At 44.3% G+C, this 72089-nt stretch overlaps 6 protein-coding genes across 6 annotated transcripts; all 6 read right to left on the reverse strand.

Moving 5' to 3' along the window:
* Window positions 1-5096: 5096 nt before the first annotated feature.
* Window positions 5097-6008, reverse strand: LOC138801891 (taste receptor type 2 member 13-like). The gene has a single exon (XM_069984983.1). The coding sequence runs from the start codon at window positions 6006-6008 to the stop codon at window positions 5097-5099; it is 912 nt and encodes a 303-aa protein (XP_069841084.1).
* Window positions 6009-9593: 3585 nt separating this feature from the next.
* LOC138801892 (taste receptor type 2 member 40-like) lies at window positions 9594-10517 on the reverse strand. The gene has a single exon (XM_069984985.1). It carries the CDS (start codon window positions 10515-10517, stop codon window positions 9594-9596), a length of 924 nt encoding a protein of 307 aa, XP_069841086.1.
* An 8049-nt stretch (window positions 10518-18566) lies between these two features.
* On the reverse strand, window positions 18567-19574 carry LOC138801893 (taste receptor type 2 member 9-like). The gene has a single exon (XM_069984986.1). The coding sequence runs from the start codon at window positions 19572-19574 to the stop codon at window positions 18567-18569; it is 1008 nt and encodes a 335-aa protein (XP_069841087.1).
* A 10251-nt stretch (window positions 19575-29825) lies between these two features.
* Window positions 29826-30791, reverse strand: LOC138801894 (taste receptor type 2 member 39-like). The gene has a single exon (XM_069984987.1). It carries the CDS (start codon window positions 30789-30791, stop codon window positions 29826-29828), a length of 966 nt encoding a protein of 321 aa, XP_069841088.1.
* Window positions 30792-34692: 3901 nt separating this feature from the next.
* Window positions 34693-35616, reverse strand: LOC138801895 (putative taste receptor type 2 member 33). The gene has a single exon (XM_069984989.1). The coding sequence runs from the start codon at window positions 35614-35616 to the stop codon at window positions 34693-34695; it is 924 nt and encodes a 307-aa protein (XP_069841090.1).
* A 26822-nt stretch (window positions 35617-62438) lies between these two features.
* On the reverse strand, window positions 62439-63362 carry LOC138801896 (taste receptor type 2 member 9-like). Its single transcript, XM_069984990.1, has one exon. It carries the CDS (start codon window positions 63360-63362, stop codon window positions 62439-62441), a length of 924 nt encoding a protein of 307 aa, XP_069841091.1.
* Between the last annotated feature and the right edge of the window lie 8727 nt (window positions 63363-72089).

Below are 72089 nucleotides of genomic sequence, written 5' to 3' on the forward strand. Positions count from 1 at the left end.
CAGTATCCCCCCCCCGCAGCTCCCTCCGCCCCCCCCCCCGAACTTACCCGCTCACTGTCTTGGTGCATGTAATAGCGCCGGCAGTGTGTGGGAAACAAGGATCAAGCAAGCACTGACCTGAAAGGTTGGCGCTCGCTTGCTCCTTCTGAATGCACTGTGTAATAGGAGTGGCGACTGCAGACCACAGCTATCTGCTTTGGCTGCCCGCCGCTGTCGGTGCGTGTAATAGCGAAAAACATGGCCACTTTCTTCCTGGGACGAGATGGACCAGTGGACCACAGTAGATCCTCAGCGCAGGTGCACTGTGTGGTAGTTCCTAATAAATGCACATAAGCCACTCAGGTAATCCTCACCGGTCAACACACGGGTACTCAGCCATGAATCCATGAAGCCATGGTTTATTGATGACAACGTGTTTCGGCTTGTGTGATTTGAAAACCAGCCTCTCAAACACAACGGGCTGAAACGGGCTGCCATAGATGAGCTCTTAGCTTGGTGTCCTTACTGGACAACATCCAACAGTTCTGATCAGTTGTTCATATATTTACATGGAAACATAGTGATGATTAAAAGTCTACAAGTTCCATAATGGTTTGTGATATGGCGGCCACTCTACACCCGGCCTGGCTCAAAGCCCTGAAAGGTCCTAGTCCTATGGGACACTTGTATACCTTTCCCTCTTCTATGTGAAGCTGAAGTCCTAACTCTAACTCCCCCCTGACCTGGGTCTTATTCCATGGGCCGACCAGGGCCTGATCAACAATGTAAATCAGCGGCGATCTGCTAGATCAGCACTTGTCTACTGGGCCTATTCCACGGCCCAATAATCGTTTAGCGAGGGTTGCAGGGACATTGTTACCGATGTCCTTGCAGCCCTTGTTTAAACATTATACTTTACCTATCCAGGCTGCAGGGCTTCTCCTGCGCTCCTTCACCCGGTCTACGGGGCAGCAACAGCTTCCTGCAGCCCTGCAGCCTGGATAGGTAAAGTATGTTTTTAAATTTTAATGTTTTTAAATTGTGGGTCACTGTGGGCCATTGTGGGCCTTTATTTAACGTAGCGATGTGCGGGTGATGACTGATGATTTTAGGTCAGCGATGACACGATTATCAGCTGATCGTTCTCTCTATTCCACAGAGCGATAATCGGCCGCATCGGGCTGATTCGCCCGATTATCGCTCTGTGGAATAGGCCCCTAAGTGTATGGCCCCCTAAGTGCACTATTGTTGCCAAGAGGGAAGTTTTGTGCTGGTGAGATCCCAGCTGGGTTTGGTTCTATAATCAAATATAGTGCAAAAACATCACGTAACATGCAAGTACAATACAAAAAATATCAAAGTAGAAACCATATGAGAGGGTTCATCAGAGCCCAAGAGGGTCCTACTGGGACTCACCAATATGGCCACTTCATGTTCCTTGGTGAAAGTAAGAAGCTCTAAACTCCAATAGGCTTCACTGCGAGAATGAGCCACATTGTGACCCCAAGAGTCATTCTAACCCTTTATAACATCCCTGCTGGTCAAGTATTTGAAGATACAGTAAGTTAATGATTACACTGGTTCTCGATGCTGAAACCTGCTGCCATCACAAGATATAGTCATGTGTTCGTTCAGGCAGACTGATCAGCTTACAGGCACATTTCTCAGGCTTTCTGAGGCTTTCTCACATTTAATTACATGTCTGAACTTCCTGTGTTCTGTCCTGATCTAGCTGTTACTAGAGACAGGTTTCACCTGACAACAAGCAGTGGCCAGTAGATTGTAGGGAAGTGAGACACCTAGTGCCCAAGACTTTACAGCTGTTTATCTTAGGTAAAGAGCCATTTTAGGTAAATGATTTAGGTAGTGATTTATAAATATTTTAGGAATGACATATAACATGGGGGGATGTTGTATGAAATGATGGCGACCATTTAATAACTCTCTTTTATTAAATGTTTTGAAGAAAAACACTAAAAAAAACAAAGAAAATAATATTCAGCTTTGCTGATCTGTACTTCTAAGCACAAAAATATCATAAACCCCTCACAAGGTGATGAATCTTGATGAATGACATATATATATATTTTGCCTGAACTGAGAACAGGTTAAAACATAGTACAATAAACATAGTACAACATAGTACAATAGTACAACATAGAACAGGTTAAAACAATTGCTGGGATGCTAGCCGCAGGGGATCTAGTCAAGACCCCCCCCCCCCCCCCCAAGGTCACCTATAATCGTTACATTGACAGGATAATACACCGCACTATACTAGTAGTACAGAGTACAAACTTTCTCTGCTCCCCTCCATCTATCACATCCACCCCCTTCCATCCTCTATCCCTCACCACTGCCCCCCTACCCATTTCATACCCCATTCATCCTACCCCTCCCTCCTTTCCCTCCCCACCCATAGTTTTTGTTCTTTTTTCGCCTTTAAAATTTTTGTGATAAATTGCATACTGCAGACACAAACCAGTGGTTGAATTCTTTCTTGGATGCCGATTTAGAAGACACAGGCAAGAACGTGCAACGAGCAGGACGTGCAACGTATTTCATATGACCACATCTCTTACAACCTGAACTACAATATTATCTTATTATTTATCCCACATGGTTAACGCTATAAAAATAAAAATGAAAAACGACATCAGACTTTCTGTGCAGTATTTAGTTAATTTGTTTTAAAAAAAAAAAAAGAAAAAGAAAGCAATCAAAAAGTCCTATTTATCTAAAGCTAATAGAAATTACAACTTGTCCCGCAAAAAACAAGCCCTCGTATAGGTATTACCACTAAGCGGTGAAAAGATTTCACTGAGAAGGCGCCAATGAAAGCAGAAAAATTGCCAGACATGGAGGGAATTTATAGAATATCTGAATCCCATTACAACTATAATTTCAGACCTTTAGGCCATGTTCACACAGTGTGAGACAGCGGCCATTCCGTGACCCGGCCAGGTCACGGAACGGCCGGTGTCAGAGAAGATAATCCCGGCTGGTACTGCATCCGAATTCCCCGCTGCTCACATCCGAATTCCACGATGCTCCATTGGGTGCACTGACAAGTTTTCTGCTCCCGAAATTCAATGAATAGCAGCCGCAGTAAACTGACATGTCAGTTTTTTGCCGCGCGGCTGGGAATCCCGCTCTCCGGCCAGGATTCTTTGCTTTCACCTATAACGTGTGTGCTGTATAAATCCCAGCTGCTGTTGCGTTGTGTGAACATAGCTTTATAATGTCGGGATAAAGTCGAATGAGAATGGATGCAGATCGGTTGGTTTGGTTTCTCTGTGGATTATCTGCATCTACATCTCACTGGATTCAGGAGTTCCATATATTTATATATCACACATATATAAGACAGGGCTTTAGAGAGGGATATATTGAAGGGTTATCCTGGTACTCCTGACCGATCCATTGTTTATACTTGAAATTACAGTCTCATCACAAGGAACTTTGTTTCACAGATCTTTTATTGAGTTTTTTTTTAGAAATTTTACAAACAGTGTGAAAACACATAAATCTGCACTTCCACCAGTCCGGGAAGAATTGTAAAAAATCACAATAAAGGCAAGTATGTAATATGGGCATATCAGTCTAACAAAACAATATGTCAGCAAAATCGCTGTCGTTCCAAGGGTTTCATTGCTTCAATAATTCTAATACAGGAGTGTGACTCTCGAAGAGAATATTGGAAGAATTGGAACCATGAGGCCCAACTGGTCCTAAATGCTCTTAGGTTGTTGAGTCCACTAGCCACCATATGCTCCATTATACAATAATGCAAAAGAAGAGCTTGTGGAGCCTCATCGAAGAGTCTCAAAACACAAGACTAGCCAGATATCCTCCCGGGAAGGTTTTTCCCTTGTCATTACATTGACTTAAAGGGCCACTTAATATGGTGGATTTGGTGGTTTCCTTACAGGAGCCGCCCCTTGGCTGGGCCCTTCCCGGAGGGATATCTGGCTAGTCCTGTGTTTTGAGACTCTTCGATGAAGATCCACGGGCTCCTCTTCTGCATATTCATGTTTCCCAGGGGGCAATGCACTTAGGATTTCACTGCATTGAGCGCTTTCACTAGCAGCCGTCACTGTTATCGTTTGGCTGGTCTCCCTGAGATCAGCGATCTGTCTCTCTTATTATACAATTATGATGGATAGAAGAGTGAATACTATGCTCTTCCATTTTTGAGCAATTTTCATCCAAGTGCTGGTTAAAACATTCTGTGTAACAGTAAGATCTGGTTTAGTAAGTTTTTCTACAACTATTGAGTATGGCAGGCTTTCCTTCTCTGGAGGGATATCTGGCTATTCCCGTGTTTTGAGACAGAGGCTCCACGGACCCTGTTTTGCATAATTAACTATTGAGTATGGTTGGCAGAAAGTTTGTATGTGTGGATTTTCTTCTACACCTAGATAGGTGAGTTTGGATTGTGAGCGCTTATGGGGATAAGGACCAACATTGGCAAACTATGTAAAGTGCTACGGAACCACTTGGCGCAATACAAATATTACTATTAAGAGTAATGCTACTTTTGGGCTTGGAGTAAGTTTTATGCCCCTTATGAAAGTTATTAGGTCAAATATTTGATCACGAGGAACTTTAAATGATCGACACAGAGAGCCCAGTACTAATGGGACTGCATAATGGGGTGGAGGTGGGGAATGGGGCATTTTCTAGTAAATCTGATCAGTGATTTTGTAATTTTCATGGTTGTAAGGAGAGAATGTTCCATTTTGATGCCACGTTTCTAATGCTTGGAGCTCCCAATATACACTGCGGTGGAATCTTCATCACAACAACCTTCCTGAAGTCCTAGGGGCACAGAGTAAGAGAGAAAGGCTCCGGCTTCTGCCTCCAGGAATCTCACCTAAAAGTCAAATATAATCCTCTGGTTGAGGTTAATAATTCTATGTCCTCCCCAGTATAAAGACCATTATTACAACACAAAGATGACTGGAAATAGCCTTTCGCTCATCGGTCACCAGTTCAGGATGAGTAATGAAGAAAACTCTAACTAATGGTAATACTAGTAATAATTTCAAGCTAAATTCTGCTACAGTCTATAAAACTACTTACATCCTTAATGATCAATGTGTCTTCTCCAGAGTTCAGGCCTCACTGTTCCTTCTCTTTCTACCAAAAACCTTCTCGAGAAGGGCGCTCCTCAGCCTGACGCTGCTCCGGATGATGATGGCGGCTTCTGATATCGGGTAGGATAGGATAACAAACCAGATGAATGTGGCTACGACTGCGTTGGGTTGGATGGTACTAAAAGCCATTTGTGTTACACAGTAGAAAAGAGAAATGAGAAGGAACAGAATCATGGTTCTCGTAGCGTTTATCTGGGTTTGGAACTTAGATCGGGTAAACTCTCCATTATTCTGCCTCATTCTCCTCACGTGATTGATAAGAGACCAGGAGGTGAATGTGGTGGAGACAAGAGCGATGGTGAGGGGTAAGAAGCAGCCCAGGATGGTGGATATTGATCGATACAATACATTATTAAGTAATGTGGGTCGGATAACCGTAGATCGATAGGTGCTGTTCCCAGGGGGCTCTACGGTACAAAAACACAACATGGGAAAACCTATGGCAAATGAGCCGAGTCCCTCTAGAATAACGGTGGGGAGCAAGTAAAACGAGAGACTCCTCTTCAGCCAAACAAAGGCGTGGTGACTGCAGGGGGTGATGTTGGTGCAGTAGTAGACACAGAGCACGGCCGTTAGCCAATAATTATAAAATATTAGGAATACAGTAAATGTTACAGTCCAGCACAGAATTTCACTCAACAGAAAAAAATACGACCAAAGAAAAGATATTGCCCATTGTGCGCCCATCATCATGAGCAGAGAGACATTGACCAGAGACTTGGTGAGGTGGACCTTATCCGATGGGCCCAGAGAGACGCCATTCTTCAGGTTTCCTATATAAACAAGCAGGATGCAGAAATTTAAGGATAGTCCCACCACAAATTCTATATTTACAGCAGCTGTCGAAAAGTCCGCTTCTGCAATATCCATAGTGCCGAGAGTCGTGTGTCTACCAAAAGAAGAGGATGGGTTATTATACTTGGACAGATGCAAATATCCTCCAAGCTTTAGTTAACCATTTACATGATGACAATATACAATGACAGAAGCTCTCCTATGTTATATTTACATTGGTCAATATGGTGTTTCTGAAGGTATTATCCAGTGCTCCAAAATTATTAACATTTGACAAACATGTTATACTTACCTCTCCGTGCTCCCCAGGTGTCCCAATGTGGTCGTTGGTGCCCCCCGCTGTCTGTAGCCGCCGTTACTTATGAGATGAGCTTGTTTCAGAAGTCACTGCCTTCTCAGCCAATCACTGACTAAGACAAGACAGCCTCGCGGTCAATGATTGGCTGAGTGAGCTTGTCTGGGAAGTAGCAGCAGCTACAGAGCAGGACACCGGCAACCGCATCAGGACACCTGGGAAGTGTGGAGAGGTAAGCATAAGTTTACTAATATGACAGCAACATGTTGAAAATTTTGGAGCATTGGATAACCCCATTAACCCCTAGACGACCCTGGGCGTACCCGTATGTCCAGCGGTCGCCTAGGGGAGTTCAGAGCAGGGCCGCGCGGCGGCTCCACTCTGAACCGTCGCGGTCCCGGGTGCAGCATGTAGCCAGGGACATCGGCTATTAGTGGGCACGGTCCGATCGCCGTGCCTGCTAATTGAGTATTCAGATGCAGCTGTCAAAGTTGACAGCTGCATCTGAATACTTGCAGTAAGCCTTCTCTGGTGTCTAGTGGGTTGGATCGCCCCCCCTGCGACATAGTTAGGGAGGGGTGATCCTTACATTCGGAACCGACCGGAGTCTGCGCCGTAATGGCGCTGATCCCGGCTCAGCACTGGATTGCTTTAGGCTGCAGCAGCCAAAAGCAATCCAGTGCCCAGAAATATTGTTATAAAAAGCGATCAAAAAGTCGTATATGCGCAATCAAGGTACCGATAGAAAGAACACATCATGGCGCAAAAAAATAACACCTCACACAGCCCCATAGACCAAAGGACAAAAGCGCTATAAGCCTGGGAATAGAGCGATTTTAAGAAACATATATTTGTTAAAAATGGTTTAATTTTTTTTAAAAGCCATCAGATAAAAGAAAAGTTATACAGGTTACATATCGTTGTAATAGTAACGACTTGAGGAACATATATAAGAAGTCAGTTTTCCCCCAGGGTGAATGGCACCCAAATAAGAAAAATGTGGGTTTTTTTTCAATTTCACCACACATTGAATTTTTTTTCTGCTTTTGCAGTGTACTTTATGGTGGAAAAATTTCTAGGTGAAAAAATGCAAGTGCTATGGCCTTTTAAGCACAAAGAGGAAAAAAACGGAAGTGAAAAAATGCAAATTGGCCAATCCTCTAAGGGTTAAAGGCATTAAGGTCAAATTAAGTAACATTAAGGTGTTGTCAGAAGTTAAAGATCCCAAGATATAGCCAGGTGAAGCGAAGGCAGACTGATGACCTTACAAGTACATTCCTTATGGTGGTTTTACACGGAACGATGTATCGTACGAATTTGCACGATAATGGTCAAATTGGAACGATAATCGTACGTGTAAACGTTCAGTGTAAACAGTCTTTCAACGATTTCCCCTATGTGTGAGATAGGCTTAAGCGATCGCAAAACGATTGCAAAACGAATATTCCGTACCATGTATCGTTCCGTCTAAACGGCGATCGTTATGAAAAAAAAATTTGTTCATTCAAAATCGTTAATCATGCGATTGGGCGAATTATCGCTCCGTGTAAAACCACCATAAGGCTTTCTGAGGTTCTCTCACATTTTAAGCCCTGCCTGAACTTCCTGTGTTCTCTCCTGATCTAGCTGTTACTAGCCAGATGTTCCCTGAAGATTAAGCTGTTTATCTTGGGTAAGGCGGGGTTCACACTGCATTTTTCAAATCCGTTTATTGTATACGTTTTATTGAAAAACCGATGCAAAAATGGATGCAATTGTGTGTCATCCATTTGGATCCATTTTTTCATTGACTTCCATTATAAAAAAAAAAAATGGATCGAAACGGATGCATTTTTTCAACAGACACAAAAGTAGTGTTGACTACGTTTTTCTGTGCGTTAAAAGTAACCAATTAAAAACGTGTGAAACGGGTGAACCCAGCCTAAAGGAGTCATTATGGTTAATGATTGGATTGATAGATTTGTGAGGGATAACCTAGGCAATCACATGGAGGGAAGTTAAATGAATATTATTGAACAAATAAATATCTAAAAAATTCTGAAACTTAGAGCAAATTTAATTGATTAGAGCTGATTTTGTTGTCTGTACTTCTTAGGACAGTAATTTCTGTCTGAACAGAGAGTCTGGTGAGGAAGACTTAGGTGGTCTGGTGAGGAAGACTTAGTGTTAGTATGAAGAGTTTAAAGACGAGTCCAGATAATCCAGTAGGAGAACACAATGATAATGTCACTCCTCACAGACGTTCCATGATGCCAACTCTCCAGGGACGTCAGCGGTTACGGTGGGGTGTTGTTTCCCAGCCAAGCAATAAATTGTTGTGAAAACATGAAATATATACAGTATATAGAGTATCTGAATCTCATTACTGCTATCATTACAGACACTGAGCGCTATGAAGGTGGATGTTGGTTTGGCTTCTATGTGGATTATCTCACTGGAATTAGGAATCACATGTATCTTACCTAGACTACATTATTTATTCTCCTAGGAGATGGACATAGCAGGGTTGTTTTCAAAGCATTTTCCGCCTTAGCCATTTTTTCAGATGGTTTTAATATTTACCTTTCTGTGTATGAGGGGGCATCATGGTCACCATGTCTACATGACCCCTCCTCTCGCAGATGGGCTAGCAGGCTTTACAGGCTTCCAAGCTGGATATTTGGATCGGATTAGGGTCATACTCCGGACGGAATCATATCCTATGCTTAAAGGAATGGTGGTCTCATCACAAGAAGCTTTTATTGGTAGACACGGGGCGGGGGTGGGGGGCTTGGGGGGATTTATGAAGATCGGCCCACGCTTCTTAGTGAAATAGTGATACAAATGAGAATACCTTCATGCATGGTGCACTGTTTCACTTGTACAGGTTTCCATATTTGCACCAGTTACAGCTTCACATGAGACGTCAATGTCAAAAATCAGAAAGGGGAATTTTGTAGTAAATCTGCTAAGTAGTTTTGTCATTTCCATGGTTGTAAGGACAGAATGTTCCAATTTTTATATCTAATTTCTAATGCTGGGAGCTCCCAATATACACGGTGGTGGAATCTTCATCACAACAACCTTCCTGAAGTCCTAGGGGCACAGAGTCAGAGAGAAAGGCTCCGGCTTCTGCCTCCAGGAATCTCACCTAAAAGTCAAATATAATCCCCTGGTTGAGGTTAATAATTCTATGTCCTCCCCATTGTAAAGACTCTTACAACATTTAGAGGACTGGATTTGCTTCCTTTTGCTCATCGGTCACCAGTCAGGAGTAATGAGAAAACTATAACTAATGGTAATACTAGTAATTATTTCCAACTAAATTCTGCTACAGTCTATAAAACTACTTACATCCTTAATGATCAATGTTTCTTCTCCAGATTTTAGGTCTCAGCCTCACCGTTCCTTCTTTTCCTACCAAAAACCTTCTCGAGAAGGGCGCTCCTCAGCCTGACGCTGCTCTGGATGATGATGGCGGCTTCTGATATCGGGTAGGATAGGATAACAAACCAGATGACTATGTTTGCGTCTTGCACTGCGCTGGGTTGGATGGCAGTAAAAGCCATTTGTGTTACACAGTAGAAAAGAGAAACGAGAAGGAACAGGATCATGGTTCTCGTAGCGTTTATCTGGGCTTGGAATTTAGACCAAGTAAACCCTCGATTATTCTGCCTCAGTCTCCACATGTGCTTGAGAAGAGACCAGGAGGTGAACGCGGTGGCGACAAGAGCGATAGTGAGGGGTAAGAAGCAGCCCAGGATGGAGGATATTGATCTGTAAGATACATTAAAGTGTGATGTTGATTGGATAACCACAGACTGATGGGTGCTGTTCCCAGGGGGCTCTGTGTTACAAAACCAATATGTGGGAAAACCTATGGCAAATGAGCCGAGTCCTTCTACAAGAATGATGTGGAGCAGGTGAGATGAGAGACTCCTCTTCAACCAAACAAAGATTTGGTGACCACAGGTGGTGATATTGGTGCAGTAATAGCCACAAAGCACGGCCGTCAGCCAATAACTGTAAAAAATTAAGAACATGTTAATTGCTAAATTCCAGCCCAGAACTTCATTTGTAAGAGACAACTGGGGCCAAGTAATAGATATTATACATTGTTCACCCATCATCAAGTGCAGAGAGACATTGACCAGAGCCTTGGTGAGGTGGACTTTATCCGATGGACCCAGTGAGACGCCATTCTTCAGGTTTCCTATATAAACAAGCAGGATGCAGATGTTTAAGGATATTCCCACCACAAATTCTATAGTTACAGCGATTACCAAAATGACCAGTTCTACGTTATCCATAGTGTCGAGAGCCGCAAGTCTTCAGAAAGCAAGAGGATGGGTTATAGTACTGGGACAGATGCAAATATCCTACGAGCTTTAGTTACCCATTTACATGATGATATGTTGATACCGCATGCCGCACGCACGCTGTGTGGGATATAGTGTGTGTGTAGGGGGGCTCAGGTGGGATATAGTGTGTGTAGGGGGGGACAGGTGGGATAGCGTGTGACGGGGGGGGGGGGGGGTCAGGTGGGATATATGGTGTGTAGTGGGGGTAAGGTTAGGGTAGTGTGTGTGGGGGCATGGAACTTTATTACCATGGTGTATACAGCAGGCGCATTATTTTTTTGTAGGGGCAATGCAGAGGAGGCATTTTTAATATGGGGAAAACGCAGCAAGGAACATTATTACTATATGGGGCACAGCAGGGACATTATTACTATATGGATGGCACAGCAGGAGCCATTATTACTATATGGAGGGCACAGCAGGGGGCATTATTACTATATGGAGGGGGCATAGCAGCAGACATTATTACTATATGGAGACAAAGCTGGGGACATTATTACTATATGGAGGGCACAGCAGGAGCCATTATTACTATATGGAGGGGACATAGCAGGAGACAATATTACTATATGGAGGGCACAGTAGGGGGCATTATTACTATATGGGGGCACAGCAGTGACATTATTACCATATGGAGCACAGCAGGAGACATTATTACTATATAGGGGGGCACAGCAGGGGGCATTATTACTATATGGAGCACAGCTGGAGACATTATTACTACATGGAGGCACAGCATCGGGCATAATTACTACATGGAGGCACAGCAGGGACCATTATCACTATATGGAGGCACAGCAGGAGCCATTATTACTATATGGATGGCACAGCAGGAGCCATTATTACTATATGGAGTGCACAGCAGGGGGCATTATTACTATATGGAGGGGGCATAGCAGGAGACATTATTACTATATGGAGGCAAAGCTGGGGACATTATTACTATATGGGGTCACAGCAGGGACATTATTACTATATGGAGGGCACAGCAGGAGCCATTATTACTATATGGAGGGCACAGCAGGGGGCATTATTACTATATGGAGGGGGCATAGCAGGAGACAATATTACTATATGGAGGGCACAGTAGGGGGCATTATTACTATATGGGGGCACAGCAGGGACATTATTACCATATGGAGCACAGCAGGAGACATTATTACTATATAGGGGGGCACAGCAGGGGGCATTATTACTATATGGGGGCACAGCAGGGGCATTATTACTATATGGAGCACAGCTGGAGACATTATAACTACATGGAGGCACAGCATCGGGCATAATTACTACATGGAGGCACAGCAGGGGACATTATCACTATATGGAGGCACAGCAGGAAAATTATTACTATATGGGGCACAGCAGGAGACAAAATTACTATATGGAGGCACAGCAGGGACATTATCATTATATGGAGGAACAGCAGGAGACACCATTATTATATGGGGCACAGCAGGGGACATTATCACTATACGGAGGCACAGCAGGAGACAATATTATTATATAGGGGCACAGCATGGGGATCCTACATACAGGAGGAAACCCACATACTTACTGATTTTACTGCACCTAACAACGCAATTACTACAGTTTGGGAGCCTACAGGAGGGGAAGTGGGGAGGAAACTGCTGGATAAGTGCAGAGGCCTAAGATGTCTGTTTGGCAGGTTTTATCAAGATTCGCTCTGTTGCCAAAATGACCTAGAAACTGCCCTGATCTGCTCATATGTTATATAAAAACTGGTCAATGTGGGGTTTTAGTATATTCCTCTTACAACCAGTGGTGAATAATGTTTTGAAAGCATAAAACTTTTCCAAGAGAAATCTGAAAAAAGTTATGAAAAAAACTTTCAGATTTTATCCCGGTCATTACAGTAGATACAAGATTGACCTGTCCTGATATTTGTTATTTTATGTGATCGCCCTAGCTGTCTGCAGGCAGCTGAAGACACAAAAGAGGACACCAGGGAGCGCGGTCAGGTAAGTATAGATTTCTTAAGGCTCAGTTCACAAAGTTCACAAATTTTGCAGTAAAAATTTGCAAACATCGCAAACTGAATTTTTTAAAGATTTGCTCATCTCTAGTAGTGGGGTCTTGGTGGTAGTGGAGTCCATGGTGTGAACTCTTTTTTTTTTTCTCCAGGGTTAACCCCAATACTGTGTCTGGTCGGTGATAAGATGGCGGGGGGCATCCTTAATGTGGTACAGCACGGAAAACTAGAAAACAGGGAGATGAGGCAGGAGGTGGTGCAAAAATATCTTTTACTTAAAGTCTTGACAAACTAACAGACATTTTACAATTCTATCACAAAAGTTCTTAAAGGGAGTGTCTCATTGTCCAGAGGGAAGAAAAAAGTTTCCCGTTAGCTCTTAAATTTACTCCATTTCTGGCTTTGAGGTGGGTCTCTTCCCATCTCTCGCCATGTGTCCTTTCTCGTAATTTTTTGCCCCATTTGCCTAATTACAGCCCACTGTGCACACCCAGCTATTTGCCAAGTGTTCCCTTCATGTACCCCCCCCCGGCCGTCATTGGCGGTAACCAGTGAGTAGTCTTCTTCTTTGGGTCAGAAATAAGCAGATGCCACTGTCGATGATGCACTGACACAAAATGGCGGCTGTCCGGGAGAACAGGGGTCGACAGTGAAGATAGAAAAAAGCATGACTTCCAGCGGTGAGTATAAAAAGAGGGAGAAAGGCTCCATACTCCTGTCTAATATTAATTGTATAATTGACCCTTTCACAAAAGAAATAGCATTTTTTTGTGAGAACAAGACACATTCTTATAGTATACAGACAGTGCTGACTTATAAAGGTTATAAGGGCTGTCCGGGGGGCTTTTTAATGAACTATCATTGCATGGACCCCTGGGGGTGTTGTATGTTCTATATACACTGTCATTATTTATTTCTTGTTGTGTTCTCAGGCTCAGTCACATGACCACTCTGCTTGGGATTTCTTCACTTCCTGTGATGTCACATGACCACTCTGCTTGGGATTTCTTCACTTCCTGTGATGTCACATGACCACTCTGCTTGTGATTTCTTCACTTCCTGTGATGTCACATGATCACTCTGCTTGTGATTTCTTTACTTCCCATTGGACTTCTCCTTTAACCCTTGCTTGACCTCAACAATTCTACGTAGAATTGACCTCAATTCTACGTTCTCTTCCATTAGGAAGAGTCTTACAACACAAAGAGGACTGGAATCCCTTTGCTCATCGATCATCAGATCAAGATGAGTGATGTCAGTAATAAGAATCATAGTTTAAAACTTTATTTCTGCTCCATTCTATAAAACTTCTATTCCCAACCCTCATAATGGGTGTCTCACCTTCAGATATGAGGTCTCGATCTCACAGTTTTTTCTTTTCCTACCAATGAACTTCTCGAGAAGGGAAGCCCTCAGATAATAAACCAGGTGATTATGACCACCACATCTGCACCATTGGATAGGATGGTACTGAAAACTACTTGTGTTACACTGTCCATAAAACAAAAATGAGAAGGAACAGGATCAAGGTTCTTGGAGCATTTAGACCAAGTAAAAACCCTCAATTATTCTGCCTCAGTCTTCACATGTTTTATAAGAAACCAGGAGGTGAATGTGGTGGAGACAAGAGCGATAGTGAAGGGTAAGAAGCAGCCCAGGATGGACGATTTTATTCTGAATGCTACACTATGAAGTACTGTTGGTCGGACAACCGTGGATTGATAGGTGCTGTTCACGGGGGCTCTATGGTGGAAACACAAAATGTTGGAATACTAATGACAAGTAAGCAAAGTCCTGATACAAGGAGGATGTGGAGCAGGTAAGACGAGAGGCTCCTCTTCAGCCAAACTAAGATGGTGACTACAGGTGGTGATAGTGGTGCAGTAGTAGACAGAAAGCCAATAACTAGAAAGATTCAAGAATACCATAATCCTTACATCCCAGCACAGAACTTCACTTGTTAGAAATAACAAGATATTATACTTTGAGCGACCAATATCACGTGCAGAGACACATTGACCAGAGACTTGGTGCAGGTTTAAGGCCATTCCCAGCACAAAATCAATAATTACAGCAATTACTGAAATTATCCATAGTGCCGAGATTTGTTTGTCTATAGAACGCAAGAGGATGGATTATTATACTGGGACAGATGCAAATATCCTCCGAGCTTTAGTTACCGATTTACATGGTAAGATTATCCAGTGACACAAGCGCTCTGTGCCTGGGCAGTTCCTTTAGTCCCGAACATCTTTTCATATCTTATATGGTCACTGGGCGATGCTATATTCCTCTGACTCTGATTTTGACATAAATATTGACCAGTCGACAATGGTTTGGGGATATTCGGGGGAATTCCAATCTTTTAAAAAATTCAATTGTTGCTTGGATTGTAAGGAAAAAAAAGCTACAATTACTAACCCCAAGCCCCTATAGGTCCCAATTCTGCTGCCATTTGTCTCTTTCCACCCGTTGCTTATCTTTTATGCCTGCCCCCGGACGAGAGGTCACTATGAAGGACAAGTAAAGTTTAGGATAAATACAGGACATGTCAAAACATAGTGCAGCTTGACATAGGATATTGATAAGAACCATAAAAATGAGAATCTCATCGTGTTGACTGTAGTCGGACTCCTCTTCTCCAGTCTTTAGTGCTAAAGGGAAACAAACAAATCTAACCTGCATATAGCTTCACGGTCTAATAAGACCGTTAGGAGCACTGGGACACCCATTAGGAGCACTTCCCCGCTCCTGGCTGACCCGGCTGGCTGGGGGCAGGCTGGATCGTCACTATGGGGGTGGGCAGTGCTCCTAGCGGGTGCCCCAGTGCTCCTAACAGACCATGGAGCAAACTGCTAACTGCACCGGAATGGAGCTGAGGATGAAGGTAAGACACATACCATCCTACTTGGCGTCTTCTGTGCAGTAAGGGACATATTAGCAGGTTAGATTTGTCAACCTGCTGATAGTTTCCCGTTAACATTTATAAGTCATGAGTTACAGAAGAGTCCAAATAATGTGACAGCAGCACTTAGGGTCAATCAGGTCACGGGAATCCATGATGCTGGTTGTCCAGGGACGTCCAGTTACATTGGTTCTTTTATTACATATAAAGTCATCACTTTATATGTCATAAAAGTGAATGTGAGTCTGTTAGTTTAATTTCCCTCTGAGACATAAAGGAACCCCCCCCCCCCCCCTTATTTCTTGTTACACACTCAGGACACAAATATATTTATATTTCACTTATCCCCTTTACATGGGTAGAATTAAAGCAAAGCATCTATAAAACCTACAAATGTCGTCTTCTGTATGTTTCCTTAGCATTGTGTATTGTAGATTGAAGTGCTCTGTATGATCCCAGAATACTGTGCAGTTCACGTACAGCAGTCTAGTTGTCTCTATCACCATCCTGAACTCTTCTCTATGATCCATTCAGGTGACTATACCGCATTGAACTTTAGGTTATAGTTGTATAGTTATAAGCTGCATGAGAGCGGTGGAGGATGAGCAGTCTGTGAGATGGGGAAACTGAAGGGAGCAGTCTGTGAGATGGGGAAACTGAAGGGAGCAGTCTGTGAGATGGGGAAACTGAAGAGAGCAGTCTGTGAGATGGGAAACTGAAGGGAGCAGTCTGTGAGATGGGAAACTGAAGGGAGCAGTCTGTGAGATGGGGAAACTGAAGGGAGCAGTCTGTGAGATGGGGAAACTGAAGGGAGCAGTCTGTGAGATGGGGAAACTGAAGGGAGCAGTCTGTGAGATGGGGAAACTAAAGGGAGCAGTCTGTGAGATGGGGAAACCGAAGGGAGCAGTCTGTGAGATGGGAAACTGAAGGGAGCAGTCTGTGAGATGGGGAAACTAAAGGGAGCAGTCTGTGAGATGGGGAAACTGAAGGGAGCAGTCTGTGAGATGGGGAAACTGAAGGGAGCAGTCTGTGAGAGGTGGCAATGCTTGTTCTGGCACTACATGGGCACCTTTACTGTGCTGGGGCTTATTTAGGGACTATATTAATATGTTGATGCCCATTTAAGAGGCAATCTTAGTATCAGAGGCCTTTTAGTGGAGAGATTGGGCTAGTAAATGGGATAGTTGTATGGTATTTGGCTCCTGCACACCTGCACACCGAGAGACCTGCCACCGACCACCTCCAATTACCCTCCTTCAATAAACCCGGACACACTTGTTGGAAAGGCCACAGACGTCACTTTTATTACAACCATTAACACATATATAACCACTATATAGATCTGTATACAGAAGTAGCCAGGCTTCTTTGAACAATGGCAGAGGTCCTTGAAGACATCTCAGTATCTGAGACTGAAACTTTTCTCACTCTATAAAACAACTTTTTCTCCATTTAACTTCAAAGACATCACATAGAAGACCCGTCAGATCATCACTCTCTTGCTCCTCTCGTTCCCCGTTGGTGCTATTACATGTGTCAGCAGTGAGTGGGTGAGGACTGGGGGGGGGGGGGGGTTGCGGGGAGCTGGGGGGGGTGCTGCCTGGGCGATCATCCGAGCAGCCCATAAAGGATAGCGGCGGTCTGCTGCCTCCACTCCTATTCCACGGAGCCACAGCAGCCGATCGTTGTCTTCTATTACACAGGACGATTATCAGTCTATCGGCCGACATTTGCTAAAAACGGCCGATAATCGTTTTGTGTAATAGGGCCTTTATTCTAGGGCCGTCATAAAAGATGGCGGCCTAGAATAAGGACCCTTAATGACCACTGTGAAAAGGGGTGTCAGTCAATAAGTGGTTAAACTACACAGATAATAATAACAAACAATAACAACTAAAAACAACACTATCCTATTCATATTAATAATATTTTTGCTGTTATTATTTTTATTATGAATATTCAGCAAATGAGAAGAAAACTTTGCCTTCCTTGTCCAATCAAGTTATTGGTTTTTTTCTGTGCCGTAATCTCATGTAATGTCCATCCATATGACTGTAGTGCAGTTTGGTTGACACTTTCCTTAGTTGTGCAGTGGACGTTTGGCAGCCTGTATATTCTGTTTATCTATATAATATAAATCATGAACCTGCACTCATATCCATTATACAAATCATGTGACGGTCCATGATTTATAGATTACAATGAATAGAACATTCTTAAATAATGCAGAATGTTCAGTTTATGCTTCCAGTTTATATTCTCCCGGCTCGGATCACACGGTGGTGAAATATCCATCAGTCCAAGAACATTTATGTTCTCTAAGGCTCCACCACCTTTCAGTTGTACAGGGTCTCCGGATGTGAATTTCTGGACTTAATGTTAACCAATAGGCCAGACAGAATATGAAAGGTAGGGGGGTCACCTAGGTAATAGTGACCACAACATAATAACTTTTCACTTATCCATTGATAAAATGATTAGTAGGAGGGCAAAAACATAGCATTAAAGTGAAAGTACTATCTGATACATTCGCTTTATGCTTTGCCCATCGAGAACTGCGCCGGCTCGAGGAACTCATTGCCGCGGTCCGTTTTTTTCTATTCAAGGGCACTGTCTGAGGCTGAAGCACTGGAGGCACAACAGACTGACCCCACTGGGAGGAAACTCCCGCTCCTCTATGATGCGGCTCAATAGATTCTAAGGGAGCCGCGTCATAGAGGATATTGTTCTGTATGTGACGTTTGGAATGGTATGTCTTCCAGATAACCATAGATTGATTTGTTACTGTTACACTGAACACTTAGAACAACCAAGCCGAGTCCTGATACAACAAGGATGCGGAGCAGGTAAGACGAGAGACTCCTCTTCAGCCAAACTAAGATATGGTGACCACAGGTGGTGGTCTCAGTTCTATGTCCTTTACCAATATAATGTTCATTAGAACACAAGACACCTGTACCTTGCTCCATCTGCTTCACCGGTCACAAGGTCAATATATTGTATATATATTGGAGGGAACTGGGGACAAATGGAATCTGAATTCTGTAAAATTCTATGAAATATCTATTTACACCCTTCATGATCTCCGTGTCTCCTCCAGACTTTAGGTCTCCTCCTTACAGTTCTTTTCTTTCCTGTTGATGAACTTCTCAAGAAGGGTTCTCCTTAGCTTGGCGCTACCCTGGATGATGATGACAGCTTCTGATATTGGGTAGAAGATGTCATAAAACCAGATCAGTATTACTAAGGACGGGCTGATTGTGATGGTACTGAAAGCCATTTCTGTTAGACAGTAGATAACAGAGATGAGAAGGAACAGGATCATGGTTCTTGTAGCGTTAATCTGGGTTTGGAATTTAGAAGAAGGAAATTCTCCATTGTTCTTCCTCATTCTCCACATGTGATTGATGAGAGACCAGGAGGTGATTGTGGTGGAGAGAAGAACGATAGTGAGGGGTAAGATGCAGCCTAGGATGGTGAAGGTTATTCTATATGGTATAGTTTGAACAAATGTAACCTGGAAAGACCCTGTGCTGTTCCTGGGGGGGTTTAGGCTACCAAACCAGAATGCCGGAATACTTACAGCAAAGGAACAAAGTCCTAACACAAGAAGGATGGGGAGCAGGTAAGACGAGAGACTCCTCTTCAGCCAAACGAAGATGTGGTGACCACAGGTGGTGATACTGGTGCAGTAGTAGACGCAGAGCATGGCCGTCAGCCAATAATTATAAAAAATTAGGAACATTACAATGATTACGCTCCCAAGAAAAAACTCTTTTGTCAGCAACAAACAGGACCAACGATAACACATGATACATTGTGTGTTCATTGTCACAATCATAGAGACATTGACCAGAGCCTTGGTGAGGTGGACTTTATCCGATGGACCCAGTGAGACGCCATTCTTCAGGTTTCCTATATAAACAAGCAGGATGTACAGGTTTAAGGCCATTCCCAGCACCAATTCTATAGATACAGTAATTATCAAAGCGGCTAGTTCTGCAGTATCCATATTGCTGGGAGTTGTGTGATTTAGGAAGGCGAACGGGTCATCTGTTATACGGAGACAGATGCAAATATCCTCCGGGCTTTCACATTTACATGACCACATTATACAATGACGCAAGAAACTCAGCTACTGGGGAAGACCTACACAACACCGGCCGCCAGCTGTACGGGGATCCTCAGGATTGGCCGCTCACTGACATCCAAGCATGCTCCACCTGATACGGAAGGAGAGGCACGGGCAGCTAAGAATTCTGGGAGATTCCTAGAAGGGAAGAATATCATCTGAAAGTGTAACTTTTATTATTATTGCAAGTCATCAACTTCAATGAACTCAAAGAAGAACATAGTTTGTGAAACCAAAGTGTAACTTTTATTGGAATAGTTAATGGTGAGGAAAGCTCGCTACTCGGACCCTATTATACCCAAAGTGTAGAGATGAATGGAGGGAACAATTTGTGGACAGCCTTGTATTTAATTATTTGGATTGTATTCACTGGACATTGGGGAGATGATGAAAGGATTGGCAGAGGGGAGTGGCAGAAAGGAGCGTGGGGAGAGATGGATTAATTGGGCCTCAGAGTTGAGAATGAATTGGAGGGGAGTGAATGTGGGAGACGCTAAACGTATGATAGGAGAGGAGGGAATAGGTGACTGTCAAAGGCAGATGATGGTCAAGGAGGAGGAGCACAGAATATTGCCATGAGGCTTTGGTCACTGCTCATTGGTATAATGCGTATAATGGTACTCTTACTCATTGGTATAATGTGTAGTGTGTCCTGGCACTTGCTCCTGCTTACATCATGGCTGCCAGAGATGAGTGAAGCACTCAGAATTTATTCGCAGGTCAAACCTAAATGAACTGTTTAGTTGTGGTGCATTAACTCACCTGTCCGTGCTCACTTGATGTCGTCTTCTGTGTCAGTGTCCCCCGGTGTCCTCTTCAGCTGCCTCTCCCCATTCAGCCAATTACTGACGGGACAGACTGGCAGCCTGTGATTGGCTGAGTTCCAGACAAGAGTAACAACCTGCTCAGCCAATCAATGATTGTGGGGCTGTCCGGGGGGACACTGACACAGAAGAGGACACCGGAGAACACTGACACAGAAGAGGACACCGGAGAACACTGACACAGAAGAGGACACCGGAGAACACTGACACAGAAGAGGACACCGGAGAACACTGACACAGAAGAGGACACCGGAGAACACTGACACAGAAGAGGACACCGGGGGACACTGACACAGAAGAGGACACCGGAGAACACTGACACAGAAGAGGACACCGGAGAACACTGACACAGAAGAGGACGCCGGAGAACACTGACACAGAAGAGGACACCGGGGGACACTGACACAGAAGAGGACACTGGAGAACACTGACACAGAAGAGGACGCCGGAGAACACTGACACAGAAGAGGACACCGGGGGACACTGACACAGAAGAGGACACTGGAGAACACTGACACAGAAGAGGACACCGGAGAACACTGACACAGAAGAGGACACCGGAGAACACTGACACAGAAGAGGACACCGGGGGACACTGACACAGAAGAGGACACCGGGGGACACTGACACAGAAGAGGACACCGGAGAACACTGACACAGAAGAGGACACCGGAGAACACTGACACAGAAGAGGACACCGGAGAACACTGACACAGAAGAGGACACCGGAGAACACTGACACAGAAGAGGACACCGGGGGACACTGACACAGAAGAGGACACCGGGGGACACTGACACAGAAGAGGACACCGGAGAACACTGACACAGAAGAGGACACCGGAGAACACTGACACAGAAGAGGACACCGGAGAACACTGACACAGAAGAGGACACCGGAGAACACTGACACAGAAGAGGACACCGGAGAACACTGACACAGAAGAGGACACCGGGGGACACTGACACAGAAGAGGACACCGGAGAACACTGACACAGAAGAGGACACCGGAGAACACTGACACAGAAGAGGACACCGGGGGACACTGACACAGAAGAGGACACCGGAGAACACTGACACAGAAGAGGACACCGGAGAACACTGACACAGAAGAGGACACCGGAGAACACTGACACAGAAGAGGACACCGGAGAACACTGACACAGAAGAGGACACCGGAGAACACTGACACAGAAGAGGACACCGGAGAACACTGACACAGAAGAGGACACCGGAGAACACTGACACAGAAGAGGACACCGGAGAACACTGACACAGAAGAGGACACCGGGGGACACTGACACAGAAGAGGACACTGGGGGACACTGACACAGAAGAGGACACCGGAGAACACTGACACAGAAGAGGACACCGGAGAACACTGACACAGAAGAGGACACCGGAGAACACTGACACAGAAGAGGACACCGGAGAACACTGACACAGAAGAGGACACTGGGGGACAATGACACAGAAGAGGACACCGGAGAACACTGACACAGAAGAGGACACCGGGGGACACTGACACAGAAGAGGACACTGGGGGACACTGACACAGAAGAGGACACCGGAGAACATTGACACAGAAGAGGACACTGGAGAACACTGACACAGAAGAGGACACTGGGGGAGCATGCACAGGTGAGCTAATGCACCACAACTAAACAGTTTATTTGGTTCGTAAAGATATGGCTCTGTAAGTGTAAAAACAATGTTATAGGTGTCAGGCTACATTTACATGTCCTCACGTTCTGTCCACAATCGCAGACTGTGGACAGCATTTTGTGCCTCCGTAGTGGTCTGCAATACACGTACCACTACATTCTAGACAGTGACCTGGGCTGCAATTGTGGGTCCGCATTATGACATGTCCTATTTCATTGGTCATTGTGTAGTTGATAGGAGTTAGGTGATTAATAAAGATCACTGCGCAGGTATGACCATGAGTTGATGAAACTCTATGGTGAATCTTTCTCTGGTATCATCAATGCGCTTGAAGCATATGGCAAAGTCATCTGCAAACATGGGGAGAGATGTGGGGAGAGGCAGCGCAGGATGAAGAAGGGAGTTAACGCTGGTAAATACACTGCTCAAATAAATAACTGGACCCCTCAAATAACCCCTCCTAGATGTAACTGGATGAAATCTTCTCAGTGATACTTTTTTCTGTACAAAGCTGAATGTGCTGACACCAAAATCACACATCATCAACAGAAATCCAATGGATTGCCCAAAGGAGGCCTGGATTTGGTGCCACACACAAAATTACAGAGGAAAAACATGATCCAACAGGCTGATCCAACTTTGCTGTAATGTCCTTATACCAAGTGCCAGTGAGGCTGAGTATTGTGTGTGGCCTCCATGTGCCTGTATGACCTCCCTACAAGGCCCGGGCATGCTCCTGATGAGGTGGCCAATGGTCTTCTGAGGGATCTCCTCCCAGACCTGGACTAAAGCAGCCGCCAACTCCTGGACAGTCAGTGTGGCAACGTGACATTTGTGGCCCTCATACCATCCTCATGGAGTCGGTTTCTGACCATTTGTGCAGACACATGCACATTTGTGGCTGCTGGAGGTCATTGTGCAGGGCTCTGGCAGTGCACCTCCTGTTCCTCCTTGGACAAAGGTGGGAATAGCAGTCCTGCTGTTGGGTTGTTGCCCTCCTGTGGCCTAAACCTTCTTGCCACAGTTGGTATTGATGTGCCATCCTGGATAAGCTGCACTACCTGAGCCACTTGTGTGGGTTGTAGAGTCCGTCTCCTGCTACCACGTGTGTGAAAGCATCAGCAACATTCAAAAGTGACCAAAACATTAGCCAGAAAGCCTAGGCACTGAGTAGTGATCAGCCTTTAACTTTGTGTGTGACGCCAAATCCAGGCTGCCATTGGGTAATACGTGCGATTTTCATTGATAATGTGCGTGTGATTTTGTCGTCAGTGCATTCAACTTTGTACAGAACAAAATGTTCAATGAGAATATTTCATTCATTCAGATCCAGGAGGGGTTATTGGAGGATGTGGAAGTGGTATACCCGGAGGGTGGTGAGGGCAAAAGAATGAAAAGATGGAGTTAGACTGAAAGAACAATTATCCGATAGCAGCAGGCCAATGCCATCACCCCCATGTTGGTGACCAGGATGGGGGGACTGAGAGCCCCTATAGGAAAGTGCAGCAGAAGATGTCAGCCATGTTTCATTTACACCGAGGAAGGACAGACTGTGGTCTACCAAGTGTTTATGGATGTGGGCAAGTTTGCTGTAGACAACAGAGCACACCCCTTCTGGTGCAATCCAGACTTTCATTTTACCTTTAAATTATCAGCTAAACCTGAAGGTTCACTTACTTTTACCACTCATATATCTGTTATATTGGATCATTGTCTAATATTCTAATATAGAGTTTTAGGTCACAATTATGGAGAAAGAAAATTCAGCAGTGTCCAAAAACTTTCCATCGGCGCGGTACGTGAGTGCAGATAACACCTCGGAGTGACTCTTTTGCATCCCCATCATCTGTTACATGGCTCCACTGTCACATTTACATAAATCTCTAGAATACACACAAATATCCATTGATTTTCCTGGATACAAATGAGGCATGAGGCACAGAGAACAAATGTCATATACAAAACTAAAAACTTCTATTGGTAATAGACTGGAGGGATGCTCAGCTGGAAAATTCCTTATAGTTACTTGTATTCCAAGAGACTTTGCTATACTTACTATGCAGTGCTTAACCTAAAGGTAACTGACAACCATGGGCACTTTGTCTTCGTCAGGGATAACATTCTCTAAACAGGTCAGGATATTCCACAAATATAAAAGGGATTCATCTGCAGTGGAGCAAAGTGCAAGTTAAGCCGACATACTCCATTGATCAGCCATTTCGGGTAACCTTGAGTGGCTAGCTACACCTGGTTGTGCAAGCCTGGGACTTGTGCTTCCAGACCTGGCACTCTGTTAGCTCTTCTGGCTGGAGGCAGTATTGGTGAAACCATAAGTTTGAGCGTCTTTTACTAAGCTACACCTCTTCATTTAAGTTGCACTAGCAGAGTAGTGTACTATTAGGCAAGGCCCCTTGGTAGCCCCCTAACCTTCATTTACAAGCCAAGCCTAACCTAACCTAACTCACAAGCCAAAGTACACTGATCAGCCTTACACTTAGATGCCTCAAGTTCCCAGTGTAAGTGTTCTGTGTTGTCCATCAGGTTCGGTTTTCACTATACATTGTACCTTACTGCCAAACTATTTTGTTTTGCACTGAAGATTCTATAAGTAAACTGTTCATTGTGGTTAAGAACTGGACACTGTGTTTACTTGGCACCTATGTGGTGTGCTGCCCTGCAGCTGCAACCGGTTACTTGCTAGATGGTACTGTGTGATATCACTACGGTGGTGGTTGGTCGGTGGAATATAGCTCAGTCAGGTGGGAGGTTGTCATGTCACCAGTGCCAACTCAGCACACAGGTATGGAGGCACACCTGCTTTTGATGGGTGGCTGGCTATATTTTTCTCCAATGGTTGGTGACCCACCGGGTTGGGATGGGTCCCTTGGGCTCTTATCACGGTGGTCTGGAGTGGAGTTATGACCCACCCGGACTGTTGATACCACCACCCACAGAAAGGGGAAATGATCCAAGGACGGTGTAGCTTGTGTGTAGGTGCTGGTGCAATGATGAGTCCCAGTAGCAAGTCTTCTGTGATACAAGATAAATAGGGACTGTTGAGATACAGACTTGCATTCACCAGATCTGTATTGAGAGATACTGAAGTAGAAAGTGAAATAGCAGTGCTGACTTGGTTGCATGCTGAGAAGAGTAGAGAGTTTAGAGTAGTGGAGAGGAGTTTGTCTCGAGAGTCCCAACCCAATGTTGAACTGTGCTCTGCTGGAACTTTATAAGAAGAAGAATACCTGAAAGAAGAAAAATACTTGTGCCCGTGTTTCGACCTTTGTCGCTATACCACCTTTTGCCCTGCAGTGTCAGGGTATCCGTCCTATTAGGGTAGCACAAGCCCCAGTCCTAGTTACCTGAGTTGAGAGAAGTGTCCCAAGTTTTCTAGTGTCACCTGTGCTGTGATATACAGTATGTAGGCTCTTGGCTGCTTTTCTCTCTCCGGATGAGTTCCACTGCTTTAGGATACTGTCCTGCACTTTTAGAGATGTTCACGGCGTGGGTGGTGGTGATCCCTGACTAGTCCTCTCTTTAGCACTGCATCTTGAGGATAAGTGTTGCTTTAGAAAAGAAAGTCTCTATGTTCTCCATAAGCGTACACTACAGCTGGTCTGTCCCTGACAGGGGACCTGGCAGAGCCAGGCTCCTGGCTAAGCTCAGCAGGAATGCCTGATCTGTGTGTCTTGCCCCACTGAGAAAAAGAGAAGAACTGAACAAGTGTGGACCTACATTCCTCTCCCCATGTGAAAACTTCCTACAGGATGTATGTATCAGCTCCTGTGAGTGGTGGAGAAGAAAGTGCGAGAAGAAAGGAGGATAGAGATAGGTAGAAGGAAAGAGTCTCTCTCATTGGTGTACAGGAACCCAACATACAATACAGTATCCCTTACATGACTACAGCTGTGCAATATACATACATAAATACATAATACTGACATCTAGTGGCAAAACTTATACATGAGTTCATCACCACTATACTTTTGAAGTACCAGGCTTTTGCAAGGGGTGTTCAAAACAGAAATACCCGTGGGGGGACACCATGCCTACACCTGCACTTATATTTGCTCTAACCTTTCAAAGCCCAGTGTTAGTGTGCGCGGGGGTGGGCATATCACTCCTGACATCGTGCCTAGTCTCCACACCCAACACCAAGCCCACTGCTGATCCAACACCTAGAAACCCCAGGTTACTGCAGATGGAAAAGAAAACCATCCATCAAACCGACAGCTTCACTGACTGATAGTGAAGATATGAGCAGTCAGTGTATATTACCCCATCTTCTCAACAGCAAAGGAAATAGCATGTAGAACATTACAAATATGAATGTAATATTCTTCCCTAATAGTCCATACAAAAATCAATATACTGTACACACTAAACCCATATGCCATAAAAAAATGAAAATATCCTCACTAAAATGTAGTGGCAACCCAAGCCCTGGAAGCTGTCAGGGAAACATGGATACAGGTTATGGCCATGTTTTCACGTAGTAAGGCTGCAGTACCGGCCGCATGATTTTCACTGTGCGCCGCACGCTCCATTGTGTGCACTGACACCGTTACTCTGGCCAGGATTCCTTAGAAGGCAACACTACATAAGTTCCGTAGTAATCACGGCTGTTGTTACAACGGCGGTGATTATTACGAAACTTATGTAGTATGAACATAGCCTATGGCTGTATCCATGTTTTTTAGGACTCCATAGCATCCAACTTCTACAGCTGCAGGGGAATCAAATGCAGAACATTTTGACACCAAATGTGGGTTCAAAATGCTCACTGTACCCCTAAAAATTTCCTGGAGGGGCATAGATTACATAATGGGCTCACCTCTTTGGGGTTGTGCATATGCAACATGGCCCCCTAAAACCCGTCTAGCAAAATCTGCGCTAAAAGTGGAGCTCCTCTCCCTCTAAGCTCCAGTGAATAGAACTTAACTGCAAACCACACCTGAACTGGAGACAAAGTGGGGCTTCTCTGGAAGAAAGTGGCCATGTTTTTGTAGCTTTGGATAACCCCTTTAAGGATTCCTCTTCCCTCTTCTCCCCCTGGAAGTTCGCCTCCTCCTTCAATATTATTTATGGGTTTAGTTAATTTATTGTAAGTTTTTATTCCTTTTATAATTATTTTTATCTTACTACTTTAAACACTTCCCTTCCCCATTATTGCCAGGGTAGTCGCCTTGTTCTTACCCACATTTTGATTGCATTTGCAGCCCTCTACCTCTTACTACCCATTGAGCAGTCATTTTTATGGCCCAAAGTTTGGGTCCCCACTGACTTCAATCCTGTTTGGGTCAATGCAAAAGTTTGAGTAAAAGTCTGAGTCCTGACTGTGGCTGCTTTGTTATATAGAGATATATAAGTCCAGGAGAACAATTAAAGGGACCTTGCTGTAACCGATTTGGTTTGGTCTGTTGGAAGATGGACATGATCTTTTGGCACATTGTTCCTGTAGTTCCCAAAGAGGAGCATTCGGTGGCCTTCACAGTCCTATCTGTTTCTTCAACCAGTGTGAACCTAGAATTCCTGATATGTGGAGGTAATGGAGATCAGTTATCCACATAAACTTTATTAACCTTAATGTGAGAAGACGGATTAGGGAAATGATCACACACTATCCAGGAAACATGAAATACATGAGTTACTGGGGCAACACGTAGAAACAAACTGAAAGGTGGATATGGAGAATGTGGATGGTCCTAGTCCTCAGGAAGGTGATCAGCAAACTGATCTGGAATGAAGCTGATTTGTTCTGAGTGTTAAAAATTGTTTGTAACTCACTTTAGGATTCCCTGAGTGACTAGTGGTCACTACAATTAGCGGTCACTACAATCAGCGGTCACTACAATCAGCGGTCTCTACAATCAGCGGTCACTACAATCAGCGGTGTCTACAGTAAGCGGTCACTACAATCAGCAGTCTCTACAATCAGCGGTCACTACAATTAGCTGTCTCTACAGTCAGCGGTCACTACAATCAGCGGTCTCTACAATCAGCGGTCACTACAATCAGCGGTGTCTACAGTAAGCGGTCACTACAATCAGCAGTCTCTACAATCAACGATCACTACAATCAGCGGTCTCCACAATCAGCAGTCACTACAATCAGCAGTCTCTACAATCAACGATCACTACAATCAGCGGTCTCCACAATCAGCGGTCACTACAATCAGCGGTGTCTACAATCAGCGGTCACTACAATCAGCAGTCTTTACAATCAGCAGTTACTACAATCAGCGGTTACTACAATCAGCGGTCACTACAATTAGCGGTTACCACAATCAGTGGTCACTACAATCAGCGGTCACTACAATCCACGGTCACTACAATCAGCGATCACTACAATCAGCAGTCTCTACAATCAGCGGTAACTACAATCAGCGGTCACTAGAATCAGCGGTAACTACAATCAGCGATCACTACAATCAGCAATCTCTACAATCAGCGGTAACTACAATCAGCGGTCACTAGAATCAGCAGTCACTACAATCAGCAGTCTCTACAATCAGCGGTAACTACAATCAGCGATCACTACAATTAGCGGTCACCACAATCAGTGGTCTCTACAATCAGCGGTCACTACAATCCACGGTCACTACAATCAGCGATCACTACAATCAGCGGTCACTACAATCAGCGATCACTACAATCAGCGATCACTACAATCAGCGGTCTCCACAATCAGTGGTCACTACAATCAGCAGTCATTACAATCAGCAGTCACTACAATCAGCGGTCACTACAATCAGTGGTAACTACAATCAGCGGTTACTACAATCAGCGGTCACTACAATCAGCGGTCTCCACAATCAGCGGTCACTACAATCAGCGGTCTCCACAATCAGCGGTCACTACAATCAGCGGTCACTTCAATAAGCGATCACTACAATCAGTGGTCTCCACAATCAGCGGTCTCTACAATCAGCGGTCTCTACAATCAGCGGTCTCTACAATCAGCGGTCACTACAATCAGTGGTCACTACAATCAGCGGCCTCCACAATCAGCGGTCACTACAATCAGCGGTCTTCACAATCAGCGGTCTCCACAATCAACGGTCACTACAATCAGCAGTCACTAGAATCAGCGGTCACAACAATCAGCGGTCACTACAATCAGCGGTCACTACAATCAACGGTCACTAGAATCAGCGGTCACTACAATCAGCACTCACTACAATCAGCGCTCTCTACAATCAGCGATCACCACAGTCAGCGGTGGAGGAGATGCAAATCCAAGATATTATGTAGGTGGAATGGGTCATGGGGCAGTATAACCTCTGATCTTCTGTAAGGAGCAGCCAAGGATACAGAAGTTATATGAGGAGAAGGTGACCGCATACACCAGGCCTTATCCATTCAACATCAGAGAATAATTTGGTTAAATATTGAATGTAATCTATAGATCCCGTCTCGAAAAGTCAATATTATCAGCATACTATTTCTATGTTCCTTATACAGTTATTCTTCCTATCACAGTACAGTTCATTGCACTAAATAGTTATCTCCATAGGGCTAATCCACCATTGTTCATTCTTTAGGGCGCCTTTACACAGAGAGATTTATCTGACAGATTTTTTAAGCCAAAGTCAGCAATGGATTTGAAAAGAGGAGAAATCTCAGTCTTTCCTTTATGGCCTGTTCCCTGTTTATACACTGTTCCTGGTTTTGTCTTTAAAAAACTGTCAGATAATCTGTCTGTGTAAACGCACCCTTACTGAGCATCACTGCTTATTATAACTTATTCATGATCGATCACCCGTGCCCCACACCAGGTTCCTCCACACCTCAGGATATCTCTCCCGGCTTTTTTCAGTTTTGAGTTACCGGTTATCATGACCAGAGCTTGAAATGTGGGATATAAAACTATAAAATACCCACAAAACACGATTGAAATATCCACAAAATTGAATGATCGAAACAGAACGTAGATTGAAACAGCATTAAAGATGGTGTGAAGGGTCACCAGGAGCACCATGGTCCTGGCCGCTGTAACATGGGCCTGCGTCTGAGGACGGGAAGAGACAACACTACTGACCTTCATCCTCTTCATGTGTCTCCACAGAGAGCGCAGAGTCAGCCCTATAGGAAGCAGAGTTAATATGAGAAGTATAATACACCCCACAAAGGCCGTTATCAGATATGGAGATGAGATTATCAGGGACTCGATAGAATTATATGTAGCATTTCCAATAGTTTCCTCATCAGTGTAAATGCTCCAGCATGATGGAAGAGCAATAACAAAAGAACCTACAGTAGACATCACCATGAGTTTGGGCAGAAGTTTAGATATCCTCATCTTCAAAACCAATAGGAGGCCTCCCGTGAAGCTGACAATCTTCATGTAATAGTAGACGGAGAGCCAAGCGGTGAACCACATGTTACAGGAAATTAGAAAAATTTCAACATCTATGATTCTAAGATGAATTGAGTCAAATATGTCGTAAAACCTTGTAGTAGTGGAAGACATATCGAAGCAGATCATGACCTGTATCGAGGCATTGATCAGAGCCATAAAGGAGAGAATCTGGTCGGCTGGACTTCGGTGGAAACCTCGTCTCCAGTCCTCCAGGTTGATGTACACAATCCAGAGGTTACAGCTCACCCCGAGGATCACACCAATAATAAGGACTAAAGTGTTTATTATTCCAATAGCCAGGTCACCCATTGTCTTCTTCTCTACCAGGTTCCACTTATACTGGACCATGAATAGTGGTTTGTGAAGGACAGCTGGGACTTTGCTGCTCCTGAAGACTCTATGCAAACCACTTTATATTTGTTTTCCATCATTCTTCTTGTCACCTGATTTGCATTCACTCCTTATTATAATGAGATATTATCTAGCAACTTGGCCATAAGACTAGGACATTTACATACTTCTCTTTTCTCATATTGACTTTGCAATGGAGGATCCACAAAAGCAACCTGAAAAAGCAGAGGTGTGCAGGTCTCTCTTGTCTCACAGAGATTATCTTTTCACAATTTTGCCTGAACTTACCCAACTCCACCCTCTGCTGTTACAAGCCTCATGGCCCCGATGCATGCAGCTTCCAGGTTTAGGCCATGTTCACACAATGTATATTTTTGTAAAAGTACGGCCGTGATTAATAAGAAAATATATGTTACCTTGCCGTCTATGGAATCCCGGCCGGAGCGTATACACATAGTATACGCTCCGGCCGGGATCTCTAGTGGCACCACAAAAAACTGGCAGAAAACCCTGTTAGTGCACACTGTGGAGCAAGCGACTCTGGCCGCACACTCCATTGTGTGCAGTGGGAGTTCTGATGGGGGCGGGAACGGATGCGCCCACATCAGAACTCAGTGGGTGATCTCTATAGACATAGCTGGATGATCTCTATAGACATGGCTGGATGATCTCTATAGACATGGTGGATGATCTCTATAGACATGGTTGGATGATCTCTATAGACATGGCTGGATAATCTCTATAGAAATGGTGGATGATCTCTATAGACATGGCTGGATGATCTCTATAGAAATGGTGTATGATCTCTATAGACATGTCTGGATGATCTCTATAGACATGGCTGGATGATCTTTATAGACATGTCTGGATGATCTCTATAGACATGGCTGGATGATCTTTATAGACATGGCTGGATGATCTCTATAGACATGGCTGGATGATCTCTATAGACATGGCTGGATGATCTTTATAGACATGTCTGGATGATCTCTATAGACATGGCTGGATGATCTTTATAGACATGGCTGGATGATCTCTATAGACATGGTGGATGATCTCTATAGACATGGCTGGATGATCTCTATAGACATGGCTGGATGATCTCTATAGACATGGCTGGATGATCTCTATAGACATGGCTGGATGATCTTTATAGACATGTCTGGATGATCTCTATAGACATGGCTGGATGATCTCTATAGACATGGCTGGATGATCTTTATAGACATGGCTGGATGATCTCTATAGACATGGTGGATGATCTCTATAGACATGGCTGGATGATCTCTATAGACATGGCTGGATGATCTCTATAGACATGGCTGGATGATCTTTATAGACATGTCTGGATGATCTCTATAGACATGGCTGGATGATCTTTATAGACATGGCTGGATGATCTCTATAGACATGGTGGATGATCTCTATAGACATGGCTGGATGATCTCTATAGACATAGCTGGATGATCTTTATAGACATGGCTGGATGATCTCTATAGACATGGTGGATGATCTCTATAGACATGGCTGGATGATCTCTATATACATGGCTGGATGATCTCTATAGACATGGCTTGATGATCTCTATATAAATGGTGGATGATCTCTATAGACATGGCTGGATGATCTCTATAGACATGGTTGGATGATCTCTATAGACAAAACTGGGTGTTGTCTATATACACGACTGGGTGATCTCTATAGACATAGTGGATGATCTTTAAAGGTATGGCTGAATGATCTCTATAGATATGGGTGGATGATCCCTGTAGACATGGGGAATTAATCTCAATAAATGTGGCACAGGACATGCTACAAATAATAGTAAAACATGTAATATGACATTCATAGACTTATAGAATGTGATCAAGTAGACCTAGGTGGTCTCCTCTCCTCTCCAGAAAAATCCATGAACTATCGATGAACATACATTATCTACCAGCGGCACCAAGAACTTTACTCGTAACAGAACAAGAGGATCCATGATGCTGGTTCTCCAAGGCTGTCCACTTACAGTGGCTTGTAAATTCTGTCATTTCTTTACAGTTTTTCATAATATTCAGAGATTCTTTGGTTACTGGTATTGTTCCGAGAGACTTGCATGAGGCAAAAGTAGTATCAATCTCCAAGGGCTCTAGGACTTCCCTGGGTAACTAGATTGGTAACCTTAACATCCATCCAATGAGTATTGGGGGGGGGGGGGGGGACTGTACACATAGGGGGACATTTATCAAACATGGTGTATGGTCATTCCTCACATACTCTTTGGAACATGGAAGGTGGAATCTGATTGGTTGCTAGGGGCAACTGAGCCAGTTTCATAAATTTCCCCCATAGAGATTTTTGACTTAACAAAAGCATTTGCCCTGTCCCTCATAGATGTCTAAGGGGTAAATTAAGGTCTACAGTATGTGCTTAGAAGGTTCAGTTTGAAACTGGACTGAACTGTATCCAGAGAGTGGTAATCAAGGATTCCTATTCTGAATCGTCCCCAGTTGTATGTGGTGTACCCCAAGGTTAATATTGGGCCTGGGTTTATGTATATTATTTAGATTTTATACTTCCACATAATTTATAATAACAATAGATATTTATAAAAATAGGTACCGCCATGGGCACCAACTTCACTCCCAGCAAGGTCATTCTCTTTATATTATATCTATCAAAAAAACGGAACTGACCCCAAACCAGGCAAGACCTGGTGCTCTGGTAAAGATAAATACATGATATCATTTTGTGTGGAAATAAACTGAAGACCAACTACAATTTAATTTAGGCTTCAATGTGTTTTTCTAATTAGTCAATCTACAGCAGAATAACCTGGCTTATTGATGGCTATAAGTGAGAGAAACTTTATTTGAAATAAATGCGAAAGAACAAGACCAAAAAAGGTTTATTTTTCATACTACTTGTTATCTACCTCAATGGCTTTTAATACAAGCGGGTATAGAAATGTCAGCAAAAAAAAAAATAGAATGAAGACTCACATTGCTTCACTAGAAAGAATTCACACATCCTCTAGAGATTGCACAGCTCTAACAAAGTTGTCAACATTGTCCAAATTACACATAGATTTATAACATAAAGTATATGCACACAATAACAAGGGAAGAAAGTTCATGTGAGGAGACTGAACCCGCATAAAAGATGATTCAGACAATAACTTTAAGTGTCACTTTCATTATTAATAAACATTTGATATGTCAGGAAGGTCCGGGTCTAAGTGTTCACACTGTTACTGATCGTGAGAGCGAGTCAGGAGAAGACTGTCCTGCTGCGCGGGCCGCTCATTATCAGATTCATCCCATGATACAGTGCCAGGAGAGGATTTCACTTGGCTCATTCTCATGATCTGTAAGAGTCTGGACAATCAGACCCGTAACAATCTAAAGGTTTTTATAACAACAGTGACACTTTAATGGGTTTTCTGGGGAGTGAAAGACTTCTGAAGCTTTCTACTATCCAGCGCCTACTTCCTGTGATACCACGTTTCAGAAGTATGCCCAATAAGATGCGTAATGGATGATCATTTGGTGGGGGTGCGGATGGTGGGGGTGGTGGTATGTCCAATGGCTGCTCAATGGTGCAAGTGAGACACACTAGACAATAGGACCCTAGTCGATATAATGTAAAGGAGTTTGGCCCTTCATTTTTGGTGTCTTCAGTCTTTCTCTTCCTTTTCTATCATCAGAGCCCTAAACCTCTCAATGAATGTCCGAGAATAAGGTATTACCTGTCCATCTTATCATTACTCAGCCTATCCCCCAGAAAGGTGACTAGAATGGTTTTCCCCTTATTAGTCACCAGGTTATCAATATAAGCATTAAAAGAAACCGGAAATAATTTCCTAAATTCTGTTAAGTTCTATGGAACCTCTATCATGTGTCTTATCCAATATTTAGGTCTCGGCCTCACCGTTCCTTCTTTTCCTCTGAAAGAAGGTCTCTAGAAGGGCGCTCCACAGCTTGGCACTGCTCTGGATGATGACGATGGCCTCTAACATTGGGTAGGATAGGATAACAAGCAAGGTCATTACCATTACTACATCGGTGGTTCCGGAAATGATCGATAAGAAAAGTATTTGTATTACATTGTAGATAACAGAAATGAGAAGGAACAGGATCATGGTTCTTGTAGCTTTAATCTGGGCTTTGAGTGTAGCACCAGTAAACCCTTGCTTAGTCTCTCTCATTCTCCACATGTGCTTGATAAGAAACCAGGAGGTGAATGTGGTGCAGACAAGAGCGATGGTGAAGGGTAAGAAGCAGCCCAGGACGGTGGATATTGCTTTGTATGGCAAATTTTGAAGGGATACCCCTTGTGTAACCCCAGATTGGTATGTGGTGTTCTCAGGGGGATCTATGCTACAAAAACTGAGTAGTGGAATACATAGGGCAACCAAACCAAGTCCTGATACAAGAAGCATGTGGAGCAGGTGAGACGAGAGATTCCTTCTCAGCCAAACAAAGACGTAGTGACCACCGGTGGTGATGTTGGTGCAGTAGTAGACACAGAGCACGGCCGTCAGCCAATAATTATAAAAGTTTAGGAACATATTAATTGTTGAACTCAAGAGAAAAACTCCATTCCGAAAATACAAAAAAGGCCAAAAAACACCCATAATGCATTGTATGGTGACCACCATGTGCAGAGAGACATTGACAAGGGCCTTGGTGAGGTGGACTTTATCCGATGGGCCCAGCGAGATGCCATTCTTCAGGTTTCCTATATAAAAAAGCAGGATGTACAGGTTTAGGGCTGTTCCCAGCACAAATTCTATAGTTACAGGAACAATCAGGGTGATCAGTTTGTCAGTATCCATAGTGCCGAGAGTTGTGTGTCTTAGGAAAGCGAGACGGTCATTTATTATACTGGGACAGATGCAAATATCCTACGAGCTTTAGTTTCCCATTTACATGATAGCAATTTACAATGACACAAGCTCTCTGTTATTGTCCTAAAAAACAACTTTTAAACTGGCAGCCCCTTGCCCAACGGCCGGGGCTTAGATTGTGTATGCATTAGACTGGCACAACCTCTCTGTCCCTCCTCCCCACCCTCTTCATCATTAGGAATGCTCCAGGCAGATTGTCTCCTATTCGTCAGCTGTGTCAGCACGGCACATGGGTTGGATAGTTAAGGCACCTGTGCAATGTTCAGCATGGAGAAAATGTTCCAGTGGCATTCCTAATGATGAGGAGGGAGGGGAGGAGGGACGGAGGGGTGGTGCAAAGTTAGGGAACAGATACTCCCGTTAGGCACGGTGCTGCACTTTTAAAAGTTGTTCTATAGGACAATAACTGCATCACCTGCCGAACGGACCCCAGGACAGATCTGGGATTAAAAGCAGCTATCCGAAGGTACAAGTGGTTTGAGGGGGGGGGTCAGATTGTGGGTACAGAGTCACTTTAAAAAAAAACACTCCCAATGAAAGTTCTGAATTATTATGCACAGCAGAGTTTTTAACCTTTTCATTTTTATTAGGAACAAAAAAATGGTCATTTGTGACATAATAAGAATTAGCAGATTATTACAAACTGAAATCAAACAGTTTTCAAGTCAAAAATGTCTTCTAGGTGATGTTACATGTGCACATAGGAGCCTTGTTGTCTTCTGAACTCTCTCGTCCATTGAATTTGTCAGTTTTTGGATGGTTTCTGCTTCAATTGTTTTGCATGAGGACAGAATACCCTCCCAGAGCTGTTGCTTAGATGTGAACTGCCTCCCTCCATCATAGACTGCCTCCCTCCATCATAGACTGCCTCCCTCCATCATAGACCGCCTCCCTCCATCATAGACTGCCTCCTTCCATCATAGACTGCCTCCCTCCATCATAGACTGCCTCCCTCCATAATAGACTGCCTCCCTCCATCATAGACTGCCTCCCTCCATCATAGTCCACCTCCCTCAATCATAGACCGCCTCCCTCCATCATAGACTGCCTCCCTCCATCATAGACTGCCTCCCTCCATCATAGACCGCCTCCTTCCATCATAGACCGCCTCCCTCCATCATAGACTGCTTCCCTCCATCATAGACTGCCTCCCTCCATCATAGACTGCCTCCTTCCATCATAGACCGCCTCCCTCCATCATAGACTGCCTCCCTCCATCATAAACTGCCTCCCTCCATCATAGACTGCCTCCTTCCATCATAGACGGCCTCCCTCCATCATAAACCGCCTCCCTCCATCATAGACCGCCTTCCTCCATCATAGACTGCCTCCTTCCATCATAGACTGCCTCCCTCCATTTTAGACCGCCTCCCTCCATCATAGACCGCCTCCCTCCATCATAGACTGCCTCCTTCCATCATAGACTGCCTCCCTCCATCATAGACCGCCTTCCTCCATCATAGACTGCCTCCTTCCATCATAGACTGCCTCCCTCCATCATAAACCGCCTCCCTCCATCATAGACCGCCTTCCTCCATCATAGACTGCCTCCTTCCATCATAGACTGCCTCCCTCCATTTTAGACCGCCTCCCTCCATCATAGACCGCCTCCCTCCATCATAGACTGCCTCCTTCCATCATAGACTGCCTCCCTCCATCATAGACCGCCTTCCTCCATCATAGACTGCCTCCCTCCATCATAGACTGCCTCCCTCCATCATAAACTGCCTCCCTCCATCATAGACCGCCTCCCTCCATCATAGACCGCCTCCTTCCATCATAGACTGCCTCCCTCCATCATAGACTGCCTCCCTCCATCATAAACTGCCTCCCTCCATCATAGACCGCCTCCCTCCATCATAGACCGCCTCCTTCCATCATAGACTGCCTCCCTCTATCATAGACTGCTTCCCTCCATCATAGACTGCCTCCCTCCATCATAGACTGCCTCCTTCCATCATAGACCGCCTCCCTCCATCATAGACTGCCTCCCTCCATCATAAACTGCCTCCCTCCATCATAGACATCCTCCTTCCATCATAGACTGCCTCCCTCCATCATAGACCGCCTCCCTCCATCATAGACCGCCTTCCTCCATCATAGACTGCCTCCCTCCATCATAGACTGCCTCGCTCCATTATAGACTGCCTCCCTCCACCATAGACTGCCTCCCTCCATCATAGACTGCCTCCCTCCACCATAGACTGCCTCCCTCCACCATAGGCTGCCTCCCTCTACCATAGGCTGCCTCCCTCCATCATAGACTGCCTCCCTCCACCATAGGCTGCCTCCCTCCACCATAGGCTGCCTCCCTCCATCATAGACTGCCTCCCTCCACCATAGGCTGCCTCCCTCCACCATAGGCTGCCTCCCTCCATCATAGACCGCCTCCCTCCATCATAGACCGCCTCCTTCCATCATAGACTGCCTCTCTCCATCATAGACTGCCTCCTTCCATCATAGACTGCCTCCCTCCATTATAGACCGCCTCCCTCCATCATAGACTGCCTCCTTCCATCATAAACTGCCTCCCTCCATCATAGACTGCCTCCCTCCATTATAGACTTCCTCCCTCCATCGTAGACTGCTTCCCTTCACCATAGGCTGCCTCCCTCCACCATAGACTGCCCCTCTCCATCATAGACTGCCTCCCTCCACCATAGGCTGCCTCCCTCCACCATAGGCTGCCTCCCTCCATCATAGACTGCCTCCCTCCATCATAGGCTGCCTCCCTCCACCATAGGCTGCCTCCCTCCACCATAGGCTGCCTCCCTCCATCATAGACTGCCTCCCTCCATCATAGGCTGCCTCCCTCCACCATAGGCTGCCTCCCTCCACCATAGGCTGCCTCCCTCCACCATAGACTGCCTCCCTCCATCATAGACACTCCTTTTGATGATGCTCCAGAGGTTCTCAATGGGGTTGAGGTCAGGGGAGCATGGGGGCAACACCATAAGTTCGTCCACTTTTATGCCCATAGCGGCCAGAGATGCAGATGTGTTTTTTGCAGCATGAGACGGTGCATTATCATGCAGGAAAATGATCTTTCTGCGGAATGGACGGTTCTTCTTCTTGAACCATGGCAGAAGGCTTGTTTGAGAAACTGCACATACATTATGGAGTTCATCTTTATCCCTTCAGGGATCCTAAAGGGGCCGACAATCGCTCTCCCCATGATTTCAGCCCAAAACATTACTCCACCTCCTCCTTGTTGGCGCTGTAGCCGTATTTGCATGGGGTGTCCATCAACCAGCCATCCTCCACTCCATCCATCTGGTTCATCGAGCGTTGCATAGCACTCATCGGTGAACAAAACTGTTTTGAAGTCAGTCTTCATGTATTGTTTGGCCCACTGGAGGCATTTCTGCTTGTGTGCAGTGGATAGAGGAGGTCGGCAGGATGGCTTATGCACAGCTGCAAACCTCTGAAGGACCCTGCATCTTGTTGATCTGGGGACGTTGGAGACACCAACAGCTTCAAAAACTTGTCTGCTGCAATGACAAGTCATTTTTGCAGCTGCTCTTTTAACCTGACGTAATTGCCTGTTGGAAAGATTCTTCAATTTTACCTCATCAGCGTGCACATGTGTGCTGGGAATCAGCAACAGTACATACTTCTTGATTGTGCGATGATCATGATGAAGGGTCTTGGCAATATTGATTGTAGCCATGCCTTGACCTAAATACTCCACAATTTGTTGCTTCTCAGCAGCTGACAGATCCTTTTTCTTTCCCATTTTGGCTCAAAATACAGGCTGCTTAATAATGTGGGACAGCCTTCTTAAAGCGACTCTGTACCCACAATCTGACCCCCCCAAACCACTTGTACCTTCGGATAGCTGCTTTTAATCCAAGATCTGTCCTGGGGTCCATTCGGCAGGGGATGCAGTTATTGTCCTAAAAACAACTTTTAATCCTACAGCGCTGTGTCTAATGGCCGGGGCTTGCATTTGTATATGCATTAGGCTGGCACAACCTCTCCTTCCCTCCTCAGCATTAGAAATGATCAAGGAACAGTTACTGCTGTTTGAGCTTTGCACAGGTGTCTTAACGATCCAGCCCATGTTCATTATACACACAGAAGGGGAATAGGAAGCAATCTGCCTGGAGCATTCCTAATGATGAGGAGGGTGGGGAGGAAGGACAGAGAGGTTGTGCCAGCCTAATGCATATACAAATGTAAGCCCCAGCCGTTAGACACAGCGCTGCCGGATGAAAAGTCGTTTTTAAAACAATAACTGCATCCCCTGCCGAACAGACCCCAGGACAGATCTTGGAATAAAAGCAGCTATCCGAAGGTACAAGTGGTTTGGGGGGGACAGATTGTGGGTACAGAGTCACTTTAAGTAGTCTTGCCTTTTATTGGACACACCTCCCAATCTAATTAGCACAGGTGTCTGCAATTGCTTTCAGTGATATAAAGAGCCCTGACACGCATCACCATCTATGAGTTTAACTGACAAACAAAGAAATTCTTACTTTATCACTAGGGATGAGCGAACTGATTCGTTACGAACTTTGCAAAAAGTTCGGTTCTGCACTGAACCGAACTTTGAAAAAGTTTGTTATGAATCTGGTAAAAATAACAGCGACGCAAAATTGTACTTTTTTCACAGAATAGACCAGGATACAAGGGATTATTACTCCTATAATGCCTTGTATCCTGGTTTTCTGTGAATATTAAGATGTGTGCTGTCACCCCTGTTAGGGTGAGGCCTTAAATTAGTCTCCTCAGATATACCTGGGTGCTGCCTAATCAAAAATGTAATGTGACAGCTGTCTGTGAGTATCAACCAAGACACATAAAAGTGTTCAAGCTTATCGAATTTATTAAGGGAAAATCTCAGTTCATATCTTTACAATAAAGGTTCAAAAAATAGGAAAACCCCGTTTAGCCGCAACAAAAAAAGTTTAAAAAAAAAACAGTCCAAAAAAAAGTCCCATCACTGTCCCAGAAAAAAAAAGTCCCATCAGCTGTCCCATCACTGCAGAGTTTTGAAGAAAAATGTTGGCGACTCATTGGGATTCTTGGTGTCCAAGACCGTGCACCCCAGTGCTGATTTCTGGTCCTTTAAAGAGAACCAATCATGGATGAAAATGATTCTTTTAATTCCCTAATTAGATGTAAATTATGATTTTAATAACACTTGTAAATATAATTTATTATTTTTACAGCTGCGTTTTTTAATTATTCATGTTTTACTTTCCTGCCTCGCGCTGGCTCTTTTCAAAAGAGCTGGTGCGAGACAGGAAACTCCCGTCATGCAGAGCAGCAGCAAGGTCGGAGGGCTGCCATCTTGATGACGACACTTGCGTTCCACCACTGGAACGCAAGTTACGTCTTCAAGATGGCGGCCGCTAGGCCTAGCAGCACCAAACAAGCGGATTAGGTAAAGTATAAGACTGTAAAGGCAGTCTGTATCTTCATGAAGTCTATTTATGAAGATACAGACTGCCTTTGCAGTCTGTATCTTATGCCTTACCTACTACTCTGTACCGGTACAGCAAGTCCGTTGCCGCCATCTTGATGATGTTACTTGCGTTCCACCCTGCGTTTACCTACAGAGGAGTAGGTAAAGTAGAAGAAACAGACTGTAAAGGCAGTCTCTATCTCCATAAAGTCTATTTATGAAGATACAGACTTCCTTTGCAGTCTGTATCTTCTACTTTACTTACTCCTCTGTTCTGTGCAGCAAGGCCAGCGACGCCAACTTGATGACGTAACTCGCGTTCCAGCGGTGGAACGCAAGTCACGTCATCAAGATGGCGGCGCCTGGCCTTGCTTGCACAGAAACAGAGGAGTAGGTAAAGTAGAAGATAGAGACTGCAAAGGCAGTTTGTATCTTCAAAGATAAACTTTTATATTAGGGACAGTGAAATTTAGATGATAGGTTCTCTTTAATTATGGGCAAGGCCAGTACATGTCTGTTACTGCCCATTGGGTGAACATTCCCCCAGATGACCACTAGAAAGTTAGCCCATTCTTGCCACTGTCACCTCCCTGGTGCTTTAGGGGGCCAGTTCTGCAAAATTTCTGCCTCCACCACCTTCCAACCATCTGCCGCTTTGACTGCAGTCCAACCTGCCCCGGTGTCTTACCAACGATGTTAGGCCCGGCGCTCTCTGGCTGTCCTCCATTTTGTGAGCCTGTGTGAACGGAGCCACAGTGGGCAGGAGCTCCTCTGGACCATCAGGTAGGAAATATATGAATGGCTGACCCAGGGTCAACTAACGGTGGGAAGTGTTGTACCCCACAAAGGGAGGAACATTGTCTCAGTGCAGCAGGGAGTCAGACACCTTGTATGGCACATGTGATAAATGTACATTTCCTGCCAATTGTTGATCCCTTTTGAGGACGCGACTCTGTGAGCAGGCATGACTATGGGATCAACAACAGCATCCCACTCGTCTGTGTTCTTGAAAGTGTGGTGAACAACATCATCAGCGAGGATTCCCAGGCCAACACTCCAAGGCTGAACATCCTCCTCCTCCATGAATTGTCTGTTCTTAACCATACTTGCCTGGGTGCAATCAGGCACTGCCTCCTCCTCCTCCTCCTTCTCAAATAGTCTGTTCTCAATTATACTGGGCTGGGTGCAATCAAGTGGTGCCGCCTCCTCCAATAGTCTCTTCTCAACCACACTGGGCTGGGTGCAATCAAGTGCTACTGCTCCTCCGTCAATTGTCTGTTCTCAACCACACTGAATCCAATACAGTACTGTTAGGGTGGTCTTCGGGTAAGACCTCAGGATATATTGTATGGTAGCCAAAATGAAGGGACAACTCGATCGAGATGGATGCAACCGACACAGAGACAAATTGAATCTGAGCAGAAATCATCTTCTTTTATACCCCTCGCAGGGCGTATTTTTTATTAAATATTAACACAAGATTTTTAGGTGTTTTCCATAGATGAAGTCATATGATTTGTATCCGGTCATGCGCAGTATGATCAACATGACAAAAAAAATAAGGGAAATTAACAAGAATAACATCCAACGTGGTTGGTCAAAGGTTGGTATTGATCGATTCCCCGCTAATCAGTTTATTAGTGCTCATTTAGCTAAGCGATCTCTAGTTATTGTAGCTCTTTATCAATGTTTTGTAGACAAGAACATTAATAAGTGTCCTTAGATGGGTCAGCTTGACCCCCCCTAGTCAAACAACATCAGTATGTAGCAAACCATATGTCTATGAGAATCATATTAACTCTATCCTCTTTGTGTCCCAGAATTATACTCAAGCCCCTCATCCCTGACAGTGCTATTACTGCTGCTGGTTCCACTGTCAAATGTCTGTTTTCCACCCTACTGGGTCCAAAGAACTTTGTGTCCTGTGTCCCGTGTAATCACTTACACCTTGGCTGATTTTTTTTCACTATTTTTGCACTTTGATTTTTTCCACTTTTTTCATTGTAATAGCAACTGCAACTAAACGAAACTACATGTATACCCTATCAGTTTGTACGAATCTGAAATTCATGAAGTTCGCCAGATCGAACTGAACCGAACTTTTCAAAAGTTCGCTCATCCAGACTTATCACTCCTAAACACACACACACACACACACATATATATATATATATATATATATATATATATATATATATATACAAACTACCGTTCAAAAGTTTGGGGTCACATTGAAATGTCCTTATTTTTTAAGGAAAAGCACTGTACTTTTCAATAAAGATAACTTTAAACTAGTCCTAACTTTAAACCAATCCACTCTATACATTGCTAACATGGTAAATGACTATTCTAGCTGCAAATGTCTTGTTTGGTGCAATATCTACATAGGTGTATAGAGGCCCATTTCCAGCAACTATCACTCCAGTCTTCTAATGGTACAATGTGTTTGCTCATTGGCTCAGAAGGATAATTGATGATTAGAAAACCCTTGTGCAATCATGTTCACACATCTGAAAACAGTCTAGCTCGTTACAGAAGCTACAAAACTGACCTTCCTTTGAGCAGATTGTGTTTCTGGAGCATCACATTTGTGGGGTCAAATAGCTCAAAATGGCCAGAAAAAGAGAACTTTCATCTGAAATTCAACAGTCTATTCTTGTTCTTAGAAATGAAGGCTATTCCATGCGAGAAATTGCTAAGAAATTGAAGATTTCCTACAATGGTGTGTACTACTCCCTTCAGAGGACAGCACAAACAGGCTCTAACCAGAGTAGAAAAAGAAGTGGGAGGCCGTGTTGCACAACTAAACAAGAAGATAAGCACATTAGAGTCTCTAGTATGAGAAACAGACGCCTCACAGGTCCCCAACTGGAATCTTCATTAAATAGTACCCGCAAAACACCAGTGTCACCATCTACAGTGAAGAGGCGGCTGCCGGATTTTGGGCTTCAGGGCAGAGGGGCAAAGAAAAAGCCATATCTGAGACTGGCCAATAAAAGAAAAGATTAAGATGGGCAAAAGAACACAGAGATTGGACAGAGGAAGACTGGAAAAAAGTGTTGTGGACGGATGAATCCAAGTTTGAGGTGTTTGGATGACAAAGAAGAACGTTTGTGAGACGCAGAAGAAATGAGAAGATGCTGGAAGAATGCCTGACGCCATCTGTTATACATGGTGGAGGTCATGTGATGGTCTGGGGTTGGTGCTGGTAAGGGGGGAGATTTGTACAGGGTAAAAGGGATTGTGAATAAGGAAGGCGATCACTCTGCACCGCCATGCCATACCCAGTGGGCAGCGCTTGGTTGGAGCCAATTTCATCCTACAACAGGACAATGACCCTAAACACCTCCAAATTGTGCAAGAACTATTTCCAGCAGAAGCGGCAGCTGGTATTCTATCATAGGTAATGGAGTGGCCAGCGCAGTCACCAGATCACCACCCCATTGTGGGAGCAGCTGGACCGTATGGTACACCAGAAGTGCCCATCCAACCAATCCAACTTGTGGGAGCTGCTTCTAGAAGCGTGGGGGGCAATTTCTCCAGCTTACCCCAACAGATTAATAGCTAGAATGCCAAAGGTGTGCAATGCTGGAATTGCTGCACAAGGAGGATTCTGGGACGGAAGCAAAGTGTGATGGAAGAACAATGTTATTTCACATACAAATCAGTATTTCTAACCTTGTCAATGTCTTGTCTCTATTTTCTATTCATTTCACAACGTATGGGGGTGAAGAAGTGGGACTTTTCATGGAAAACACAAATTGTTTGGGTGACCCCAAACTTTTGAACGGTAGTGTATATATAATATTATAACCACCCTTTATGAAATAGTTTGGGCATGGCATCCTTTTAGCTTCCTGTATTTCCTCATGAACCACAATGAATAAGGACACATGTTTTCTTTTCGAAATGCTTGCAATGTATTCAGAATTTTGTATCCAGCAATAATTAGAATATCATACTTCTTACTGCTTATGTGCAAAAAAACACCCAAAGTGAGTCAAGTCAGGTAACAAAGGGGCAGTTTCCCTCCAAAACGTTGGACGATGACGCACCGCAAGGCAAATCCTCTCAACAAGTGAACTGTGGCTGCAGGACGGAGGCTGTTGCGCCTCCAAGTAGAATGCTACAACAGAGACCAAGGACCGTCCTGGGTGTAAGAAGTATGATATTCTATTTATTGTTGGATTCAAAATTCTGAATACATTGCAAGTAGAGATGAGCAAAGTGAAGGGCTTCGTTCCTATCGTCAGGCTCATCAGGCTGCAGACTTCAAAGACCGCAGCCTGATGAGCAGAATGCCGATAGGAACGAATAGGGTCCTCAATTGTGGTTTACATCCTCTCTTTGCCCAAGAAGGTCCTCCCCTGAACACCACCTCATACATTATAAACTCACTATTTCCTCTGATATTTATAAATCCATTGAGGAATAAAATTCAAAAATGGTAAAATTGTTAATATATGTATAATGTTTATATTTCAAAGCCGTCCCTTTATAGCAGACCTGTCAGCAGGACACCAGGGGTGCACAAGATCCCATGAGTGGATGGAGCTTCTCATCAGGACTCTGGAGAACTTTTTAGCATCCCCATAGTCCTTTCCATGGAGATTTAAAGAGGATGTACCACCAGGTACATCCTCTTTAAGTTTAACCCACGGATCGAACGGTGTCGTCACGGGGAAGCCGGTGCCCGGTTCCTGTGCACGGCGCCGTTCTATGCACCGTAACTGGCCGGTGCTCAAGCACTGAAGGTAGGCTGGGCCGACGGCTTCCCCGGCTTCCGCGTGACGGCGCCGTTCGATCCGTGGGTTCAGCTTAAAGAGGATGTACCTGGTGGTAAATCCTCTTTAAGCCTTTTAATTAGAGACAATTGAACCAAATTTTTGGAACCAAGATTCAGGAACAAACCAAATTATTGGAAAGTTTGTACACAGCCTCACCCAAAATAGTAGTCACATGAACACAGTACATTACATTGTGGCAAAGGCACTGATGTAAGGGATTATCCATAATCCCTTGTAGCCGGCCAATTTTCTGCAAGCCAACCCCACCCCCATAATGTCACACTTCCTCAGGAGCGCATCATGAGCCTGCCATTTTGCTCCTGATCATTAAACTAAACACACACATGTGTTGTCCTACCACGGGTGTTGCTATTGGTTACACCCTTCACAAAAGCCTGAACTTATTGTAAGTGGTGATGTAGTAGTGATAAAGTTTCGCCACTTGATGTCGCTATTGTAGGTATGTGTACTCACAGTTGCCGCACAGCTAAAGTATGGAAAGGGTTATTGTTTACCTATATGTCACATGGATCTGTGAACCTATGAGAATATCTTCTTCTGTCCTATCATCTCTCTCCTTACTTCTTTATGCACTCTTCACCCACTCACAGCACACCATACAGGGAGCTGTTGATAGTAAATCACGGTAGAGGAAGTGTAGAGGTCTTTTGTATCATACGTTGTAGAGGAGGGACGCAAGCTAGAACGCTCCCTACAGTGGTTCCTTTGGGCCCTGGCCCTCTGCCAGGTCCCCAGCACCAGTCTTAGTACGTAGTCTTAGTCAGGTTCCTGTAGGTGAGGAAGAAAGACAAGACGCACCTAACAGTTTCTCTTCAAGTAACCTTACTCAGCACTATGCAGTGTTAAACCTCTCACAGGAGAGGACACGTCAGAGATTATCTCAACCCACACCGAGGACTAGGAGAGTCACAGTGCAGAACAGTATCCAGAAAGGCGAAAAGCTAGGAACTGATCCGAATAGAGCAAAGTTGCTAGAAGCCTATGAACTCTATCTCGCAGCACGGTTGTCAGCAGGAAATCCTCAGCATTCCGCTCATCCTAGGTAACAGGGTCTGGGGCTTGTGTGGCCCTTTAGGACGGGTTCCCCGACACTGGTAGGGCTTCAGGTGGTTCATTCTGACTAAGGTTGATGCACCGGCACAAGTATTCTCTCTCAAGTATTCTTATATCTCTATCTCATCCTTCAACATACCGGCAGAGCACAGTACTACTTGCGTTGGGACTCTCATGACATCCTCTTCTCTGCTCCTCTAATTCTACTACGTATCCCTTAACATGCAACCCAGTCAGCATGACTGTACCACTCTCTATGCTCTCATCACAGATCTGGTTTCTGTATTATCAAGTGTAACATATCCTGCCAATGCACAGCTGTATGATCTGCTGCACAAAAGGACTTTCAGAGTAAACAAGCTTTTATTTATGGCAAAGAGACTTTGTGATTTCTCACCCCGCACAAACAAAGTATACACACACTCCTTGGGACATTTCCCCTTTCTGGGGGTGGCAGTGCCCATAGCCTTGGAGAGTCACTACTCCACTTTGGCCCACCGTGATAACAGCCCAAGGGACCCCTCAGCAGCCCGGCCAGGGCCATTTTAATACATTGGTGGGCCCAGTGCACAGCCCTCAAGAGTGCCCCCCCCTCATCTTCCCTTTTGACCCCCCTCCCCAACGCGTTATCAGAATCGGAGCTCCACACACTGTATAATGCCCTAAAAGTGCCCCCACACTGTATTAAGAGCCCCAATACATACAGTAGTTACCTTATAACCTTATCACTACAAGCCTATAACAGAGTGCAGTTTCATTCATTTACTCACAGGGGGCGTCTTCCCTGATCAGAGTCTGTCACCTTTTCTTTCTCTCCATCCAGCGTGGGCCACCATGATGTCTTCTCCCGGCTGTGAATCTTCTCTCCAGAATCTGCCAGAGAAACGTTTTTGGCTCCAACACATACAGTAGTTACCCCCCTCTGTACCCCTATATAGTAGTTACCCCCTTCTGTACCCCTAGATAGTAGTTACCCCCCTCTGTACCCCTATATAGTAGTTACCACTCTCTGTACCTCTATATAGTAGTTACCCCCCTCTGTACCTCTATATAGTAGTTACCCCCCTCTGTACCTCTGTACCTCTATATAGTAGTTACCCCCCTCTGTACCCCTATATAGTAGTTACCCCCCTCTGTACCCCTATATAGTAGTTACCCCCCTCTGTACCCCTAGATAGTAGTTACCCCCCTCTGTACCCCTATATAGTAGTTACCACTCTCTGTACCTCTATATAGTAGTTACCCCCCTCTGTACCTCTATATAGTAGTTACCCCCCTCTGTACCTCTGTACCTCTATATAGTAGTTACCCCCCCTCTGTACCCCTATATAGTAGTTACCCCCCTCTGTACCCCTATATAGTAGTTACCCCCCTCTGTACCCCTATATAGTAGTTACCCCTCTCTGTACCTCTATATAGTAGATACACCCAGTGGCGGATTATAATGTGGGCGGTTTGGGCGGCCGCCCGGGGCCCTAGGCTCGGGGGTGTGTGTGTGGGGGGGTCCACCACGCTTTATCACCTCAGGGCAATCATGCTCAAGTGAGGTAACGTGCGTGTGTGTTTGGGGGGGGCTAAGATGGGGCCCGGGTGGGATGTGTGTGGAGGTGGGGGGGTCAGGTGGTGTCGTATGCTTGTATGGAGGGGGTCTGGTGAGGTTGTGTGTTTGTGGGGGGATGAGGGTCAGGTGGGGAGGTGTGTGTGTGTGTGGGGGTCAGGTAATTGCAGGCAGGAGTACAGCATTAGAGTACAACTCCTATCATGGAAGTTGTTGTCAGCAAATGGTGGGGAAGTAGTCCAGAATCAGCTAATTCAGGATGGACTGTGCACAGTAGTATAAGCGCACAGAATTAAAACAGTCCGATGTGCTGTTTAGTGAAGTTTATAACAAACAAACAGCAAATCGGACTGTTAATTCTGGACTACTTCCCCATCATTTGCTGACAGCAACTTCCATGATAGGAGTTGTATTCCAATTCTGCTAAAGGGTGATCCTTGCTCTCTTGCTAATTCATTCTGTACTTTCATATATATTGTTTTTAATTTCTGTATTCTTTTTTATTTTAATACATTAATACGTGTTCAGTAATTACAATGGTGTTAATGGTGTTTTGGTGTAAAGTATTAATTCTTACCTACTACTTCTGTGACCTAGAGGGCAGACTGGTTTTAATTACTTTGGTTTGGTTAGCTGTGCATAAGGAAATGGCACTTTCTGCTCCATCTCTATAGCACCAGTCTCCATCCTTGCCACATAGCACCAGTCTCCAGCCTTGCCACATAGCACCAGTCTCCAGCCTTGCCACATAGCACCAGTCTCCAGCCTTGCCACATAGCACCAGTCTCCAGCCTTGCCACATAGCACCAGTCTCCATCCTTGCCACATAGCACCAGTCTCCAGCCTTGCCACATAGCACCAGTCTCCAGCCTTGCCACATAGCACCAGTCTCCAGCCTTGCCACATAGCACCAGTCTCCAGCCTTGCCACATAGCACCAGTCTCCAGCCTTGCCACATATCACCAGTCTCCAGCCTTGCCACATATCACCAGTCTCCAGCCTTGCCACATAGCACCAGTCTCCAGCCTTGCCACATAGCACCAGTCTCCAGCCTTGCCACATAGCACCAGTCTCCAGCCTTGCCACATAGCACCAGTCTCCAGCCTTGCCACATAGCACCAGTCTCCAGCCTTGCCACATAGCACCAGTCTCCAGCCTTGCCACATAGGATCACATGGTCTTACGCATAGTTACAGTGGGGTGGGGGGCCCAAGCTTGGTGAACAGCCCGGGGCCTATGGTAAAGTTAATCCACCCCTGATCTCATTATCATTGGAGGACGGGGTCATCTCATTATTAGGGGCAGAGGTGTAGCCTTTTCTACACCTGGGGCAAAGATTCAGTCTGATGGCCAACCCCAACCCCCAAAAACCATAGCTCTTGATTTTGAGAGCTGTAACTGCATACTGGACTTAAGGCCGCTTTATGATGCCTGCTGAGTATCATGTGCAACTGCTGTGTGCAGCATACAGTATGTAGGTTGGTACTCATGTAGTCCTATGCTTTGGGATAGGAGTATGCAGTTTGTACTCCCACCACTTGGTGTCACTGTCACCTAGCGCACCACTGGGAACAGCTGAAGGAAAAGTTTTTTTTTTTTTTTAAAGTGGTTAATGGTGTTCTTGATTGACTGTATGTTTAATGCTCTTATGTAGGCTGATTTTTTTGCTGACTGAGACCAGGGCTCCCCTAACTCCCCAATCATAGAGCTCCCTTGGGGTATAAGAGGTGAGCTAAAAGCCAGTTTAGTTCCAGTTCAGTGAGGACTAGTTGGAGAGTAGTTAAGTGAGGTTCCAGAGAGTGAGGTAGTAAGTTTAATATATAAAAAGATGAGTATGAGTAAAAATTGGTACATCCAGGGGTGGGTACATACCACTTCAGGCTACCGTGACAAGTGGCTTGGGGGTACATACCATCTCGCACTAGCTAAACACCAGCTGGCTTCCCAGGATTACAGCACAGGCATGAATCCAATTCGTATAAAAAAAAAAAAGATGTTTAGTGCCCAGGAAACAATGTGCCACTTCTGGGTTCTCCTTTAGTTCAACGTAATACAGCAATAAGAGAAGGCGATCTGGCACTGCTCGGTTTTAGGTAGGCTGAATCGGGTGTGCGTGAGGAGCCTGGAGCCAACTCAGAAGGATCACTTGTGCTGGAGGACTGGTGCGGTGCTCTGCCGAAGGAGTAGGTCTGATGTGAAATATTTGCAGATAAACCAGCGGCACTCGTGTATTGGTGCAATCAAGTCCATTTATTGTGCAAATCACCGACACATTCGTGGGGTACAAACAGTGGCAGCAGGGGTATTCCACAGGCGACGGCCCGTTTCGCGCTTCACGCGCTTCTACTGGCCTGATATATCAGGCCAGTAGAAGCGCGTGAAGCGCGAAACGGGTCGTTGTCTGTGGAATACCCCTGCTGCCACTGTTTGTGCCATAGGATTGTCTACCATACTACTGTCCACCATAGTCCTTTCTATTTTAGGACTGTCCACCATAGGATTGTCTACCATACTACTGTCCACCATAGTTCTTTCTATTTTAGGACTGTCCACCATAGGATTGTCTACCATACTACTGTCCACCATAGTCCTTTCTATTTTAGGACTGTCCACCATAGGATTGTCTACCATACTACTGTCCACCATAGTCCTTTCTATTTTAGGACTGTCCACCATAGGATTGTCTACCATAGTACCATCCACCATAGTACTGTCCAATGCTTGAGGGCTCGTTACTCACTTTTCAATGCTCGAATGTAAACTCCAGTGAAGTCAATAGGAGACTTGAGCAATTAAACAGGTGCCCCCTCCTCGGCAGAAACGTACAGTCTTACAGTACTCAGGAAGGTAAGTAATTCCTCGGGGGCCCTACTGTGCTCTGTTGAGTTATACATATATTATGCATTTCCACAGCCTTAAAGCTTTTTAAATTGACTGCCTTTCAACAAGGTGCTCAGTTGAGGATCAAGCTCGACCAAGCACCATGCTCAACTGAGCTATTGTCCACCATAGGACTGTTCATCATAGCACCATTCATCACAGGACTGTAAACCATAGAGCATTAGAACTTAAAGTGTCACGGTCATTACAGAGCAGGGAGAGGATTACGCTGAAGCATCCTCTGCCCACTCTGAGTTAGAAAAAACGAACCTGGCTCCATAGAGCTCCATTATAAGTCTGACTCTTTTTTTCTAGCAGAGTGGTAACGTTGTAGCGTGTCTTCTCCCCACTCGTTCTCCTGATCGTTATAGGTCTGAACACTCAGACCCAGACCAAACAAAACTTTTGACATGTCTCTATGACATATCATACAGCAAAAAGTCCAACAGCACCTGGGTTAGTAGAAAATGCCTCTTACTTTGTAGGAGACGGACGCACGCCAGAGGGTCTTCAATCCCAGTTAAAGACCATGATACATCAAGGAAGAATTGGTCCGACAGCATCCAATAGTGAAAAAGTGGTGGTAGTTTATTCAAGCAACACACACCATAGCTATGGTGTGTGTTGCTTGAATAAACTACCACCCCTTTTTCACTATTGGATGCTGTCGGACCAATTCTTCCTTGATGTCTCTATGACATGTCAAAAATATTTTGGAACGACAGTGACACCTGTGTCACCTCCAGATTTTAGGTCTCAGCCTCAAGTTTACCACAGAACATCCCAAGAAGGGCGCTCCTCAGCCTGATGCTGCTCTGGATGATGATGACGGCTTCTGATATTGGGTAGGATATCATGATAATCCAAATCATGATGGCCACGGCATTGGAGGCGTTCGTCAGAGTAGCAGTGTAACACATTTGTATTACATTGTAGATAACAGAAATGAGAAGGAAAAGGATCATGGTTCTTGTAGCTTTAAACTGGGTTTGGAATTTAGACCAAGTAAACGTTTTATTATTCTGTCTCAGTTTCCTCATATGCTTTATAAGAAACCAGGAGGTGAACGTGGTGGAGACAAGAGCGATAGCGAGAGGTAAGAAGCAGCCCAGGATGGTGGAGGCTGTTTTGTATGTGATATTCTTAAAGAGTTCCCCATGTAAAACTTCAGATAGAAAGGTCCTGTTCCCGGAAGGCTCTATGCCACAAAACCAATATGCTGGAAGACCAAGGGCAACAGAGCCGAGTCCTGATACAAGAAGGATGTGGAGCAGGTAAGACGAGAAACTCCTCTTCAGCCAAAGAAAGACGTAGTGACCACAGGTGGTGATACTGGTGCAGTAGTAGACACAGAGCACGGCCGTCAGCCAATAGGTATAAAAGGTTAGGGATGTATTAATTGTTGTATTCCAGGCAAAAACTTCATTCTTCAAAAGCAAAAAGGGCCAAAAAACACAGATAAAATATTGTGTTATCATAATCCCGTGTAGAAAGATATTGACCAGAGCCTTGGTGAGGTGGACCCTATGGGATGGACCCAGGGAGACCCCATTCTTCAGGTTTCCTACATAAACAAGAATGATGTACAGGTTTAAAGCTATTCCTACCATAAATTCTATAGTTGCAGGAATAATAAGAGTAATGGGTTCTTGGATATCCATAGTGCCCAGAGTTGTGTGTCTTAGGAAAGCGAATGGGACATATATTACACTGAGACAGATGCAAATATCCTCCGAGGTTTAGTTACCCATTTACATGATAATATCATAGAGTCAGACACGTTCTCTGTGCCTGAGGAGGTAGAACGTAAGGAGGAAAGAGCCGTCAGAAAGACTTTCAGCCACGGAGATATAAAACTTTATGTTAATAAGTCATTGAGGCATAAAAAGTCGTTGTTCCCCACCTCTGCTCCTACTCTCATCCATCTCCCCCATTTGGCTGACAGACTCTAAATAAAGAGGACATGGACTGGACTTACCTGGACTCTTGTAGTGATGGGAACAACCCCCTGGGCACTTAAGCCTCAATAACATACTAACAAAAAAAATTATATCTCAGAGCTTAAAAAAAAATTTTGGAAATTCAATAAAGGAACATGCGGTATTCCAAAGATTAGTCCTACTGTGTTTCCCCAAAAAGTAACAGAGTCTTATATTATTTTTTGCTTCCATGAAGAATTCACAAAAAAAAATAAAAAAAATAAAAAGAACCAGACATAACCCTGGTGGCGGCGGGGGTCTTACATTTGGGGGAGGCTATCTTGTAAATCCTCTACTATGCCTTATTTTTGGAAGATGTCTTATTTTTGAGGAAACAGGGTATCTAGTTACCAGCCAGCTACCATCTAAAAGGAAACCGTCACAAAGTTTAAGATGAGTGAACTACATACAGCATGAGACAGACAGAGGCTTCCTCAGTCTCCCAGGATTAGCCAGATGACTTTTACTGTACATTCTAGTTGGTTGTGATGAGGAAGCCGGACAATGTTTCTGGCTGCAACTAGATTAGACACAAAAGTTTTCCTTTATTCTACAGCTCTGTTGTGCATTATGGGACAGAATCTGCAGAGTCATCTCATTATCATTAGAGGGAGGGACCAGCAGTCATCTCATTGTGATTAGAGGGAGGGGTCAGCAGTCACCTCATTATCATGAGAGGGAGAGATCAGCAGTCATCTCATTATCATTAGAGGGCGGGGTAAGCAGAGTCATCTCATTATCATTAGGGGGAGAGGTCAGCAGAGTCATCTCATTATCATTAGGGGGAGAGGTCAGCAGAGTCATCTCATTATCATTAGAGGGCGGGGTCAGCAGGGTCATCTCATTATCATGAGAGGGAGAGGTCAGCAGTAATCTCATTATCATTAGGGGGAGAGGTAAGCAGAGTCATCTCATTATCATTAGAGTGCAGGGTCAGCAGGGTCATCTCATTATCATGAGAGGCAGAGGTCAGCAGTAATCTCATTATCATTAGAGGGCGGGGTAAGCAGAGTCATCTTATTATCATTAGAGGGTGGGGTCAGCAGAGTCATCTCATTATCATAAGAGGGCGGGGTCAGCAACTCATTCCATTATCATTAGAGGAAGAGGTCAGCAGTCATCTCATTATTATTAGAGGGCGGGGTCAGCAATCATCTCATTATCATAACAGGGAGGGGTCAGCAGAGTCATCTCATTATCATCAGAGGGTGGAATCAGCAGGATCATCTCATTATCATAAGAGGGAGGGGTCAGCAGAGTCATTTCATTACCATTAGAGGGCGGGGTCAGCAGAGTCATCTCATTATCATTAGAGGGCGGGGTCAGCAGTCATCTCACCATTAGAAGGCGGGGTCAGCAGAGTCATCCCATTATCATTAGAGGGCGGGGTCAGCAGAGTTATCTCATTATCATTAGAGGGCGGGGTCAGCAGAGTCATCTCATTATCATTAGAGGGAGGAGCCAGCTTAATATTCAAAACAGTAGTAGTAATATATTTCATCACTACTAAAATTGACCATAGAGCAACAAAAAGAATATTCTTTTATTTTTTTCCTTTATTGATCATAAGATAATTAATTCTTTTAAATTCTATAAAACTTCAAGTTATAACCTTTACAATCAACGTGTTACCTCCAGATTTTATGTCTAAGTCTCAAAGTTTTTTCTTGTAATTCTGCCACTAAAAGTTATAAGCAAGAAGGTCTGCCTCTGAGAGATGTAAGTTTCTAGAGTCTTATTTTAGTCCAGGATTGGATACATTTCTTCCCTAGGGCCCCCTGGCATTCCCTGTCTCTCACTAGTCCTGTGCTGAGATGTTGCTGGTTATTGTGCTCCTGGATGCATCCCTCCAAGAATATTGTGAGAGTTTTTCCTTTAAATACAAATGTTTCCACTTCACTACAGCCAATCTGTGAAGACCACATAAAACACACATAAATGACCTATCAATTCCAGGTGCAATTGCCCTATCACGGATGAACTACAGTGGGCCTTGCTGAGATCTTCCCCTTCGGCATCGGCAAAGGGCTTGTGAGTCTAACCTTTACCGTTACCTTGTCTCATTGAGATTGATTTACCCTCCTATCTACTATGCATAATATTCTGAGAACCAAGCCATATAAGGCTGGGTTCACACTACGTTTTTGCAACCCGTTTTTGGCAAAACAATGATGAAAAATTGATGGAAAAAACGGATTCAACTGCGTGCATCCGTTTTTCCATTGACTTTCATTATAATCAAAACCGATCCGTTTTTTTCTTTGACGGACAAAAAATGCGGTCGCCCACGTTTTGATCCTTTTTTTTTTTTTATAATGGAAGTCAATGGAAAAATGGATGCACATAGTTGCATCAGTTTTTACAAAAACAGATGGAAAAAAAAAAAAACGGATTGCAAAAAAGCAGTGTGAACCCAGCCTAACAACAGCCATACAAAAAAACTATAAGGCTCCGATATACAAATGCTTTAAATTTTTATTAACATGATTAAAAAAAATCTCAACAACATTACAAGTGTAAAAGGATCCAGTATTAAAGACAACCACAACCACCAGTTTATCTATCTCATAAATATTCAAAAGGTCTCAGCAAGCATATACAGTGGTGCCTTGGCTTATGAGCATAATTCGTTCCGGGACGGCGCTTGTAATCCAAATCCACTCCTAAACCAAAGCAAATTTTTCTTTAAGAAATCACTGATTTGCAGACAATTGGACACTTGTCAACCAGACCTTGGTTAGGACAAGTGTGTAGATGCAGGTGCCATGGCAGGGATGACAGAGTCCCACTTTAAACAAAGTCAAAACTTTACTGAACAGTGCTCAGGTATTTAGTGCAAAAATCAACAGTAGCAATAGGGATAGGGGAATATGTGAGTTTATAGAAGTTAAGTTAAGAGTAGAGGGTGTCAGGGAGCGAGTACCCTGCTTGGATGTGGTGAAGTGTCTCTATAGTGTTCTGTGATAATCCTCATACTCACGTATATATATGTTCGCTGCATATATGACCAACTTCTTCCCCTCAGTGTCGGATTTCCGTTCTAATGAGGAAGTAGAAGTCCCAGGTCTCTGTCACTGGGTCGAGCTAGTTAGTAATATCCTTCCTACTCAGCCGAGCGTCAGTCAATAGAGAGCGGCTAACTTGCACTGTGCTCTACTGTGGTAAAACCTTTATAGTCCTCTCCTTTCTTTAGGGGGTTGACTGCCCTGAAGTTATAGCTTTTTCTTGTAATTTACCTCTCTAAATAATAAGCCCCTAAGAAATGCCTTAAGGGCATCCCATACATAATGGATGTTAGCTGAACCCTTATTGGCCTTCCAGAACTGCCGAAGTTCCTCCTTCAGAAGCTCCTTCCTGTCAATAATGGCCAACCAATCTAAAACCTCTGCCTCCCTTCTTATCCGTAACACCCAGCTCCACTGAGCATAGAAGCAGACTATGATCCGATAGGGATCTAGTGCCGTATAACATTTTCTTAATTGTGGACAACGCTTTTTCATTTACTATTACCATGTCTATGCGTGAGGCTACAGTATGACCCCTACTATAAGAAGAAAATGCAGGAGCATCAAAATACAACGACCTCCAAACATCCCTCCAATCCAATTCCGCAAGTAGCCAATTTACCTATTCTATCTCAACATGGATTAAGCACTTCATTAAAATCCCCTCCTACATAAATGGGCACATTGGATTTGCCCTGCGCGAACCGCACCAGTTCTATCAAAAGTTCAGAAGAATAGGGAGAAGGGATGTACACTGCTGCAAGAATTATTTCTCTATCATAAATTTAGCAATACAGAAAACAAACCTTCCTTTCAGATGTATTTTCTTTTGTATTAACTGAAAGGGAATCTTCCCGTGAACCAAAATGGAGACTCCTGATGAATGACTAGTGAAAAATGAATGAAATTCCCACCCTGCCCATTTCCGATGCAATTGAACCGCCACCTCCTCCTTACAATGTGTCTCTGCCAAAAATCCCACGGCTGGTAGGTAGCGGGACAAGACATCGAAAACGGCCACACTCTTTAACCAATTACCCAATCCATGGACGTTCCAGCATACTAAATTGACAAAAGGCATATTCTAGTTAAGGAGAACAAAGAAAGAAAGAAGAGAGAAAAAAAAAAAAAAAAAGGTAACCCCCAACCACGCTCAGCAGCCCCGAGCCAAAACCCACCCCAACTCCCAACCCCATCCTGCCTGACTATCCACTGCAAGACTCTCCTAAAGGTCCACTCAGACCTCCACCCCCCCACGCCCATACCCCTCACAACTACATCAGGTATTAGAGATGCTATAGCATAATATCTACTAACATCAGAGCCCCATCGCGTCCAACCTAGAGATGAGCAAACTTTTCAAAAGTTCGTTCCGACCAGACTTCCGGATTTTTTTAAAAAGTTCGGTTCGACCGAATTTCGGATTTCATAGGCTCTACATGTCAGTAACATCATTATCTTTTCAATATCTCAAAGTCAATTTTTTTTTAGACTTCAATATTCACCATTACAGGGTATATGCAGGAAACGCACCATTACAGGGTCTATGCAGGAAACTCACCATTACAAGGTCTATGCAGGAAACTCACCATTACAGGGTCTATGCGGGAAACTCACCATTACAGGGTCTATGCAGGAAACTCACCATTACAGGGTCTATGCAGGAAACTCACCATTACAGGGTCTATGCAGGAAACTCACCATTACAGGGTCTATGCAGGAAACTCACCATTACAGGGTCTATGCAGGAAACTCACCATTACAGGGTCTATGGGGGAAACTCACCATTACAGGGTCTATGGGGGAAACTCACCATTACAGGGTCTATGCAGGAAACTCACCATTACAGGGTCTATTCAGGAAACTCACCATTACAGGGTCTATGCAGGAAACTCACCATTACAGGGTCTATGCAGGAAACTCACCATTACAGGGTCTATGGGGGAAACTCACCATTACAGGGTCTATGCAGGAAACTCACCATTACAGGGTCTATGCAGGAAACTCACCATTACAGGGTCTATGCAGGAAACTCACCATTACAGGGTCTATGCAGGAAACTCACCATTACATGGTCTATGCAGGAAACTCACCATTACAGGGTCTATGGGGGAAACTCACCATTACAGGGTCTATGCGGGAAATTCACCATTACAGGGTCTATGGGGGGAAACTCACCATTACAGGGTCTATGCAGGAAACTTACCATTATAGGGTCTATGCAGGAAACTCACCATTACATGGTCTATGCAGGAAACTCACCATTACAGGGTCTATGCAGGAAATTCACCATTACAGGGTCTATGCAGGAAACTCACCATTACAGGGTCTATGCAGGAAACTCACCAATACATGGTCTATGGGGGAAACTCACCATTACAGGGTCTATGCAGGAAACTCACCATTACAGGGTCTATGCAGGAAAAAGGTCACAAATGCAGTGAAGGAGCAGCAGTAGTCATTGGAGGCCAGTACCGGAGCAGCAGTAGTTAACATGGAGGCCAGGCAGGAGCAGCAGTAGCCAACATGGAGGCCAGGCAGGAGCAGCAGTAGCCAATATTTGTGTCTCAGGAAAACACGTATGTCAAATACACTCTCACAAGGGTGCCACTATAGTACTTGGATATCTGTATAGCACTTAAAGCAATACCGACGTCACACAGGGGGTGGGCTAGTGCAACATCCCTGCTGATTGGATGTGTTCTGGGCATCATGGGAAAGCGCTTTTCCCACCCGGAACACTTTCTGCTTTCTAAAATGGGGGCTTCCATTTTAGAAAGCAAGAAAAAAAAACCAATTCGGAGCGGACTTCCAAAAATACGAATCCGATCGGCCTCAGACTTTTTGGGAAATGCGACCCGGGTCCCATACCGGTCAAACGGGTTCGCTCATCTCTAGTCCAACCATGCAACTGCATCCTTGCATCCACAAAAAAATGAGTTGTGCTGATGTAAACTATTCTGAGTTTAGCAGGAAACAGTAAAGAGAAGGACACATTAGCATTAGCCAAACTTTATTTAACATCTCTAAAAGACCAACCTCTCTGCTGCGGCCCCCTAGAGAAGTCCGGGTATAAGGCAATTCTTGAACTGAACCATTATATAGGATCTGTTCTTTATGTCTAGCTAGCCAGAGAATTACATCTCTATTCCCTGAACACAGAATTTTTACCAGCATGGTTCTAGGAGGTGCTCCACGGGAAGGGGCTTAAATGGTACTTTATGTGCTCTCTCTCTACAATAAAAAGGGGCGAGAGGTCTTGTGTACCGAAAGAATCTAGAATCCATTTCTGACAAAATTCTGTTGCATTACCCCCTTCCACCCCTTCTGGAAAACCAATAACTCTAATATTATTCCTTCTCGCCCGGTCTTTCATATCATTAACTTTAGATTTTAATGAGGTAACTTCCCTTCCACTAGATTCAACCCTTTCCTGTCATTTACTCACCATCTCTTCTACCCGGGGTAGTGATGCTTCCAATAAAGAGACTCTTTCTCGTATTTTATTACAGTCATCCCTTATTAAGGAGATATCAACCCACATAGCACCCATCTGACTTGGAGATTGGAAAGAGACTTGTTACATTCTTGTACTTCCTAAGAATAGTTACCAGTACTTCATTAGAACCCCCTTCCGTACCCCCCCCCCCCCTCTCCTGGGAGTCTTCCATCAATGCTGAGTATCTCGAACCACCAGCCGCCTCTGTGACCCTAGGGGGCGAGGGCAACTTGGTACTGCGGGTTTTCCCAACACCAGCAGCTGGCAATTTTAGATACTTATCAATCTTGGCCCCCTTAACACACTCCATAGCAGGTCTCCCCCCCCCAACGATTTCCTATTATTACCAGATTTCGGAGGCATTGTCAACTCGCATAATGCACAGTGCCCAGCTCTAGCTAGTGGCTACAGATAGGGTATAATCCTAGGTCTTAATGTAGCTAAGATATATATATATATATATATATATTCCCGCCCCCAGTCCAGTATGGATAATCATTAGAGTCTGATATTCAGCCGCACACCTGAGGGTATATCAGATGGGAATAAAGCTTAAGGGTTACAAGACCTGAAAAATAGATTACAGTGATACACAAAAATAGCCAATAGTTCCTTATAGTCCTCTCCACCTAAAGGGGAGGAGCCAACACTCAGGGATTCCGTGGGTACCAAGAGGGGGTCACGTCAACATTCCATAGGGAGGCCAGGTTCAATGGAAATATAACGGTAACCAATGTTCAGATCGTCAGCCACCCTCCCCTGTGTTAGATCTTTGATTTATAAAGATATTTTCACCTAAAAGGGTAACACGAGGTGGACATCAGAACAGTTCTTACTGCCATATATTTGGCAACAATGTTCCTTTTGTCAAACTGATTGTCTTTATCTGTTGCTGAGCGTTGATAGTTTATGAAGAAAGGTCCCTGATGTTCCATAGACAGTTCATAATTCATAAACCAGCTGGAATGTATTCCCTCTCTCAGCGCCTCCTACGCCACAGACAGGATCAACCTGCAAAAAAAAGCCTAAGCGACTGAGGGAAAGAGAGAGGGGAAATAATCACAATCACTTTTAGTGACATAGGACTTAATGGAATGGGACCTCAGTGCAGGTTCATCTTAGAGAACGCATAGAAATACCTTGCTGAATGTCATAGAACAGACGTTCCTCTCACAGTTCTTCCCAGTAAACTGAGTCACTTTCCTCCAACTTGTGCTGATGAAAAATATAAATCTTTCCATATGAGGCTGGAGCGTCATACATCCAGTGACAGTATCAAAGTACTATTCCTATTGAGTATAGGTTAGTGTAGTTTAGTTGCAGTCACGTACCAGTGGAACGTACCAGTGTAACAGTCAGAGATGAGTCAGTGTAAAGGGCCGCCGCACTGCTTGAGCCACAGGTCATCTCATCGCAGCAGAGTCCGATTCCGGCGTCCCACGTGGGCGGAAGAATACCTCTGCCCTCATCCATTTTATACCTGGCAGATCCTTACTCCATACACATGACCAAGTCATGTGACCGGGCCATCCCAACCAGCAAACACCGCCTCTCTCCACCCAGCGGCGCACCGCAATCCCCCTATCCTTACCAGCACCGCACCACCAGCCATCCCCGCTACTCCGCTCCACACACTCCTGGGTAAGCTCCATTATCCGCCACGCCTATTGCTCTGGCAGGGCTCACAAATCACAAACCATCCTAGGTAGAAAGCGGACGGGGGGGCACGTTGCTATGTCATGACGCCGGACCTGGCTATGTCGGATGTTTTGCAGGTATTCGCTTTATTGAGGGGCGTCAATATACAAGGTATACGAGTCCAGTGTGGTGAAAAAACTTACACAAAGTAATAATAATAATAATAATAATAATAATAATAATAATAAAAACCTCAAAGGGAAATTACCAACAGATTAGAAGACTCTGCTGTTATGTTCCCATAGTGTCCGGGACAATCGGGATGAAGGTTACTTTCTTACCTTCATCCTCAGAATTGTTCTCATTGAATCTTCAAATATTTAAATAATATGTAATTTAGGCGTTGGGAGTACAAACCTTAGAGCAGTGATCGGTCCCTGTGAGCAGGCATAAATCATGGTAAATCAGGCACGGGCAAGGCCTCACCTCCTTGCCTCAAGTGGGGGATATGGCAGCCATACGCCAGGGAGAAGAGGCAAATCTGCGCTTTCTCCCAGACGTACGACCTGGCTGCAGCCTTCATAAAGGTCCCCCAAAGATTCTATCAATGTAAGTAATAGCCCCAAGTCCCCAGATTAAGTTGTGGTGAAATATTCATCGTTTTAACCTAACTGGACTTCAAGGGACAAAAGTCAGTCAGAGAAAGGTTTCAGCTGCTACCTCCATCGATATATCCTGTATCTCAAGTATTGTTCCCAGGGCCACTTCAGCACTTTCATATCTTCCTCCATTATTAAGAGCCTTAGAAGACATGGAGGACAGTAAACTGCTCCCTCGCCTTCACAGCTCACCAAATTATGAACGATAAAGGACAATAAAGCTATTCACGACCTTCACAATGGATCTATCACCTTTATATATTACATCTCAGCCTCATGGTTCCTTCTCTTCCTGTATAAGATGTAGCCAAGAAGGGCGCTCCTCAGCCTGACGCTGCTCTGGATGATGATGGCGGCTTCGGCTATTGGGAAGGATATGCTGATAAGCCAGGCGACTATCACTCGGTCATCTGCGTTACTGAGTGGGATCGTAATGAAAGCCATTTGTGTCACACTGTAGATCATAGAAATGAGAAGGAACAGGATCATGGTTCTTGTAGCGTTAATCTGGGCTCGAAACTTAGAACATGTAAACCCCTGATTATTCTGCCTCAGTCTCCACATGTGATTGATAAGAGACCAGGAGGTGAATGTGGTGGAGATAAGAGCGATGGTGAAGGGTAAGAAGCAGCCTAGGATGGAGGAGGTCGCTTTGTATGGGACATTTTCATGGAGTATCATCTGGATAACAATGGACTGATTTGTAATGTTCTCGGGGGTCTCCAGGCTACCAAACCAAAAAAGGGGGAGACTCATAAGAAAAGAGCTGAATCCTGATACAAGAAGGATGGGGAGCAGGTAAGACGAAAGACTCCTCTTCAGCCAAACGAAGATGTGGTGACCACAGGTGGTGATATTGGTGCAGTAGTAGACAGAAAGCACGGCCATCAGCCAATAATTATAAAAGACTAAGGACATTATAATGATAATTATGCCTAGTAAAAAAAGGTTCACAAAAAACAAATGGTTCCAAAAAACATATAATAAACATTTTGCAGTTATCATCACGTGAAGAAAGACATTGACCAGAGCCTTGGTGAGGTGGACTCTATCCGAGAGGCCCAGCGAGACGCCATTCTTCAGGTTTCCTGTATAAACAAGCAGGATGTGCAGGTTCAGGACTATTCCTAGCACAAATTCTATAGTTACAGGAACAGTCAGAGCCACCAGATGTCCAGCTGCCATGGTGCCGAGAGCTGCGTCTCATAAAACCAAAGAGAAGATGGATTATTGTACTGGAAAAGATGCAAATATCCACCGAGCTTCCATGAGCCATTTACATGATAACATGATACCGTCCGAGAGCTCTGTGCCTGAGCTAAACATCCTCTCATCCAGTATATGGCTACGTTCACACTACGTAAGTTTCCGGCTGTAGCGCGTTCCGTGAATAAGCGGCCGGAAACTTACGTAGTTTGCGTACAATGGAAAGTATACGATCTACGGGCGCACAGTTGACACTACGTACGAACTTACGCCCGGATCAGATGCGGCGCCGTAAAAAATGAACCAAACCATTATTTCCGGACGGAAATGCCGTAACTTACGCCCGTAAGGGTAACATACGGTCCCGTACGTAGTGGTGATTTCTTCATTTTGCCAGCTTTTTGTTCCAATCCAAAAGGTTCTGTGGGATGTCCGGGGCTAGGCGAAGATTTCCAAGTAAAAGACCGCTGTTAGATCGCTACGAAGAGCGCTCGGGAAGCGTAAGTACGCTACGGGCGTAAGTTCGCGGTCCGTACGTATACGGCCGCAACTTGCGTAAAGTCCCGGCCGGAGTTTCATACGTATATGTCCGGCCGCAAAAAATATGCGGCCGGACATATACGCAGTGTGAACCTAGCCTATATGTGATATCCTGCTGACCCTCATAGAATCTCATACAAGGTTGAGAAAAAAACATTTAACATAAATCATAATCATTTAACATAAAACATAAGTTTTTATTGTTAAGATATTTTTGTTGCCATTTATCAATGAATCTTAAAATACTGTACTTCAACATCATTATCAGTATATGGCAGAATCAGGGCAGAGTCATCTCATTGTCATTAGAGGGCGGGGTCAGCAGAGTCATCTCATTGTCATTAGAGGGCGGGGTCAGCACAGTCATCTCATTGTCATTAGAGGGCAGGGTCAGCACAGTCATCTCATTATCATTAGAGGGCAGGGTCAGCAGTAATCTCATTATCATTAGAGGGCGGAGTCATCTCATTATCATTAGAGGGCGGGGTCAGCACAGTCATCTCATTATCATTAGAGGGCGGGGTCAGCACAGTCATCTCATTGTCATTAGAGGGCGGGGTCAGCAGAGTCATCTCATTATCATTAGAGGGAGGAGTCAGCAGTAATCTCATTATGAGGGGAAGGGTCACAAAATCATCTCATCATTAGAGGGCGGGGTCAGCACAGTCATCTCATTATCATTAGAGGGCGGGGTCAGCAGTCATCTGATCATTAAAGGTAGTGGTCAGCAGTCATCTCATTATCATTAGAGGGAGGAGTCAGCAGAGTCATCACATTATCGTTAGTGGGAAGGTCCAGTAGAGTCATCTCATTATGAGGGGAGGGGTCAAAAATTCATTCCATTGTCATTAGAGGGAGCGATCAGCATCTCTTCTTTATGGGCACGTCCCTGGGCTGGATGTAAAAAGCTGCTGCAATCCTGGGTCACAAATGCCCTAGGTCCCATGTAGTGGGCCAGGACGGTATTTATTGTCAGGCGTCTGAAAATGTATTGTTGCTATTGGCAACCTTAGACAGTCTGTATTAGGGCCTATGTATTTGCTGCTCTTCCTTAGCTCTCTTGTAGTGGTGTTGTTTTCTGCTATGTATTTATTCAATATGTTGTTATGTATTAATTGCTAATAATACAAGTGCTGAGCTTGATCAGTGCTCCTCCCCTGCAACCTATCACACTCTAGTGATTGGCCAGGGGAAAGCTAGCTCCGCCCACCTTTTTACCCAGAAGGGCTGTGCGGTCTTGTCAGTATCAGTTGGTAGACTGGCAACATCTAACCTCCCTACGTCACCTCAGTAATCCTGTCAGACTCCATCTTCAACCCCCTAACCTGTTTCCAGTCAGCCATAAGGACTAATACGTGTCTTCAAAGTCTCAGCAGGACGTCCTCTGTATTTATTAGTGCCTGCTGTCGGATTGGTGAAGTGATAGAGGGTCCTGGCTTCCAAGTCAGTGTGTCCATGCGTCTTCCTCCTACATGATAGTGAGCTTCGACAGCGTCAAGTCTCTTTAGTAACTTCAAGTACCTATTCACACGTACCTTATAAAGGCGGAAAGCTATAAAGTCTCTGGAACAGGTCTGTCTCTTTGAAATCCTATTTATCCACCAAGTCTAAGCTATAGTAACCAAGGTAACCCTCCCCCTGAAGCAAAGGACTCTGATCAAGCCAACAGTTTCCCGCCATCATCAGATGCCCCTGTATTGGATTGTATATAGTTATCCTTCAAGTAAAGTCTTGATATACTTTCACCGCTATTGTGTGAAGACTTTTATTAAAAATTATCATGTCCCTTTGGTGGTATTATGGTAATATGCTGAGGGTATTGTGTTGCTGGGTGGTGTAGTGCAACCTTAGGGCGCACCTTTTGAAACCTTCCTGTCACAGTGGGGTCCGAGGGTGCTGGGGCCCTTGTCTTCTTCAGCATACATGCAGGGACATATAATTTTTAATAAAAGTCTTCACACAATGGCGGTGAAAGTATATCAATACAACATGAGCAAAAGTATAGGAAATGTCCGCTCACCAAAATTGCTGTAGTGGTTAACTCAGTTGGCAGTGGTATCCCGAAGCACGTGGAAAAAACATATTGCGGGCCACAACCCGTAAGGCAGCCGAAGAAGGTAAGTGTCCACAGCTTCTCAAAATGTAAAGTTCTTTATTTTGGCATCAAAACATAAAAAACAAAAAAAGTGAACAGTGAGCTAAAAAACGCTGACGCGTTGCGAGGCTCTACCTCTTAATCATGGCAATGTGAAAGCATGAATGACAAGTTTTTATGTTGCCGCATGTGATGCAAATGAGATGGGAAACGCCCCTCAACAGGAGGGGAAATCTCTCGTCAGATAAATCACACGATCAGCTTACAAAATATACACAATAACTGACGAAAAATAAATAACAAAATTAAGAAATATAAGTAACACTGATAATTATCAGACCAAAAAAAATTAGTAAATATACAGTAAATCTGATTTATAGTTCAGACCTCTTGGGAATCTTGTATCTATTAGGAGAATCCACAGGGCTTCTCGTTTGCGTTGCGTTTGTGTTACCAGCATGGCAATCTACAAAGTGTTTGGCTAAACCTGATAGCGATCTGCTCGATCTACCGAGAACATGTGACCTTATGTCCGTTAAGTGTTCTCCCACTTGGATCTTAAGTTTTCGTGTGCTAGAACCCACATATTGAACATTACAGATGTTACAGTGTGCTACATATACAACATGGCTAGTATTACAATTAATAAAAGACATTATTGTATAATTGCGACCTGTACTGCATGCGGTTATAGTGTGACTTTTTTCCGTGAGTTGACAAAGGCCGCACCGCGGTACCACACATCTAAAAAATCCTTGTACCGAAAGCCAATTTTGTGCTCCTTTGTCAAATTTACTAGATGAAACATCACTGGGTGCTAGCACATTGCCCAACGTTAAACCACGTCGTGCTACACACCTGATGCCAGCATTGAGGGCTAATTCATATTTCTTGTCATGGTAGAGTAGGGGAAGATATCTATTCACAATTTTACATATGTCCTGGAATTGGGGACTGTATCTAGTGGAAAAGACTATTGGGTTTTATGGAGGCTGATTAGCTTGGAGACTGTTCACATTACGGTTTAGTGTTTCGTGTCTGTCCTGTAAATGGAAGAAACGGTCCTTTCTTTCTATCTATGTAGCGTCCATACCAGGCCACCAGGCCAACAAAAGGGTTATGGACACTACATAGATAGACCTCCTCCCAATAGGCCATGAACAAATTAGCCAAAGAAGGGGAAAAAGATGCGCCCATAGGGCAACCAAGGATCTGTAAAAAGAAATCCTCTCCAAACTGAAAAAAATTGTTGGTCAACAAAAAATCTGTAACTTTAAGTATAAATTCACACAGAACATTGCTGTAGTTACTATATTTTCTGAGTGATATTCCAAAGCAGTGATGGCGGCATCATGGGGTATGTTCGAGTAAAGAGCGACTACGTCACAAGATAGCCAGGATACATTGTCAAGTACTGGAAGATTTTCTCTATTGGCTAATAGACTTTTACTGTCTCGAACATACCCCATGGTCCGAACTGCCAATGGCTGCAATAAGTTATCCAACCATATGCAAAGTCTCCAACAAAGAATTGATACCAGAAACAATAGGACGTAACAGTGGGGGAAAAACATTTTTGTGGGTTTTGGGTAACGCATGAAAAATGGGAATAACAGGAAAAGGGGGAAAAAGATAAGTGCGCTGCTTTTCGTTCAAGATATTACACTCCACTCCTGTATCCAACAGATCTTGTAGTTTTTTGCTAATAATCCCAGTTGGGTCACACGACAACTTTTTGTAGGTTGCCGTGTCATCCAAGATACTGCGGACCTCTCGTATGTATAAATCTCTGTCGAGGATGACTACAGAACCTCCTTTATCTGATTTTCTAAATACTAAATAAGGATTGTTCCTGAGTTCTGTCACGGCCATACGTTCTTTTCTAGTCAAATTATCTCTATAGGTGTTATCCCCGGAGTGGGTATATAGATCAGTAAGAGCTTCTTCCACCCTGTGTTGGAATAAATCCATGCCAGATGTTCTGGATTGCACAGGGTAGAAGGTGGGGTTAGGTATGGTCAGGCGACCACTAGTGTTGGTGATGTCATGATCATTATTAAACCCTAATGCCTGCAAATCAGAGAGCCCTTGAATACATAACTGTTCAGAAAATAACAGGTTAATGGGAATTGTACCCCTACCTACTGTGTTCAAATCTGGCACATCAACATTAGTAGTTTGCAAAACATTGTTAGCAAATAAATCAGAAACATTTTCTTCTGGTAAGTTAGGCATAAAATGTCTTTTAACAGTTATTTGGCGCACAAACTTCTTCACATCCTGGATGGTATCGTATAGACAGAATTTTTTAGAGGGGACAAACGTCAGGCCAAGAGACAGTACCTTCAGTTGATCACGTGTGATCGTACAAGCCGATAAGTTGTAGACATCTAAGACAGCAGGGGTTACCATCTCCTGCGGGCTCCCCCGTAACCTCCGTGATCGGTGTTTCCGCCCGGCCCGGCGGGTTGATGGACGGTTTTTGTCTGTGAGCTCTCAGAGGTTCCTCTAGAATGTGTAACCGGGGGGTCACATTAACAGTTTCTTTTTTTGTTTCTGCGGCGAGCCCCGCTAGTTGGATTACGGTTTCTGTTGGTAGAGGGTGTAGCCACTTCATCCTGTTCAGAATAGTCTGTTTGGACATCAGAGCTATCTGCATCTGAAGTATCAAAAGACACAGATTTTTGGCCAGTGGAACCTTGATTAGAGTTCTTTAGGATTGGTGGGAGGGATCGTTGGATACGTCGTTGTTCCCACCAAGTATAGACTGTGTCAGTGGAATAGTCCTTTAGATCCCTGTTGAAATTAATCTTCTTAGATTCTATTATATCATTTTCCACCTCTGCCAATGATTGGTGTGTCTGATCCAACATTGTGGCGAAACCAGGAATGTGATTAAATTGCTGTAAGGTTATGTCCATGTCAGCAAAGATCTTCCAACTTTTGTTCACTCTTTTTGATAATGATGTCCATGATAGTAAAAGAGCAAACTGAGAGAGCTTCATTCCCTTCAGAGATGAAATCTTCCCCCTCTGTGGAATTAGGGGGTTTGCGAACTCTCAAACCTCTCGGTATCATCTTTTTTTCAGCATACTTTTTGAGAGTGATAATATGCCACCAGAGTTTGATTTGTTTGATTTTTTGTTTTTCAAACAACCAGATGTCTTTTTGTGATCTTCAGTAGTGCGCTCTGTGTCTCCACCTGAGAAAACCGCTGCTACTTTGAGAAGGCGTTCCTCATTATCCATGGGGGCCTGTGCGGCCACTTCCAGGAAAGAAAACCCCACTGCCACTAATATACTGAGAAAAGACCAGCGATTCGACTCAGCTGAGGGAGCAGGACTGTGCAGTCAATACAACATAAGCAAAAGTATAGGAAATGTCCGCTCACCAAAATTGCTGTAGTGGTTAACTCAATTGGCAGTGGTATCCCGAAGCACGTGGAAAAAACATATTGCGGGCCACAACCCGTAAGGCAGCCGAAGAAGGTAAGTGTCCACAGCTTCTTAAAATGTAAGGTTCTTTATTTTGGCATCAAAACATAAAAAAACAAAACAAAAAAGTGAACAGTGAGCTAAAAAACGCTGACGCGTTGCAAGGCTCTACCTCTTAACCCCTTAAGGACAGAGCCTGAAATGGCCTTAATGACCGAGACAAATTTTATGAATATGACCTATGTCACTTTAGTCATTAATAACTTCAGGATGCTTTTACCTATCCGGCTGATTCTGAGATTGTTTTCTCGTGCCATATTGTACTTTACATTTCTGGTAAATTGGAGTCGATATTTATAACAAATATTTATGAAAAAACCCCAAATAACGTGAAAAATTGTGAAAAAATGCATTTTTCTAACTTTATATATTAAATAGCATTAGCAACATGTCTACTTTATGTTGGCGGCATTTATTAAACGATCTTTCATTTTTTTAGACAATAGAAAGCTTAAAACATAAGCAGCAAATTTCAAAATTTTCAGTAAAATTTCAAAATCAGATATTTTTAGGGACCTGTTCAGGTTAAGGCTCGGTTCACACGTTGTAAGAGTGCGGCTGTATTTGCGGCTGTAATTGTGCGGCGGTATTTTTGGTGGTTCGTGTGTATGCTTGGAAGTATAGGATATGCGGCTGCACAGTGCACACTATCTCTGAATCTACGGCCCTATCGTAAACGGACCCGTAAAAAATGAACAAGACCATTGTTTGCGGCTGAACATGCGGCCGAGGATTGACAGGCGGTCCGTACGGAGTACTTCAAAAATAGCCGGCAATGATGCCGAATGCCGATGCCTCTAATAGTTAATATATTAAATTAATCAAACACATTTTCTTTGTAATCAAGACACTTTCGTTGATCAATAATTTATTTCTAACGAATCCATCATTTTGCAATTAAATATACTGTTAAAAAAAATAGATATATAAATAAATGTATATTTATCTATATATTTATTTTTTGACAGTATATTGAATTGCACAATGATGGATTCGTTAGAATTAAATTATTGACCAACGAAACTGAATTTATTTCAACGAAAATGTGTTTTCTTAATTAAATATTAATTAGTACAGGAAGCTCTATAAGCCGTTAATTCATATGCCGGCAATAGAGCATTCTGTACTAATCATCACTTTACTTTAATGAAAACATCAAATGTTTCTTCTAATTATGTTATGACAATAGCATTATTAGAAGAAACATTTAGAATTATATGTGCGCTCAGCTGATTGGCTGATCGGCTCAGCGCACATATAATGAGCCGGTCCGCAGTACAGTGACTTCATTGTGCTGCGGACCAGCGAAGAGGACACATCGGGGTGAGTATAGAGCTCTCCCCACCCCCTCCCCAGCACTGCACCCCTCCCAGCAAGGAAGGGGGGGTCAGTTAACCCCTTCCTTGCTGGGATGGGTGCAGTCTGACATCAGTCTGGCCCCCAGGGGGTTAAGGGGGATGCAATACATCCTCCCTTAACCCCTTGGGGGTCAGACTGTAAGCAGCGATCTGTAAAGATGCTGCATACTGTAAGGAGCACCACACCGCTCACAATGATGGGTGTTGTGCTCCTGTTTGTGTGTTTTTTGTGTGTTTCTCCCTTTTTGTTTTTCAGATATCGGTATCCTGGGGATTACGTCGGATTCCATGGACTACGTCGATGACCAGCGGTTGTTCTTTGAATTTTTTTTAATAAAATGGTCAATGAGGGGTGTGGGGGTGTTTTTATTTGAATAAAAAAATTTGTAAACTTGTGTCTTGTCTTTATTTCTTTACTTTATAGACTTAGTAGTGGAAGCCGTCTAATAGACGGAATCCATTACAAAGTTGGGGCCTAGTGTTAGCCGGTATAAAATGGCTAACACTAACCCCCTATTATTACCCCAGTACCCAATGCCACCAGGGGTACTGGGAAGAGCCGGGTGCCAGTGGTCTCGGAGCATCAAAATTGGCGCTCCTGGACCGGGCGGCAGCAGGCTGGTAAGATTTAGGCTGGGGAGGGCCTAAACCAATGGCTCTTCCCACCCTGGTGTTACCAGGCTGCTGTCGTTTGGTTTTTAACCCGGCTGGTTATAAAAATAGGGGGGACCCTATGCTTTTTTTTTAAATAAATAAATAATTAAAAAAAAACGCATAGGGTCCCCCCTATTTTTATAACCAGCCGGGTTAAAAACCAAACGACAGCAGCCTGGTAACACCAGGGTGGGAAGAGCCATTGGTTTAGGCCCTCCCCAGCCTAAATCTTACCAGCCTGCTGCCGCCCGGTCCAGGAGCGCCAATTTTGACGCTCCGGGACCACTGGCACCCGGCTCTTCCCAGTACCCCTGGTGGCATTGGGTACTGGGGTAATAATAGGGGGTTAGTGTTAGCCATTTTATACCGGCTAACACTAGGCCCCGACTTAGTAAAGGATTCCGTCTATTAGACGGCTTCCACTACTAAGTCTATAAAGTAAAGAAATAAAGACAAGACACAAGTTTACAAATTTTTTTATTCAAATAAAAACACCCCCACACCCCTCATTGACCATTTTATTTAAAAAAACATTAAAAAAACGCTGGTCATCGACGTAGTCCAT

This window comes from Dendropsophus ebraccatus, chromosome 9, assembly GCF_027789765.1.
Source record: "Dendropsophus ebraccatus isolate aDenEbr1 chromosome 9, aDenEbr1.pat, whole genome shotgun sequence".
Classification (NCBI taxonomy): domain Eukaryota; kingdom Metazoa; phylum Chordata; class Amphibia; order Anura; family Hylidae; genus Dendropsophus; species Dendropsophus ebraccatus.

Coding starts and splice junctions, on each gene's coding strand:
- LOC138801891 (XM_069984983.1), bottom strand. CDS start 6,008: ATGGATATTGCAGAAGCGGACTTTTCGACAGCTGCTGTAAATATAGAA.
- LOC138801892 (XM_069984985.1), bottom strand. CDS start 10,517: ATGGATAACGTAGAACTGGTCATTTTGGTAATCGCTGTAACTATAGAA.
- LOC138801893 (XM_069984986.1), bottom strand. CDS start 19,574: ATGTGGTCATGTAAATGTGAAAGCCCGGAGGATATTTGCATCTGTCTC.
- LOC138801894 (XM_069984987.1), bottom strand. CDS start 30,791: ATGGTCCAGTATAAGTGGAACCTGGTAGAGAAGAAGACAATGGGTGAC.
- LOC138801895 (XM_069984989.1), bottom strand. CDS start 35,616: ATGGATACTGACAAACTGATCACCCTGATTGTTCCTGTAACTATAGAA.
- LOC138801896 (XM_069984990.1), bottom strand. CDS start 63,362: ATGGCAGCTGGACATCTGGTGGCTCTGACTGTTCCTGTAACTATAGAA.